Below are 60948 nucleotides of genomic sequence, written 5' to 3' on the forward strand. Positions count from 1 at the left end.
CCTGGCTTGGGACTGAGAAAGTGGGCCTGAGGACTAGCTTTCCATGAATAACTGGTGATGGCATAGGCTAGTGTATGGCAAGAAACTGGAGTCCTCAATCCAAGCAGTCTTGGCTGCAGGGTCTGGCATAGTCTCCTCCAGGGAACACCTGAGAACAAACAGGCATCCAGGAGGAAATTTTGGGAAGACCCTAGAGCCTTCCTGAAAGTAGACCATCCACTGTTGGGGTGAGAGAAAACTGAGATGTAGGGGTACCACAGCCCTAGGAACCCCTCACCCAACCTGGAATGTTGTACAGATGATGCCAAGCCTGGTTTGCTGTATGGGTCCCGGTTGACTTAATTTCTGTGAAGTTCTGATTCTATGTGGCTGAGGTGATGGGTTCTTTTTTTTTTTTTTTAAGGTGATGGGTTCTTATAGTTGGGCCAACCCTAAGTCCTACCAAGCCTGCCCCAGCCATAAGGATCTATCCAGAAGCAACTTAGGGACACAGAACTGCCCTGGAGTCCAGTTAGTTGCCTGGAACAGATTCTTCTCCCACTGGCTCTACCCTGGAGCATGCCATAGGCCCCAGGTCCTGCCTCCCCCATCAGTCATTCACCTTCTCCCATAGCCTGGTCCCTTCAGGAGTCCCCCATTTTCCTTCCAGAAACACCTCCAAGAGGTACCCAAGAACAACACACTCTGAGATGATAGTATTCTAGGGTCATCATTTCTTCAATGACCTTCAATTTCCAGAGCCAGAGTAGAAACCAGGTACGTCACTGCCCCCGAAGCTCTAGGGGACCAGCAAGCCACCCTACGAGAGCCCATTATTAGAGAGAGTCATGAGTCCTGCCCGCATAGCCCAGTTGGCTAGTGTCTCTCTCTAGAGTTGAATTAGACCATACTTGTATTGCTACTCCTGGCTACGTGGGAAGGCTTTCAAGAGGAGACCATCAAGGTGCTGTTTCTGCCCCCTGATCTTTAATTCTGAGATGCCAAACAGATGCCAAAACAAGGGGTGGTGGTCAGGGCAACTAGGAAGCCCTGGAAAGCGCCCTGACTCCAGGAGCCTGGGCACTGCCTACCTTTCCCACCTTGCCCTGCTCTGCTTGGCCAGGCAGCTGGGATGGAGCTGCAAGCTGTCAGAAGGTGCTAATTGTTGTTTAGCTCTGAGCCAGCTCCTTGCTCTGGTCTTTTTTTCCACCCTCTCTCACTTTTTTATTTGAGCGTCTAGAACTCCTGGTAAACAGTCATTTGGCTCTCAGAGCCCTGCAAATTGGTGTTTATGGTGTGAAGATGAGGAGGACCCAAGACTAGTCCACCCAAACACAGGCCAGTAAGGAGGGAGGAGAGAGTGAAGGAGGCATGGACCCAGCAGGGACTGGGCACCCTCTATGCCCTATCCAGGTCCAGCTCTGCTGGTTGATCCAGGAGAGCATCCAGGAAGAGGCTCCCTAATCCTCAGCAGTGGGGAGACTGGAAGTTGCAGGAACTGGGGCAGAACCTGAGGCTCTGAGTGTAGAGGGAGGGAGGGATGAAGAAAGAGAAAGAGGGAAGACAAGAGAAAGAGAAAGGGAGGGAGGGAGAGAGAGAGGAAGAATTCATGCGCATAGGCCTTTCTTACCCAGTGGCCTCACAGATTTGAGACAGGAATGTATGGCTTCTGTATGGTGCTTGTGGGGTGCAGGGTGTGGAAGGCAGGTGCCAGAGGAATTCCAAGCCTGAGCAGATGGCTGGGAGGGCTTCTTGGGAGAAGGGGACTTCCCCAGTTGTTGGCCTCTCACTGTGGAGAGCAGGCAGGCCTGTGCAGAACCCTCAGGCTCCTTGGCAATGGTGGTTCAACAGGCTCCCTTCACCCCAAGCTCCTCAGCTCCCTCTGCTGCAGGAAGTCCAAATGCTACTGCAGCTTTCTTCTGCCCCTTCTCCATGCCTGGCACAGACTTGAGACACTCTGCCACCCCACAGTGCCCGTCTTTCTAAAGCAAATTGACTCTTGACCAGCCCACCAGACACACTGCTCGGGAAGGGTGAGTCCTGAAACTCTAAGAAGACCATTTGACGTCTGTGGTTTGGAGCAGACCCTGGGGATTACACATGCTTCTCTCCCGACTGTTTTTATTGTCCAGGTCTGGGTTGGGGCAATAAAGTAAAGTGCCAGCTTGCACCTCGGGGACCAGGGACCAATCTTGTGGGTGTCATGACCCAGGCAACATTCCATATGCCATGGACCTGATCCCATGTGTCCTCGGCTCAAGGATATTTCATGGCTCCCTTGTGTCTACCAGATGAAATTAAACTCCTCAGCCTATGCACCTCACAGTCTGGTCCTTTAAATTTAGTCATTTCTCTATGGAGTGACCGGCTGTCCTACCCAGGAGCTGTGACATACACCCCGCTTCTGACTGTAGTTGACTCCCAGTGTATCCTTCAATCCCCCAGATGCTTCTTGACCCCTACACTGTTCTTCTCAACACTTCTAAAAGAAGTCTCAGGTCTCTGAGCCTTTTCTCTCCTGGATTCTAAACTTTCAATGATTCTTGCTGACTCTGGAACTGATTCCAACCCCTTTGACCTTCCCCTTCCCACATCCAGGAGCCCATCACTGTCCTTGGGGACATCCGAAGTACCAGCTTGACCTTAGGGTGCTATGTGGAAATAAAGAGGGTAGGTGGATTCTGATGTCACTGCAACCTTGCTCATTCCTAGGGGGCTTCAAAACATACACAGCTGAACTAAGGGTCACATTTCCAAGTGACCCAGCTGCCAGAGGAACCCACATCCCTGATGGTAGGAAGGGGCTGCCCCAAAACAAAGGCCCTGCCAGGTCCTTGCTGTCATATCATAGAAGGTTGCCTGACAGATATGACGGGTGCACAATGCATGTGGCAAGCACAGAAGGGAGGAGTGTGAAGGTGGAGAAGGTGCGGGAGAGGACCTTGCATGTGGGGTGAAGCAGGTGGAGAAGGTGAGGGAGAGGACCTTGCAGGTGGGGTGAAGCAGGTGGAGATGGTGTGGGGGAGGACCTTGCAGGTGTGGTGAAGCAGGTGGAGATGGTGTGGGGGAGGACCTTGCAGGTGAAGGTGCAAACGAGGAGATGTAAATCCTGAAGGTGCAGGAGAGGACGGTGTAGGAGCCAACACAAGTAAATGCTGAAAACCCCTCTCACAATAGAGATCACAGGTGTGGAGGCTCAGTTGAATATGAAGGTGGATGACCCTGTCTCGTGTCCCCAGAGCCTGATCTGTAAGCCACAGTGGGGGAAACTGAGGCAATTAGAACATCAGAGTATCTTAGGACAAGAATTTCCTCAAGACTCACAACATGTGAATATGATGTTGTCAAGGGTACTGGACAGCTCCAGGCTGGGGGACCACCTGAGGAGACATGGGAAGGCCAGCTCCTGGGCACAGTCCAGACTTCACCACAGACCCAGCCTGGGGCACAGGTGTTAGGGGTGGGGCTCACGTTGGCGGGAGTGCTGGGTGCAGATGCCTCAGCTGGGCTTTTTAATTAACCTCTGCTGGCTGCTCAGAAGGGCCCCAATTAAGTACAGAATGCAATGGCAGAGTGGGGTCAAAGAGAGGAGCTGGTTTTAATTAAAGTGCAGTGGCCTGGGCAGGAGCGCCCCCGCCTGACCGCCTCCTCAACAGGTCCTACCCAGCTCAAAGGCAGTCACGTGACGGGTAGATGACAGAACTCTGCAGTCTTGTCTGGCTGAGATCCCACTAGATAACAACAGAACCAAGAGCTGCCTTGTCTAGCCTGTGTGGCCACTGCCAGGCAGCCCCTCTCTGAGCCACCTTGTCCCCTCTGACCTCTTCTCATTCGTCACCTGACCTGAAATAACCATCTGCTACCCATTCAATAAGCAGGTCCCTGGTATAATAAGCATCTGTGGTATGCCTACTTCAGGAGCAGCAGAAAGAATAAAACAAATAATCACATCCAATGTGCATGGGCAGTGGAATTGAGCCAGACGGGGAGGTGTGGAGGACAGCCTTGTAAAGTAGCAGAAAGCAGCAGGAAGGAGAGAGAGCTCCCCTGGAGAGGGCAGAGCCTAATCAAATCCAAAGCAGTACCTGAGCAGGACTGAGTTGCTGGGGTATCAGCAAGGCCAAAGTCTACAAGCAAAAGTTAAAGGGAAAGCCAGACTTTTCTCCAAATGACCAGAAGCCAGCTGAGGCTCTCAACATAATCAGCTCCCCGGGAAATGTAAGGACAAACCATGAGAGAGTGTTGGTGAGATAGCTCAGCAAGTAAAAACGATGCTTTGCCATCAAGTCTGAAAACCTGGAACCCACACAGTGAGATGAGAGAGCTGACCTCCACCAGTTATCCTCTGATTTCTGCACACAAAATGCTTGCACATGCTTATACACACGTGCACACACGCACAAGCACACACACACATAATCAACCAATGTAATAAAAGTTAAAAATGAGGAGCTACCATCTCTTGCCTCCTAGGATGCCTGATACACCAGCAAAGCAACAGGGGATGGTTGCACACGCCTGTGAGCCCAGCACTTGGAAGTGAAGGCAGGAGCTTTAGAAGTTCAAAGACATCCTCAGCTACATATGGATTCGGGGCCTGCCTGAGCTACATGAGATCCTCTTTCAAAACAACAGCAGCAACAACAAAATTGGATGCTGAGGTGAAAGTAGAGTTCCAGCCTCCTCGCTTCTGCAAATTCCACGTAGTTGTTCCCTCACCTATTACAATGGCCCTAATTAAGATCTGTCTTAGCATTCTTTCTGTGAAAAAAAGCTGACATAAGAAAATGCTATGGGTGTTTTACTATACACACACACACACATACAGAGAAAGAGGGGGGAAGGGAGGGAGGGAGGGAGGGAAAGAGGGAGGGAGGAGAGAGAAACACAAGGGCTTTTGGATTTCGTGGGGTTTCTTGCAAGGAGAAACATTAGCTAGGCATCTGACCCTCTACAAATTTCACTGGCTAGGAAGACAGGAAGTCCTCTAGTACCCTGGCCCAAGCGCAGGTCCTGAGCATCAGTACATCCTGATGTAATTGACCCTAACCATGCCTCTGAGAGCACTCTCAGGCCAGGGGCTGCCACGCAGGTATGCATGTCCTGCTCCCACAGCCTCACTTTGAGTAACTGCAGCTATGGGCCAACATTCTCCACGCTTGGCTTCCTCCAGACATGGGACTTTGGGGAGTGATGAATGAGGGATGAGGAATGAGGGGGGGGCTTCTCCAGAGCCACTGTGAGCCCCTCTCACCTGCCTGAGAGACTCATGTTCCCCCAACTCAGCCTTGCCAAACCTGAGTGCCCAAGTACCAGTCACCAAAAAGCCTTGTGCCAGGTGATGCTCTTTTGGTTCAGCTGAGGTTCCAGGTAGGAGTTTCTCAGAAGAAACCGGCTTTGGCCCCCTGCACTAGTCCCTGAAAACAATTCACATTCAGAATGGAGCTCCCAGCTGCCCAGTTAATGGGTAATGCCCAGATGAGCAGATGGCTGTAAGTAGTCTGTTATTCTGTGGCTACTGTGGGTAGGGGATACAGAGAGAAGCAAGAAGCATGCTCCCGGGACACCACAAGGCCTTGCCTCCAAAGACAGGATATTGGTGATCAAGCACGATGGTCATTTTAAGCCCTGAGGTTTGCAGGTACCTGTGAGTAAGCAGTGGGAATCAGACAGGGCAGATGTGGTTTGGAAGTGTGCTGGAATCCTGCCCCTTGAATCATATACTGATCGTGTCTGAGGGCAGTGCACTGAGAAGGTAATTTGGGTCAGGAGAGGTAGTGAGGATGGGGACTCATGGCAGTGTGAGCTGCTTTATCAGGAGAGGAGGAGAGAGGTCTGAGTTTACTTGGTCTGTGTCCCTTGGGTCCCCTGCAGGTGGCTAAGAATGTCAGGCCCTGTATCAAGTTGGTGTCTTCATGGAATGTGTGGGAGTGTTCTTCTGACTTCTGAAGGTCCTGGCTAATAGACATCTGCTCTAGAAAAAGACAATGGGTCCTTTCTCACCCTAGGCTCCTGAAATCCCAGAAGTCTAGGCTGGCTAGCCCTGGTCCACCCAGAAGAAAAATCAGAAATACAGAGATGGAGGTGGTGGCGTGTGCCTGTAAGCCCCACACTTAGGAGGAAGAGACAGGAGGACCAGGAGTAGTATGTTCTGGGCTAGCCTGAGTTACATAAGACCATCTTAAATAAATTGGATTACTGCAGGTAAAAGGATAGTTGGGGATCATGGTAAAGAACCAGAATCAGCTGCCCCTGTCAAATAATTCAGGGACACAGGAAAGATACCCTTGTGGACAACAAATCCAGATTGAGGCTTGGAGGACAGGGTCCTGAGGTTCAGGGTAAAATTTAAGAGATGTTTTAAATATTTCTTGGGTCCAGTGGGTTACATCAATATACACCCACATATATATGTACATATATGTGTGTGTGTATGTGTGTGTACACATATTCTAATTCTCTTTTAGGGGATAGTTGGCCCTAGGACTCTAGGAAGATTGACTGTCCCCAGTGGACAGGAATTAGGAAACTGTTAGCATAGAATTTCCCAGGGGCTGCACCCCTAGAGGCCTGGGCTAAGGACAGTGGCTGAGCTACAGGTGAAAGCTACTCTCTATTAACAGAGCTGGCTATCCCAAGTGAAGCCCATGCTGCCTCCTGTGGAGGCAGATCTGAGCTGGGTACCAGTGAGCTCAGGCTCAGATGTTTATGGGCACGTCATGGTGTCTACCCTGCTCCCAGAGTGTATACTGTAGGAGTACAGTGTAGCCTGTGTATACACTCCCCAGGTCCACAGTTTCACTTCCCTTGGGTCCTCTCTGGCCAGACACTGGGGTTCTGGAATGCTAGGTTATAGATCTGAAAGATAGGTTGTCCACCAAGAATGTTCCCTGGAGTGAGCAACATCCTGATTACCCCAGAATAGACAGAAACGCGGGTTCCTAGATCTGATGAACAGGAAGCTTCAGGTTTGAGGCTCAGAGTGTCTGTAGCCTGGATATCTGGGTGCAGAGCAGCTCCAGACCGAAGCTGGAACACACACCACTCACCACCTGAAGAGCAGAATCGCATTCCTGGCAGGTAGCCCACTGCTGACCACTGTCTATATTCACAGCAGGATTGAAGTTTGTCTGCAGACAGCAGGAACCTCTCCAGCCAGCTGAGGTCTGGTAAGGACCTAAGGCACAAATGCATCATGACAAAAGAAAACAGAGGCCTTTAATCCAGCACTCAGGGGGGTAGGGGGCAGAGGCAGGTGCATCTCTGTGAGGTCGAGGCCAGCCTGGTCTGCAGAACGAGTTCCAGGATAGCTAGGGCTGTTGCAAGAGAAACTGTGTCTGGAAAAACCAAACCAAACCAAACTGAAGCCATTACCAAACACTTACATGCATGTTACACATTGTTTGTGGGGTGATAGATATTTTATTATCCCAATGGAACCAACGAAGCTGGAATCTCCAGCTTCATTTCTCATTTTTGGTTTTTCGAGACAGGATTTTTCTGTGTAGGCCTGCCTGGCTTAGAACTCGCTCTGTAGAGCAGGCTGACCTCTAACACAGCGATCCACCTGCCTCTGCCTCCCAAGGGCTGGGATTAAAGGCATTCACGGGGAGTGACAGGCAGTAGGAGGCTCTGAAGAAGGGTCTTAAACAGAAAAGACAGAGGCAGTTTCTCTTATAGTCTCACGTCACAGTCAGCACAGGAGACTTCTGGGATCTGGAAAAGTGTGAAGACTGTTGCTCTCCAGAAAGCAGTTTGTTCTCAGTAGTGGACCCCAGCAGGAATCTTCTGATTTAGTTCAGCCCTGGGGCTCTCTGCCTGGAGCATCAGATCCCAAGCTTGGGGGATTAGTCTCTGAGATATCCCCACTTCAGTGCTGAAGTAGGACTAGGGTGCATCTCCTTTTCTTCTAATAACCAGTAGTTATAAACCGGGCTCCCTCTACCCTTCCTTGGGTTGCACTGATCAAGCAGCTCAAAGAACTTGTGTTAACTGGTTTACCATGATAATAATTACCAAGGATACAAATGAAGATATGTAAAAGGTCAGGTATATGGAAGGGTGGGACTTCCATGTCCTCCCTCGGCACTCCCCTCTCCCGGGAACCTCTGCACGTTCAGCTCCTAGGAAGCTCTGAGAGTCTCTAGGGGGTTTATCGACACTTCATTACATGGGGTGATTGGTTAAACCACTGGCCGTCAGTGATCCCCTCAACATTCAGCCCTTTTTCCTTCTCTGGGGGCTGAGATGAGGCTGAAGGTCACCACCCTCTGATGCAGCCCTGGTCTCTCAATGACCAGCCCCATCTGGAAGCTGTCCAGGGGTTGCTGGCCAGCAGATGGCTCTTCAACACATAGACTATACTTCCCTTCCAGATTCCTGGGATTTTAGGAGCTGTAGTCTAGAAAATAGAAGTTTTCTTTCTTTTTCCCCCCCCCTCTCAATTTCTAAAGCCTGGAGAAAGAAGTGTGATAAAAATTAGAAAAAAAAAGCTGGGCATGAGGAGCTGGAGAGATGGCTCAGTGGTTAAGAGCATTGCCTGCTCTACCAAAGGTCCCGAGTTCAATTCCCAGCAACCACATGGTGGCTCACAACCATCTGTAATGAGGTCTGGTGCCCTCTTCTGGCCTGCAAGCATACACACAGACAGAATATTGTATACACAATAAATAAATATTAAAAAAAAAAAAGTTGGGTACGATAGCCCATGCCTTTAATCCCAGCACTTGGGAGCCAGAGGAGGCTGGACCTCTGTGAATTCAAGGCCAACCAGGTCTAAATCTCAAATTTCAGGACGGCCAGGGCTAAGCAAAGAAACCCTGACTCACAAAAATAAACAAACAAAGGATTTGGGAAGGAAGGGCTTTCCCTGCATCCCTACCTCTGGGGAAGTCATTAAGGATGTAAAGTTTCTCTTGCAACCAGGTACTAGATCCAGGGTTTTGATTGTATGAGGATGCTGAACATAAGACAGAATACCAAGACTCAGTGCTGTACAGAATTTCCTTAAGAAGTTACCTTTTCAGCCAGTTAGCCTGTTCAGAGACCCATGCTGAAAAGGGCTTTTGAGAGCTTGAGGGAAGGCAGAGTAGATCAGGAAGTACTGTAGTCTGTAAAATAACCAAAGGACCTGAGGGCTGGAAACAGTCAAATGTGGAGGTTAAACTCCTTATCACTGGGCTCAAACTCATAGTGTGTGTGTGTGTGTGTGTGTGTGTGTGTGTGTGTGTGTGTGTAAGACTTCTACATCTCTAGGCATCAGTAGCCTGACATGAATGCCACCCATCTTCCATATAGAGGCTGCAGCTGTCTGGGGGACAGGATGGGGTCTTCAAGAACCAGAGTTTCTTTCACCTCCTGGGGGTATTCCTGTCTCTGGTCCTTACTCTAGGTAAGGTTGTCTTTCTAGCAACCTGGAGAAGCCAGGCCACTTGGCATCCATGCCCCTGACTAGGTCCTCAGGAGTAGGTAGGTCTAAAGGGAAGGGCCTGGACTTTGCCCTGGTGTACCATCAGCTGAAAGGGAGGCGAGTCGCCATAGACAATCCTAGCTTCCCAGTACAGGTAGCTGAGGATCCTGGACCTCTGAACGAACTCCTTTCAGTCAGCTCACTTCGCCCCCTCCTGGCCAGAGATGGCCCATGCAGGGACCTCAGAGAGGAAATGCACTCCTGGTCTCAAGGCAATCTTGTTAGCCTCAGTTTACCCAAGCATTCCCTGGTAGGGTCTGTCCTCAGACATGTCCACTCAGGGATCCCACAGATATGTATGCCCGTTCTGCTCCCCCAGCCACCCACCGGGACAGGGCCCAAAACAGAAGCACAAAGAAGAATGTTTCTTAACTTGGGAGTGGGCATACAGCAATCTGTTTTATCATTTTCAAAACTTCATCTTACATAAACCCCAACTTGTCTCTCCATTTTTTTTTCATTTTGCTAAACTCTTCCTCCAAAATAAAGTTTCTTCGGTTCTCTATTTCTTTTAAAAATTTTGGAGATTTTTTTTAAAAAGTAAAGATTTTATTTAAAATTTCTTCTTTGTTGTTGTTGGTTTTTGTTTTGCAAGATAGAATGTCTCTGTGAAACAGTCCTGGCTGTACTGGAACTCACTCTGTCGACCAGGCTGACTTAAAATTCAGAGATTCGTCTGCCTCTGCCTCCCAAGTGCTAGGATTAAAGGTGTGCGCCACCACCACTCGGCTTTTTTTTTGTTTGTTTTATTTTATGAGCATTGGTGTTTTGCTTGTATGTATGTCTGTGTGAGAGCGTCAGATCTTAGAGTTACAGACAGTATAAACTGCGATGTGGGTTGAGTGCTGGGAATTGAACCTGGGGCCTCTAGAAGAGCAATCAGTGCTCTTAACCACTGAGCCATCTCTCCAGCCCCTTAATTTTTTTAAATACCTTTAAAACTTGATTTTATTGAGTTATACATTTTTCTCTGCTCCCCTCCATGTCTCTTCCCTCCCCTCCCCTTCAACTCTCTCCCATGGTCCCCATGCTTCCAATCAGGAGATCTTGTCTTTTTCTACTTCCCATGTAGATTAGATCCATGTATGTCTTAGGGTCCTCACTGTTGGCTAGGTTCTCTGGGATTGTGATTGGTTGGTATTCTTTGCTTTATGTTTAAAAACCACTTATGAGTGAGTACATATGATATTTGTCTTTTTGGGTCTGGGTTACCTCACTCAATATGATGTTTTCTAGATCCATTCATTTACCTGAAAATTTCAAGATGTCATTATTTTTTCTGCTGTGTAATACTCCATTGTGTAAATGTATCATATTTTCCTTATTCATTCTTCGGTCAAGGGGCATCTTGGTTGTTTTCAGGTTCTGGCTATGACAAACAATGCTACTATGAACACATGTTCATAGTACATGTCCTTGTGGTACAATTGAGCATCCTTTGGGTATATACCCAAAAGTGGTATTACTGGGTCTTGAAGAAGGTTGTTTCCTAATTTTCTGAGAAATCACCGTACTGATATCCAAAGGGACTGTACCAGCTTGCACTCCCACCAGCAATGGAGGAGTGTTCCCTTTACCCTGCATCCTCTCCAGCATAAGTTGTCATCAGTGTTTTTGATCTTGGCCATTCTGACTAGTGTAAGACGGAATCTCAGTTGTTTTGATTTGCATTTATCTGATGGCTAAGGATATTGAGCATTTCGTTAAGTGTCTTTCAGCCATTTTGGATTCTTCTGTTGAGAGTTCTCTGTTTAGGTCTGTACTCCATTTTTTAAAAGATACCTTTTAATTGTATGTATGTATGTGTGTGTGTAAGTACAGGCGCTTGTGGAAGCCAGAGGCATCAGAGCCCCCAGAACTGGAGTTATAGGCAGCTGGGAGCTGGAAACATACTCTGTGAGAGCAGTATGTACTCTTAAGGGGTGAGTCATCTCCTCAGCTGTTGTTCAGTTTCCTCTTTAATATACACTTGGGGCTGAGGAGATGGTTCTGTGCATCAGACTTCTTGATGCTCTCGTAGAAGCCTTGAGTTTGGTTCTCAGCACCTGCATGGCAGATCATAAACACCAATAACCCCAGTTCCAATGGATCTGACCCCTCTTCTGGTATCCCTGGGCACCAGGCACCCACATGGTATACATACATATTTGCAGGCATTCACATACAAAAGTAAAATAAATAAATCTTGAAAATATATATATTATACATACACTTAGTGAATATACAATTCAACAAAATTTATGTGCAATATGAAAGTTTCACTGGAGGGTTAACCTGACCTGGTGAGGTAAGGAAAGCCTATCTAGGTTTTAGTAGTAGGGTCCACTTCAAATTTATCTACAATGGCATAAATAATTAATTATGGGGTACATGGTAAATTTTTGGGCATGACTAGAATGTACGGTGGTCAGGTCAGGATAAATGGAAGGACTAGCACTCCATCTCTATTTTGCCACTATTTTGTCTCTTTAGGAACAGAAAGAGAATTTGGTTTCTGACTGGTAATTATTGTGTGATGTTTTACTCTTTTGACTTTTTGAGGGACCCACCACCCAGCTCCCAAGTAAATCACACACAGAGGCTTTTAGTTATGAATGTCTGGTTTTAATTTGACTTGCTTCTTGCCAGCTTTTCTTATCTTATGTTAACCTGTTTACTTTTTTCCTCTGGGCTTTTATCTTTTTTTTACTTCTGTATACCTTTCTTTACTTCGTTCTCTGTGGCTTGCTGTGTAGCTGGGTGGCTGGTCTCTGATGTCCTCCTCTTCTTGTTTCTTTTCTTTCTTCTCTCCTCCCAGATTTTGCTTTCTATTTTTTAAAAATATTTATTTATTTATTATGTATACAATATTCTGTCTGCATGTCTGCAGGCCAGAAGAGGGCACCAGACCTCTTTACAGATGGTTGTGAGCCACCATGTGGTTGCCGGGAATTGAACTCAAGACCTTTGAAAGAGCAGGCAATGCTCTTAACCACTGAGCCATTTCTATTTACAATCGTTTTCTATTTATAATCTCTGCCTGCTAGCCCCACCTACCCTTGCTCCTGCCTCGCTATTGGTTTTTCGTTCCCCCACCCCCAGAGAAGGCTTCTCTGTGTCACAGCCCTAACTGTCCTAGAACTAGTTCTTGTAGACCAGGCTGGCCTTGAACTCACAGAAATCCGCCTGCCTCTGCCACCGAATTGTCGGATTAAAGACATGTGCCACCAGGGTGACAGGCTTATATGGCTGGGATCACAGGTTTCTGGGATATCCTGCAATTTCTCCAGGACGTGAAGAGCCAGCATCGCCCAAGGCTTTACATGAATACTTGTGTGTTGAGGGTGAGAAGGAACAGGCAGCTACCCCCTAGAAATTTACAGACGTGGCACTTAAAAGGGTAGCCCAAAACAGCGAGGATGCCCTGCACCTTGTGCTTGGACACAGGAGTGACTGATCTAGGCCCAGGTAACAGAACTGCCTCCTGCCAACTCAACAGATTCAAAAATAAATAATAATAATGATAATTTAAAAAAAAGCTCTAGGTCCTTCAACATCTCTTGCCTGCGGGATTCTTCACAACACATGGGGTGGAAGAACTGGACAGGGTGGACACAGCCTGGGTCTGAGTCCTGCAGAGATGGGGAGGGGACGCAGAATGCTGCTGCTTCTGATCAGGCAGGGAAGGCTTCCCAGGGCGATGGAACAGGCTCTTCCTCACCTGCACCCTCCAGGAGTCCCCTCCCCCCATCAGGAGCAACCTAGAGTACCCTCTCAGGCAGGGCTAACCCCACGCAAGTCTCTGGTTCTCTGGGTCAGCTTTGAGAGCGCACAAAGGTCCAAAGCCAGTGGAGGGACATGGCGAATATCTGACACTTGGCCTGTGCCTCTTTCCGCTTTAGCACCAGTCAGTCACATCATTATCTTCAGAGCCCAGGGCCAGCAGAAACATCAGACTCTGGAGACCTCTGAGAGGGACATCACACCCCCTCAGTGCTGACACGACCTTCCCACTCTGACCTTGGCGCTCCCCAACAGAAAGCTTACTGTCCTCAACCCCGCATCCGCGGAATGGGCTGGAATTGCGCAGGAAGACGCGCGTGCGCACGCGTCGCTGGACACGGAAATCCACACACCACACCCTTGCGCGTTCTAGTCCGGAGAGCCGGTGTGCTAGTCCCGGCGGCGATCCGGAAGCAAAGCGACTTTGGCTCCGCCCCGTGAAGGCTACCCGGTGCGGACGCGCAAGCGCCATTTACCTAGGGGCGGGGCTTCAGGAGCGCCCGTCCTCTTCCCCCGGCGTGCCCCGCGGCAGGCGCTGACGTGGCTGCCGTCAGCGCCGCCATCTTGTGGGAGCGAAACCAACGCCTGGCTGGGAGCAGCCGCCGCGGAGGTGAGGCGCGGGGAGCGCTGGGGCCGAGGCTGGGGAGGCCACGGGCTGACCACTGTGGGCGTCGAGGGGCGCTCAGTGCAGGCTGCTAAGGGCCGGGTCTGGTCAGGCGGGCCGGGATCTGTGTCCAGTGGACCTGGCGACAGGCCGGGCAGAGGATCGGAGCTCCCCCGGTCCCGCGTCGCCCACGGCCGCTCAGCCCTCCCCCACTCCGCGGCCCATACGCCTGGCCGCCCGCCGCGGGCCGCAGCCCGGAAGTCCGGCCTGGACGCCGGCTCCTCTCCAGGAAGCCAGGTTTCCTGCTGTTCCTCTCTGCGCCTCTCCTAGGTTCCGCGGCCCGGGAGCCCGACAACGGGTGCAGGCCTCGGGGGCTACGGGGGTCTTGCTGCAAGAAGGGCTGGTCGGCGGCGTCAGAGACGGCACGGGTCTTGGGGCAGGGGAAACTGAGGCTTGGGTGGCCCTGAGACGGCGTCAAGGTCACTCAGGTACCGAGGTCTTCCTCCTCTGTTTCTCGAGCCCGGTTCCCGTTGGCCCGGAGGATCGGAGCTTTAGGAGGGGGCGGGATGGGGCAGGTGGATAGGGGCGCGGGACTGCTGAACCCGGTGCTGGGATCTAGCAAGCGCATATGTGGATCTCAAGGGATCCCGGGGTGCCCACTCTGCCCCCCGGTGAGTCGTGATTTGGGCCTCACACTTCACCGGTCAGATCTTCATTGAGGTTTGCACTCGGGGCTTGGTGGCCTCTGGAGGAATTGAGCCTCGTTTCGCCTCTTGACGGACCCCCTTGCTGCTCTTCTGGGTGGGTTAGAAAGGCCGTTCTGAGTTGGGGAATCTTTAGCCTGGCCATGGGACAGTCTGCTTCAAGTCCCTGAGCAATCTGCAGCTAACAGAGGCCAGATCCAGTACCCCGGTCTGACTGTCCAGTCAGGGTGGTCATGCCATGCCGGACTGAATGGAGCTGAACCGTTGTATGGTACCTACGTGCCAGGGAATCAGCTCTCATCAAGGAGGAATTCTCCATCCGACAAGTGGCTGTTTTGCGAGGCAAGGAAGGGGCAGCTGCTCTTGGTCCCAGAAGTCACCGGAGAGCCCAGTATTTGCTGCCACAGCCAATGTTGGAGTAGTCCGTTGCTGTTCTTGTTTCACAACTAGTGGTCAGCAGTTTTCCCTGCAGGCTGAGTCTGGTGTTAACTGCAGTGTGGGTCAGAAAGAAGACTGCTGGGGTGCCGGGGTGCTTTGGTGCTGGCTCCATGGCCTTCCTCTGTAATCATTGTCGACAGCGTCTACCATGGGTGACTGGCTGTAATGTCCTCACTTTTGAGCTTTTAGCAGCAGTGTCACGAATAGCCAAGACCCAGATTTGATGAACAGTGTTACTACCTGGTTTCGCTGTTTCTCCAGAGTTGAGTGTGGGAAGGGCCGGTCACAGATGTGTGAGCTACATTGTTGGAACTGTATTGTCTCCTTGTCATAAAGGTTTCTCTTAATGGAGTGTCTATCACTTATCCTTAGGTATCTGTTGAAAATGAGTTACTAGATCACCACACTGTTCTCTTGCTTGTGAGGCAAATGTGCAGAATTGCTACTTCAAAAAGGTTTAAGAGCTAGGGGTAGAATGCTTTTCTTGGCCTGCATGAAGCCTTTGGTATGGATCTCCAGCACAGCACACACACAACGTTTAACTGTGAATAACAGCTGACTCATACTCGGTCTACTCATCCTGGAAGGAAAGGAGCAGTAACTAGTTCTGTGCCCCTCACACACAGTTCTGATTGTAAATCATGTAGCTGTGATGCCCACTATACCTCTTGCACAATAGTCCCTTGTAGAGAGTGTTTAAAATCTTTTCTCTACTGGGTTGCTACCTCTGCCCAGGATCAGGCAGGCTTCAAACTACAACTTTTTTAAGGTAAAGGTAAATTAGGCCTGCAGCAACTGTGGCGACCCAGTGTCAGGCAGCCTAACCAAGAGAAAAAACTTGTTGTGCAGGTTCATGCAATAGCTTGTTAACAATGGTTTGAGAGTGTTGGGTCAATGTTTTTTCAGATTCTTTGAATTAAATGTTACCTTGATGTGCAGGGTTGTTTTTGAGATAAGGTTTCTCTCTGTAGCCCTGGCTCTCCTGGAACTCTGTGTAGACCAGGCTGGTCTCAAACTCAGAGATCTGTCTGCCTCTGTCACCCGAATGCTGGGATTAAAGGTGTGTGCCACCACTGCCCAGCTTGATGTGCAGGTTTAAATCTACTCCTAATCACAGGGCCTTTGTATGTCATTTGCATTGAGGAGCCCATCAGACCTCAGCCTGCTCTAGGTTGCTGTGCATTCATGGTCTGTCCCTGTTGCCTCTTATGAATTTCTTTGACTTTTGATCTTCATGAAATTGTCAGAGATGGTGAGGAGAGAGTAGGAAAATTCGTTTGTATTGAGATCTGACACTAAGAGCATCTTTGTGTGTGCTGTATCTACTATTGAAAAGAGTTGACACTGCCTGCATAGTACAGGATAGCTGGTGTGTGTGTGTGTGTGCACATTAGTGTTGTCACTACACACTGAGATTTGTGTCCAATATTGATTATGATACAGACTACAGGTAATAATAGCTTGTGGTGTTGTTTGTCAATGTCCTGAAAGGTAACTCAGCCTTCCCAGGTGGGTCAAGTGGCCTGGCTGGAAAACTTGTTATTGGGGGTACATCCAAGCTCTTTATTTCCAGGAGAACCTTTTAGGTGTTCACCACCCTGTCCTGCTTCAGATATAAAGAAATGGTGAGACTGTTTAGGGCCCAGCTTCCACTACATTCTTATTTGATTCTGTTTTCTGATTTTTTTTTTTTTTTTTATTCAACATTGGTAACTAGGAAGAGCATCACTCCCTACAGGCCCTGATAATAGGGAAAGTTTTAGGTGATAAGGGGAATTGACAGAAAATAGGATGCTAGGCCTATATTTTATTGGTACTGTTCATGGGGAAAAGTTTAACGGTGTAGTAGGATTTTGCTCTAAACTGATGCTTCTGCCTCAGCCCCTGGAGATAAAAGCCTGCTGGGATTACAGGTGTGTGCCCCATGTTAGGCAGAATATTTTTACAGACAACAGATGGGGTGATTAAGTTTATATGGCAAACAGCTCTCATATTTCTGAGAATCTGGGAATTACTGCTGTATAGAATGAGTAAGGTGGGACTTGGTTATTATCACTGCACATTTCAGGAAGTGGGAAGTGTGTGATAGAAAACCTTCTTGATATCTATCTATAAAGGTAAGTATACCTGTTAAAGGGATGCTAACAAGCTAGACCTTTTGTTTCCAAAAGGTTCTTTGTGCTTGATGACTGTGTGTTAAACAATAACTTTTTGTCAGTATCAGTTGTCAAAATATTTTTGTCCCGCCGGGCAGTGGTGGCACACACCTTTATAATATCAGCACTTGGGAGGCAGAGGCAGGCAGATCTCTGAGTTTGAGGCCAGCCTGGTCTACATAGTTATTTCTAGGGCAGCTAGGGCTGTTATACAGAGAAACCGTGTCTTGAACTCCCCCATACTTTTTCCTTCTTCTTCTTTTTTTTTTTTTTTTTTTTTTTTTTTTTTGCAATGTCATATACTGAAACAGGGAAGTTGGTGGCCCAGATCTGTAGGTGTCCTCTGACAAGTTTTTCTTTCTTTCTCTCCCCTCCTTTTAAGTTCTGTTGGTATGATTTAGGTGCTTGTGGCCAAGAAAAGGGTTTCTAGATTTTGGTGAGACTCATTGCTGAAGAAGGAGAGTGAAGAGGGCTAGATGGCCTGAAGTGTGTTTTCCTCTGAAGCCTCCTGTTCTGTAGATAAGAATGCACTTTTTCCTTGTTTGAACCCCACAGCTTGTATTTAAAATACTTCATCTTCTAATGACTTTGGTGGTGAAATTTTGCTTGGCATTATTTTCAGCTTTTAACAGTTGTCTTCTGTTAAGGTCATAACAGACTTTGGACAGACTGAGGTGATCAGCTGAAATGTGTGCTTAGAGCTAGCAGTTCTTAGGGTAGGTTTATACATACCTTGCTTCCTCTATAGTTTTGCCTTCAGTTCCCAGGTCTCTGCACATTTGAGTCTCTACATGTTACTGGTGTAGGGATTTTCACACAGATGCACAATTGAGCATAGTTTAAAATAGTGTAGCATTGCTTGTTGACTGTGTAGTTTCCCTGACAGTCATTAGGATTATTCTCTCTGCTAGTGTGTGATCTTTATTTCAATTCCAGAGCCTTGATAAACCTTTTTTTTTTTTTTAAGGAAAAAACAACAACATTGCTTTCTCTCTAATAAGGAATCACCTTCACCTGTGGGGGGCCTAGTGGAGGAGGTGACCGTAGCATTGGACACAAACAATGCTCTTGTGTTCGTCCTGACCCTCCTAGAGTGACATGGCAGGCCCCTGGGGCCTATCCAAGGAGGCAGAAATGTCATCTCATAGGTGACATGCAGAGATGTGATAGAAAAAGTTTGACAAGTTTGAGGCAGGAACTAGAGGCCTCTTAGTAGCCCAGGACAACTGACACAAGGGCTCTGAGCTGGGTAAATGTACTCTGAGTTTGGAAACCAGTGGGAGCAGTGTGGGAGGGTAGGACTAGAGAGAGAGTGGTGTTGGTCTCTGGAGCAGCTTTGCAGTCCTCAGAAAGGATATTTTCAAATCTGTAGGAACCCTTTGGTTCTCTCAGGAGGAAGGCAACACTATCTGGCACTTAGCCACTTGTGTGGTTTTCGTGTAGGTGGAAAATCCCTCTGTGATAGCCTAAGCTTGATCACAGAAAGATAAAGCAGTTCTTTGGCATAATTTTAACAGATGTTCCAAGTCTTCCAGGAACCCCAGCTTTAACCACCTTGTAAGTCAAGGGCAGTGAATTTTTTCTTCAGCGCCTCACAAAAAGTTGTTCTCTGTTTAGGGAAAAAAGTTAAGTCTTTGAGGTGGTATGCCCTTGAGATTACTGTGCTTGGCATTTAGTGCCTCAGCAACTAGCCACTTCCCTTTGTCCTGTGTATAAGAATGGCTGGGCCTAGCATTAAAGCTGAGTTTCACTAGATATTAACTTCCCTTTGTGTCCCTGTGATGTCATTGTTAGGGCAGACTTATGGGGATCTTCAGTCTTATGCAGATATCAAGTTGTCTATTGGCTACTTTTCCAGATGACTAAGGGATTAAAGGGTGTGGTGGGAGCCAGGCAGTGGTGGCACACACCTTTAATCCCAGCACTTGGGAGGCAGAGGCAGGTGAATCCCTGTTATTTCAAGGCCAGCCTGGTTTACAAGAGCTAGTTCCAGGACAGGCTCCAAAGCTACAGAGAAACCCTGTCTTGAAAAACTCAAAAAAAAAAAAAAAAAAAAGCGGGGATATACCCCTCAAACAGTCCCATGGCTACTGAATGTGAGGGATGAGGGTCCTAACATCACTGGTGTCACTTAGCACCTGATTAATTCAGTTGTTGAGTTAGTTCGGGGTAGTAGCAGGTCTCCATGGTTTGAGTCTGAAGAACTGGGTGGAAATTTGGGGAGGAGGGAGATTTTGGTGGAAAAGCTGGATATGACAACATGGAGAATCCTTATCCAGAGAATGGGGCCAGTTGTTAGAGAATGCGCTAGGTGCTGGTCACATGAGGGGAGGACTGAAAACTAAGGCAAGGGCATCAACAGGATAGTGGAGAAATAGAAGTTGAGTAGTGTGTGGTCAGCAGTGCCTGGCTAAGTGAGAAAAGTGGACCTGGGGGATGTGGTCTTTGTCCTGTGTGTGCGTAACTCCAGCTGGGTGGGGCAAGACTGCAGCCAAGCTGAGGGAGCCTAGTGACAGCTCAGCCTTCCTGTACACTTCATTCTTTTGTTTCCTCCTGAAGAACAAGTGTTCAGAAGAAGGGCAGGGCGCTCCCTACCCTCTGAATTAAAGTTCCCTGAAGGTAGAAATAAAGGTTTTTGTTTTAATAAAAAAAAACATTTTATTAATGTTTTTAATTTGTTTTTGTAATTTTGTTTTTCGAGACAGGGTTTCTCTGCAGCTTTTTTAGAGCCTGTCCTGGAACTAGCTCTTGTAGACCAGGCTGGCCTCGAACTCAGAGATCCGCCTGCCTCTGCCTCCCGAGTGCTGGGATTAAAGGCATGCGCCACCACCGCCCGGCTGTTTTTAATTTTTAAATTGTGTGTATGTGTGTGAGAGTGGAATGTTGAAGCAGGAGGAGGTTTATCAGAAGCTTCTGGAGTTGTATTACAGTTAGTTGTAAGCGGCCTGACATAAGTGCTGGGAATTGAGCTCTGGCTCTCTACAAGAGTAATATTTGACAGCTGAGCTATCTCTAGCCCCTCATTTTTGTTGTCATGAGACTTATCTCAAGCTATAGCCCAGACTGCCCCTGAAACTCAGCACAGTCTTACCTCAGTTTCCTGAGTGCTAGGGTTACAGATTTGAGCCATCATGGCACCAAAAGTCAAGTTTTGAAGATTGACTTAATACATTCCCCAGTAGCAATCAGCCTCTTTGTCTGAAGTAGGGCTAGACAGCATTAAAGTTGAGTTTTAGTAGAAGAGTACCCTGCCCGCTGTAGCTGGTTTGAGGAAGAGCTTGTTTTAAGAAAGCACCATAAACTAGCTTTTGGTTGTTCCAGTTCCCTTTTTCTTCGGTATGAAAAGAGCCTGGGAGGGTGGGGTGGAGAATGTGTGTTCATTCACTTGTTCCTTAGTATTTCATAAAGAAAGAGGTAAGCTGGTAAGGCTGTTGCATTATTTTGATTTGCCTTGCAGCAGAAATTGGAGTCCTGGTTACCAGCTCTTCCGGGTCCTTCTGCTCCTCCTGAGCACAGGAGTGGTGATATTTAATTTGGGTGTGATATTTGTCTTGGCTTTGTGCCTATTATGCCCTCTATGAGGAACCATGGAGAGCCACAGCCACCCTGAGACTCAGGCTCATTGCTTCAGTAGGAGCCCTCGGTGGTTTGAGAAAGTGCATGTTAGCAAATAAGTCCTCTGTGGATCTCAAGGTAGGAGATCAGGGTATGATCTTGGGTCATTTCCCCTCAGTTCTAGTCTACAGGTACTGTCTCCTGTAAACAAGTGCATGCTCCATCCATGTGCTCAAGAAGGATGAGGCGTAAAGGGCTAGGGTCTGGACCTTACTAGGAGTCAGGGTGGGGTCTTCCCTGGAAACTGATCCCAGGCTGGTAGTCTTGTGGCCATGTCGAGTAGGCTAAGGTATGAAGACTGCTAGTCAGAACAGTGGCTGCAGGGTCACTAGGGAGGGCTGTACCAAACCTTGTCTCCTGTACTTCAGTCGTGGTTTTTCACTTGCATCTTGTGTTGTCCTATTACTGTACTTTCTACCATTTTAGATGTGTTTCTGGGATGATGCTTGTTTCTGTTTCTTGCTTTGTTTTGTCTAGAGTTTGGAGAGCAAACCTAATGCTCTGCTGCTGAACTGTTTCCAAGTCCAGATCTGTGGTTTTGGAGTTTTTCCAATAAATACCCTTGCCAAAGTAGAAATATGGTAGCAGTATATGTTAGGCAGTGGTTCTCAACCTTCCTAATGCTGGACCCTTTAATACTGTTCCTCATGTTGTGGTGGTCCCCCAACCATAAAATTATTTTGTTGCTACTTCATAACTGTAATTTTGCTACTGTTTTGAATTATAAATATCTGATAAGCAAGATAACTGGTATAAGACCCTTAAAGGGGTCTTGACCCACAGGTTGAACTCCTGTGTTAGGGTGTGGGTTCTGTTACTCCTGGGTAGGTGCTTTGAACATACAGTGCTGCAGGAAAGTCCAGAAAATGTGGATTTTATTCTGGAAGCCCTGACTCCCAGTTACAAGTCAGTATTAGTTGCTAAGAGGAAGACAAGACACAAAGAACAACAATCTGCTATAAGAACATGTGCACAGATACATGGCAAGATGTTTCCCCATTGGAGTCTTTACAAGTTCCAAAAATTGTATTTCATGAATTCCTTATTGTAGCTCTAGATACAGGCCATGTAGTAGCCCAGTTGTTAGTTTTTGCTTAGAGCTGCTAATATATAGAGTTAATGTGGCTGTGAATGTTTGATATATTTTGAGGGTAGTTATGTTAAATGGTAATGCTTAAAAGTAAAGGGAGAAGCGACATAAAGACAAGGTTTAGTGTCCTCGTTACTGTAGTTCAAAAACTCAGCTCAGAGAGATTTGCATGAATGTGGGTTTAACTTCATTTTCACTCATCACCCCAACCATCCACATCAGAACAGGTGGGTTTCCTCTTCCCTTAACTCAGAAGACAAGAAGCTTCAGGGAGGCAGTGTACAGAACAGGCATGTGTTCCAGCTCCTGTCCTGGTGCATGCTATTGAGTCACAGTTTTGCCTTTACAGGAGTGCCTGCCTGTCCTAGTATCAGCACATTCAATTCTCCTCTTAAGCAAACTTTATGAAATAATGACAAAATGTAGAACAGTATTGGATTGTATGAACATACTAGACCTACATACAAGCCTATCTGAAATGTTTTGCTGAGGGGAACGGGAAGACCTGAGGCTTTAGGAACAGAAATACTCAATTCCCGTTGATGTGCAGAAAGCATTATATGCAGAGGTTAACATGTGGCCGTATTGTATATGACACTAAGAAAGCCTCCTTTTTGTTACAGGCATCCAGTTTTGGAGATGGTTCAGGTTTTCATGTATCTAATTTTGTCATTGTTGGAACACTGATATTCATTACTTAAAAAACTTAGCTAAAAAGTGTTCTATAGTGTGTTCAGATTCTTTCAAAAAAGTTTCAGATTTAGTAATTTTCCTCAAATATGACAGCTGACGGTATACAATATTGATCTGTGTGGTTGAACATATGTAATTAATTAATTTTGAGACAGAATCTCACTGTGTAGCATTGACTGCCCTGGAGCTCACTAAGTAAACCAGCCTAGCTAGCCTTGAGCTTACAGAGATCCTCCTGCCTCTGATTCCCAAGTGCTGAGATGAAAGATGTATGCCACCATGCCTGGCTAAATATATGTAATTTATTCTGCAGTGAATTTGTCTTAAAGCAAAAGGGAGAAACTAAGGAATTGACTGAGTAAGGAAATTCTTATTACCCAAGAACTTTGTGACTAAGCCATTCCAGCTGAATTAGTGTGCTCCAGGGTCAGTGAGAGATCTTGTCCTTTTTTTTAAAAAAAAAAGTGTATGTGTGTTTTGCCTACATGTATCTCGCAGTGCCTGCAGAAGCCAGAAGAGGGTTCCACATCTGGAATTAGAGTTAAGGACAGTTGTAATATGTCATGTGGGTGCTGGGAATGGAATTGGTGTCCTGCAACAGTGGTAAATGCTCTTCCCACTGAGCTGTCTCTCTAGCTCCCTAAAAGGAACTGACTTTTAAAATGTCACCAACTTTTCATTCAGGTAGTAAGTATGAGTCCTTTTCAGGAAAGAACATTGTGCAGCCCAGAGCAGGAAACCTCTTTCTACTGGGATTCTTTCAAAATAGTGTCAACAGTTGGAGAGAAATGGCAAAGCCTACACAGTCTGATTTAGAGAAGGTTATCTGACTTGTGTTTGGGCGTCCCTAAGTCTGGTGAGAATGGTGGACCCTCCTGGCTGCCAAACCAGTCAGGTTGCATTCATTCATCGTTGTGGAGTAGGTGTGGACTCGAGTTTTCTCACCTGCATTCAAGAGGCCAGGAAGGCCCTGCTACTGATAGAGAAGTGTGGGGAGTGTGGTTGCCACTGTCCTCTCCTCCCTAAAGAATGAACTTTCTTGACCCCATTCCAATTTGATGATTGTGGGTCTGCCTTCCTATGCCAGTGACTTGGGGGGCAGAATAATCCAGCAAGAGCTCTCTGGGAAGTCTGTTTTCACTGCCTGCTAATGGAGTAATGCAGAGGAACTTGAAAAGCAGGTTTGGCTTCTACGTGGGATTGTAGAGGGAAGGTGACAGGATCTTGCCTGAGCACACGCAGTGAGGGCCTGTGCCCAGAGCCCCTTGTGGTGATTGGCCCATGTAGCCACTGTGCTTTTCTCTCTGTGGGGGCTTTCTTGGTTTTGGGTTTGTTCTAAAAGCCATAGATGTGGCGTCACGAGGACACTAAGAATGCTGATGCATGCATAAGTGCTGATAAGGCTGCGGGGATGGGGGTGGGTCTACATGCTTGTTTGTTGAGTGTCTTAAATCAGGAGCTCATCTCATTGAATTGTATGACTGCTTTTCCCTTTGGTGATTCTTGTTAGAAAGAAAAAAGGAAAATGTTTGCTGTGGTTTCCATAGCTCGTCTGTAGAAAAGGCAGGTTAGGCACAGCACACTCAGTCACCTGTGGACCATGCCAGATCACGTGTAAGAAAGCAGCACTGGATTGCCAGTAGTCATGGACAATGAGGCAGTCATGCATCTGTGCAATCAAACTTGGCTGAGATCCCTACCACTGGAATCAGTTATTCAGGGTGTCTGCCTGCTACTGTAGGGACTTATTAGAGTACAGATACCCCTCTGTGTTCTTGTGGGTTTTGTTATTGTTTGGGGGAGGTGCTTCTTTTTGAGACAAGGTCTCATATAGGTCAGCTTAGCCTTGACTAGCCAGCCCACTATTTGTTACCAAAGATTGATTATTCTTGAACTCTACCTCAGCCTTACATGTGCTGGGATCATAGGTGAGCACTATCATATATAGCAGATACTGCTGGTTTCTACATAGCACCTGAACATAAAAAATTGTCTTAAATACTCCCTCTGCCTCACCAGCCTCCCATGCATACCCTGGGCACCACTGTTTCTCCATTGATAACCACTTGTGATTTGGAAGGAAGGTGGAATTTTTTTGTGATTGTTGTTTGAGATGGGGTTTCTCTTTGTAACAGCCTTGGTTGTCCTGGAACTCACTTTGTAGACCAGACTGGCCTCGAACTTACAGGGCTCTGCCTATCTCAGCTGGAATTAGAGGCATGCACCACCACCATCTGGCTAGAAGGTGGAATTTTTTGCATGGACAAATAGCCATCTGCTTCTGTTGGCTTTTTTGCTTAAAGTAAATTGTGTGTTGCTTCCTTAGATTTTTGCCTGTACTTGTTCACTCTCCCAATTCCCCAATATCACCAGACCTCCTGATAGAAACAGCTAAGTGATGTGCTCCCTGCTCTATGGCAACTAGTGACTCTTATTTCATCTTGGGCTCATTTCCTTCTGCCTGGTTTGAATTCTCAGGGGATGCTTTGCCATGTTGAAATTAGTTATTCTTCCCTATCTGTAATTGATAGCAGTTAAAGGTCAAGAGCCATAATCTCAGAATTTTTAAAGAGTATTGCCTGAGAGTTGTCCTCCCACAATACTGCATTGCCAGAGTGTTTTGGCAGCAGGCCTCAGCTCTTAGGGCATGTGCTCCTCCTGCCTAGCAAAGAATCTCCTCTCTAGTCAGTCTGTCCTGTCCATCTGTCTTTTCTTCTCTTCCATCCACTCTGCTCTCCCATCTTGTCTTCCTGTCCCCCCAACCCCTCTCTTCTTGGCCATCGGTTTCATTTTTTTTTAGTTTTTGTAAAGCAAGGTCTCACACTAGTTCAGGCGGGCATCAAACTTGAAATCTGCTAGCTTTTCAGCCTAGTGCTGGGATTACAGGCGTGACTCAACATGCCCAGATTTTCTTTTCTTTTTTGACACTCTCACTAGATGTTCTAGCCTCGTACTTTCTGTCCTCTTGCCTCTGCCTCCCAAATATTTGAATTACAGCCATCTTCCTGTGTCTTTTTTTTTTTTTTAAATTCTTCTTTCTGGAAGCCGCCTTTTTTTTTTCTTTTTTTTTTTTTTTTTCTTCTTCTTTTTCAAGACAGGGTTTCTCTGTAGCTTTGGAGCCTGTCCTGGAACTAGCTCTTGTAGACCAGGCTGGCCTCGAATTTACAGTGATCCACCTGCTTCTGCTTCCCAAGTGCTGGGATTAAAGGCGTGCACCATTACCACCCGGCAGAAGCCTTCATTTTTAATATACCCTGAAGTTCGTATATAGGAAATTGAACCTCAGTGCAATAATGTTGGGCAGGTGTTTGGTTCTTAAAGTTCCACCCCCAAGAATGGATAAGAACTGTAATGAAATGGGCTTTGAAAATAGGTTCACACTCACTTTACCATATAAGACCACGGCATTCCTCTCTGGAGTATACAGCTGAAGGCTATATCTTAGAGCCAAACATTTAACTTGCCAAGCCATGATTTAAGATGTCTGGCTCTACGTTGTTACTAAGTTACCCAGCTTGTGGTGTTCTGTTATAGTAGCACAGAGGGACAATATATAGAGAAGTGTTGTCATCCTGTCTTACACCATGCTTGTTCATTTTCTTGTGTGGTTAGCAGCCTTGGATAGTCCACAGACATCTCTTTCTGAGAGCTCCATGGCCTTCTATTTGCTTTCACTGTTTATTAGGAGCTAACAATCAGCGTTTAAGAAAGCAGTAAAATACATTTGAATGAAAAACAAGTGAAGAATAAAAGTGGCCACCAGATGATGAGACCAGAGCCCTAGAAACCTTACTATCCTTTGCAAAAGCCCTTAACATCCAATAGGCTCTGGTAATTTGGTGCCAGCTTACTTGATTGGCACCTAGTGTTTCTTTTCTGCCAGTGGGCCCTACTGAATGTGTACATGCCCTTGCAGCAATAAAATAAAAAAAATAGGAGATTCCTTTTGTATAGGTCTTCAAAGGAATGTTTTGCTATCATCATACTGTTTCAGTCTCTACCTTCTTGGGCTGCTTGAGATGGGATAGAACATTGTCTTAACAACTGTCTCCCATGACCTGGATGACACCACACATAGTCTTTTTGGGCTTGTCCTTCTGTCACCAAGGGGTGATGAAATATACAGCCTGTAGTATTGAGCCTAGAGTGTGACCAGCTCTCTAGTAATTTGTAGTACTTTTGACACTTTGACGTAAGATAGAGATGTAAGGTGCTTCTTTCCGATCTTGTAAAGAACTTTTAGGCTGAAGGAGGCCTCATGTGTTGTCTCTCAAAGCACTCTTTTTGGAGAGCAAGCATGCCAGCTCCCAAGTGTGAGTGTGCACAGCTCTCGTTAGATGTTCTGATAGGTGAACAGACTTGGGAAGCAAGGGGGTTGTGCCTTCCTAGGCTAGTATGTGGCCTTTAGATACCTAGGACATCTATCTGGTGGACAAGGTTCTTTTTCTGCCACCTGGGATTGAATTGTCTCCCCTCCCCCATGAGATTTCTCAGGAGGGATGATGGGAGAAGGTGTGGGGTGGGGGACTCCTGGGTAGGTTTTTCTCTGACCTACCACAGGGCCTAAACTGGCAGCACATAACAGGACTGGAACAACTTGCTTCCTCAGGTCTCTGGCCAGTATTGCTTCCACCTGTCCACAAGCATGGGGAATATCTTTGCAAACCTCTTCAAGGGCCTTTTTGGCAAAAAAGAAATGCGCATTCTCATGGTGGGCCTGGATGCTGCAGGGAAGACAACAATTCTATACAAACTGAAGCTGGGTGAAATTGTGACCACCATTCCCACCATTGGTGAGAATTTGGGCCAGGACCCGGGTGGGGGTTGGGTTTGGGGTTCTGGAATACAGAGGGCACTCAGCTATAACCTTGCCCTCAGGTTTCAACGTGGAGACAGTTGAGTACAAGAATATCAGCTTCACTGTGTGGGATGTGGGTGGCCAGGACAAGATCCGGCCACTGTGGCGCCACTACTTCCAGAACACCCAAGGTGAGGGGCCAATTCTTTTCCTGGATTCCTCTTGTTTGCCTCAAAGGGATGCACTTGTTCACTGAGTCTCATGGCCTTGCCAGTTTCAGGGCATAGTGCCACACTAAGTATCATGGCCAGTGGGAAGACTGGATCTAGAGCCTGTGGGTGGATCAGGTGAGGGGGTGTTTGGTATGTGCAGTAATGTAGCTGTGTTGCAGGCTTGATCTTCGTAGTGGACAGCAATGACAGAGAGCGTGTGAATGAGGCCCGTGAAGAGCTCATGAGGATGCTAGCTGAAGATGAGCTCCGGGATGCCGTTCTCTTGGTGTTTGCCAATAAGCAGGTAGGCACCAGCAGGTTCCTTCCCTGATGGAGAGCCTGTGTCAGGGAAGAGAGAGGGTGGGTGAGAGGCTGCCCTGGGTGACTGGCTGCTGTGAGTCCCTGCCACTAATTCCTCCTTTCCCTCAGGACCTTCCCAATGCCATGAATGCGGCCGAAATCACAGACAAGCTGGGTCTGCACTCTCTACGCCACAGGAACTGGTACATTCAGGCCACCTGTGCCACCAGCGGGGACGGGCTCTATGAAGGACTAGACTGGCTGTCCAATCAGCTCCGGAACCAGAAGTGAACCAGACCCCTTCCTCCCCCTCACTTCCTCTTCTCCGCCCTCCGCTTTCCTCTCATGTGGCAAACGTGCGACTCTGTGGTCCTGAGTGCCAGAAGCTGTCTCCATGGGTTGGTCACAGTGTGCATCGCACCGTGCTGTACATGTGCAGACGCAGCCTGCAGCCAGGTTTTTATTTAATGTAAATAGTTTCTGTTTCCACTGAGGCAGTTTCTGGTACTCCTATGCAATATTACTTAGCTTTTTTATTGTAAAAAGAGAATCAACTCACTGTCAGTACTGAGAAGGGATTTGGGTGTAGGGGCACCTGGCCTCCGGGAGCCATTGGGCTGTAGACTGGTGTCAGTATCCATTTGGTGGTTGGTTTTTACCCAAACTCAGTGCATTTTTTAAAATAGTTAAAAAAAAAATACAGGACAAGAACACTTGAACACACAGAACGGAGACTATGCCTAGTGTAGGTTTTGCAGTAATGGCCTGAATGCTAGTCCATTGGATCACCTGTTCCCCCGTGGGAACAGGAGAGAAGGTGGACAAACCACCATCCGCTGCATGGTCACAGTAGAGCCCCCGTGACTCGCCTGTCTTTGGGTCACCTGCATTCCATAGCATTGTGCTTGTACTTGTGCTCACATGGTCACCTAGGGGTGGGCTGGGAGCCATTGTGGGGTGCAGGGCCTGGCTTGTATTTGGTGTGCGGCCGGGCCAGGTGGCAGTCTACATACCCAGCTTACTCTTGGGCCCACTTGGACGCGCTGGCAGGAGGCCTGGGTCTCACCAGCAGGAGCGCGTGCAAGCTGGGAGGGTCGGTCCATTCCAGACCCACATCCTGGAGCACCCCCATCTCCATGTGTGAAGTAGCTTTCTCCCTCAGCCTGCAAGGGTCCGATTTGCCATCGAAAGACGACCTCTACTTTTTTCTTTTGTATTTTGATAAACACTGAAGAAGCTGGAGCTGTTAAATTTATCTTGGGGAAATCTCAGAACTGGTTTATTTGGTGTCGTGGAACCTCTTACTGCTTTCAATACACAATTAGTAATCAACTGTTTTGTATACTTGTTTTCAGTTTTCATTTCGACAAGCACTGTAATTATAGCTATTAGAATAAAGTCTCTTAACTATTTGATGGGCTTGTGTGTCAGTATCACCACTGCCAGGCTGTCTCCTAAGAGAGCCCTTTTAATGTGAGAGAAATCAGGTACTCTCTGAGTCATGGTAGAAGTCAGTGAGACCTGGGTGTCTTGGCTCCCCTCGTCTCAGGGTCACTACCAGCCTCCGTGTTTTGTGACAACTGAGGTGTGCCTCCTGTTGTTCCTTTAGTAGGCTGCCAGTCTTGGTGTGGTACATATCTCTGGATGGGTGTGGCTACTAGGAGATCCAAAGTCTACCATCATGAATGGGCCCTCTGCCTAAGTGGACAGACCTTCACCCCCTTTGAGTGGTGTTTTAGATAACTAATCTTCACTCGTGCTTAGGTGGCCACCTGCAGGACACAGGTCAACATACAAGCCACAGCTTGAGTCTCAGAACACTTTGAGGTCTGCCCAACAGTACACACACCCAGTATATATAGCTTTACACTCAGAAGAGAACAACTTGCTATATAGATTCAGCCCGATTTCTATTGTCTGCCCATGTATTCACAAAGGATCTAAAATTGCTGTTATTTGTCTGCTGAACACTATCTCTGCCTAGGTAGGAACCAGACTGTGTTGGGGGAGTTCCTGCAGAAATAAACTCTCAGACAAGATTTACATATTTCAGATGAAGGTACTGGAGACGAAAGGCAGATTAAAGCTAGGTGCTGACACTCTGGAATCAAACCTGCTGCAGAAATCTGCAGGAACTGTCCCAGCAAGATTGCACCTCTTGGACAGACAGCAGATGCATTCATATCCACAAGTTTGTTCTTCCAACTTCCTGGCCATTTGTATGGTCTTAAGGCAGCCTCAAACAGGATTCTGGTTCCTAGACCCAGTGTACTCAGGCATACTGGATGGATACCCCATGTTGGGGCCACAGGTTACCAGCCTAACCTGCCTGCCCTCAGTGAGATGATACACTCTACTTTTAAAATACATTTACTTATGTACAAAGTGGGTTGATACAAAAAGTAGAAGTAACCAGATGTACACACAGACACACCCCTAAACCTCAAGAGCCTGGACTGTGGCAGCAGAGACAGGAGTCTGACCTTAGTCTCCTGGGCACTTATATCTTCCTTGGCATGGGGGCAAGCAAGAGCCTACCCTCAGAATCACTAGGCTCTGGAGTGGTTGCCACAAGCTGCCTCCAAATGGCAAGATAGATCCCAAAGTCCAGCAAGCTTGGCTCAGAATCCAACCAGGGAGTAGCTACCTGCCTTATCCCAGATAGGGATGTGACCTGGTTAGTTTGGACAAGTAGGAAGGGGGCTGGTAGCCGCTTGGCATCCAACAACTACTCTTTATAGACCCCACAGAACTTGGTGATGGGCAGGGTCCCAGCTCAGGGCAACCAGGACTCTGGTGGCCTTTGGTCTAGCCAATTCTCAGTCATCAGAGCCTCTGTCTTGTCGTCTGCGAGATGGGCTCCTTCCACTGTCCTGGCTATGTCCCCGCTTCCTCTTAGAGCAGGGGGAGAAGTCAGAATCATGTCTCTGGTGTCTGGGCCTAGGAAGACAAGGACAACCAGACACTTGAAGCGTCTCTCACTCTGCCAAGGATCCCAACAGGCCTGGCCAGCCCTCCCCACTTCCTTAGTGCCCCCCCAAATAGAGTTGGGCCTAGCCTACCAAGCAGGAGAGGGAGATGATGGGCAGCTGTCAGTCTCCTTTTTGTGTTCTTTGTCTTTCTTCTTCTTGTGTTTCTTGTGTTTCTTCTTCTTTTTCTTCTTTTCTTTCTTGCTTTTCTTATGGCTCTCTGTACTGTAAGAAAGAACATAAAGGGTCTAAGTGTGAAGAACTGGAGTATACCAGCTGAAAGCAGCTGAAAACTGAGGGCAAGGCAAGGATAGGATAGCGCAGGGTCTGTACCATAGCACTGTACACTGATAATGTCTACCTGCTGTGAGTTTGTATTAGTAAGTGAGCCTAATATTAGGCTCCTCATCCAATCCACAAACCTAAGCTTCCCTTTGGAATGTTGCCAACCTGGGTGCCCTCCCCCCTTTGGGGAGAGCCAGCTTCTCATTATAATGCCTTGTCTGATCTAGAACTCTCTATTTTACGTACGTACAAAGTTGAGATGACACAAAAGTAGAAGTAACCAGACAGACACACACAGCTAAATCCCAAGGCCTGGAAGCCAGCTGGTGGGAAGTCTTAGAGGTCAGCCTGCCTCTGTCCACCAAGTGCTAGGATTAAAGAAAAGTACCACCGCTCCTAGCATCACACTTTAACTGCTCTACCTTCCATCAAACTGGCCAGCATCAGAGCCCTGTCTGAGTGGCACCTGCCTGTTGGGTCACCAATGGCAGCTACTGAAACTCCATCCCACTTTCAGTTTCCTGGGCATCTGAATGGACAGGCATATCCAGCCTGGAGGTGGAGGCCCAACAATTTCAGTAAAGCCAAAAGAACTAAGGCTGTGCTTGGCTCCTTCAAAAAAAGACCAGCGCTTAGCCTCCCAGTACAACACCTATGGGTCTGGACATCATTCTCTTCTGTGAGTACACTCTTTCTGAAGTGTCCCCATACCCACGCTTGGCACAGCTCAAATAGGATGCCAGCAAAAAACTCATCAGTGTATAACACAGGTAGAACAGGCACTCAGACTCAACTTACTCCAGTTCAGCCTTGTCCTCAGCACGAGGCTTCTTCCTGGCAGCAGATGGGGCGGTGCTTGGGCCTTCGCTGTCCACGCGGTGGTGCTATATGAGAAGCGCAGCTGTGGGAGGGACACCCAGCACCCAGGGAGTCCCACCCAACACCTCCCCAGATACCCCCAAGCTCAGGATCCTGAGCATTGGGATTTACAGGGTTTACCGTGAACACTGACAGCCCGAGCTTGGCAGCCTCTTTGTCTTCCCGGGAGAGTGCCACACGGCCTGCGGAGCCACTGCAGAAGACAGAGCAGTGAGGACAGTTCTGGACCACCGCCCAGTCTTGCCCCCCATTTTCCCCAACCCGCCGCACCTGGCGCTGCCCAGACCCAGCAGCCGGTCCACGCCCTTCTCTTCAGGGTCACCTCCTTCCCGTTTGCAGATCTCCACGAAGTCCTGAGGAAACGGGGCGGGGGGGGGGAGTTCTAGGTCGGTACAGATAAGAGCCCCGCCCGCCCTGAGGACCTCGAACCCGCAGCCCAGACTCACCTCCTTGCTCAGGCCGGTGGGCTGTTTCCTCACGTTCTTGTAACCGCTGCGAGGGTCGAAGGTGCACGTCAAGGGGCATGCGCCCCTGTGGCCTTCCGCCCCTGCCCTGCCCACATCTAGCCCCGCCCCGGGGCCACCCAGATCCCTCCCCGGAGCTCGCAGTCGCCCCGCAGCCCAGGCACTCACAGTGCGGCTAGCAGCGCCTCGCGCTCTGCCTCACGCACAGCCGCCAGCTCTTCCTCACGGCTCGGGCCGGCACACGGCGCGCGGTCCTTCGCGTACCAGGTGAGGTCGCGGCCCTTCTGCCAGCGGCCCACTGGCGCCATCAGCGAGTTGCCTAGGTAGTTCTCCCTCTGCTTGTCGGTCTTCACATCTTCCCAGTTGAACTGGTCCTGCCCGCCACGCACGCCGCCGCGACTGGAGCCGAACATGGCGTCGGAGCCGATGCACAAGCTCCAGTACCCGCAGCCCCGAGCTGCAGGACTCCCGCACCCCTCGGCCCCCGGATGCCCGCCGTGACGTCACGCGCGCGCCTGCGCCTCTCACTAAGTGTCCACGCGCCTGCGCACTGCCTGATTCGGGCTGCCTCAGAGGTCCATCTTCCCACCCGGTGTTAAGTCAGTACTTCACCCTTTGGCGCATCCTTTATCCCCATTACGGCGTGCTGCTGCGCACTAGCTTCTCGAAAAAAGGGCTGCTGTGCGACCTCACATGTCGATCTTCGGCGAATTGGAATGTCAACAAACCTTGGTGACACCAGGAGGGGCCGGGGACGGGCGCCGCGGGTCTTGTGCTTGGCGCCTTTCCTCCTTCTGGAGAGCCAGGAGTACTAACCCTAAAGGACTGGGGTCCCAGGTAAAATGAAAGTGGCAAGTAAAATAGTGGCAAAACTCCCGGGAACACTGAGGGACGGCTAAAGTCGCCAAAGAAACACAGATCAACTCCTCTGTGGCACGAAAGAGTTAAAGGCCATAAAGTCCAAGCAGTCAGCCCTAAACCAGAGCAACCTGTGTTCTCTGCAGGTGAGACTTTACTGAGACATACGAAGAACAGAGCTAATTGTATGTTTTGATGGAGCATGACCAAGACAAGTCAAGAGTAACTAAAGTTTGTTGAAGATAGATTTAGCTGTCATTTGACCCTAAATCATTAGTTGAAACTGGCAGACAATGAAGGATCAAGTCGATGTCTGAACTAAAGCTTAAATGATGAATTATTCTGTATTATAGTGTCAGCCCTAACTGCCCGTAAATAGACTGTGTGGCAAACTACATACACCCTTACAAGTTGGTCTCGAAATCAAAGATCCACCTGCCTCTGTCTCCCTGGTGCTGGTATTAAAGGCATGCGCCACCATCACCCAGCTCCCATTATCATGTTTAAATCTTCCACTAGGCTTGTTCTTGAAGGATAGGCCATTGAGGTAACGAGATGGAGCCTCACAGATTAGTGCTCATATGAAGGGAGCCCTGGAGAACTCTCTTGCCTTCTGTCACTTGAGTATAAAATGAGATGTTGGCTGTCGAGAACCCAGAACAGATCATTTGTCTGAACTAAATAGTGCTGGCATATGGATGACTTAAGGGTGGTGAGATTCTTCTGTTTGTGTTGGGGTTTCAATTAAGGTTAAGTGAGGATACAATGAATTTGACATGAAGATGGAAACAGCTCATGTTGATATTTCTCAAAAAGGGAATTTGGTGGGGCTGGAGAGATGGCTCAGAGGTTAAGAGCACAGACTGCTCTTACAGAGGATCCAGGTTCAATTCCCAGCACCCACATGGCAGCTCACACCTGTCTGCAACTCCAGTTCCAGGGGCTCTGACACTTCATACCAATACAAACAAAACAAATTTAAAAAATATTTTTTTTTAAAAAAAAGGGGGGAATTTGGAATGTCAAATGTAGGAAGGAACACAGAAATGCCTGGGACTTTCCTCAGCTTCTACCGAATAAGGTAAATGATGTTCCTATACCTCAGATACTCTTCTGAAGACAATCATTGTTGTGATTTTGATAGCCTTGAACATGCTGGCCTGTGAAGCAGGCTCCTCTAAGCTGCAAATCTGTAACTCTTGTTATCAAAGGAAAAAAGCAAGCCTTGTCATGCAGCTTGCACACAAGCAAGCTTGCCTTATACCCCTGGTTTCCAGTTCTTATATTAATCAGGAGAGGCAACTTGGCTAATGTCTTCCAGTTTGTTTTTGAGATAGGGTTTAACTGTGTACCCCTGCTGGTCTCACAGAGATCCACCTGCCTCTGCCTCCCAAGTGCTGGGATTAAAGGTGTGGCCACCACACCTCACCCTAGTATTTCTTTAGGTATCTATCTAGAGAGCAGTTGGATCACTCCCTTGTGAGAACTCCTTTGTCACCGCTTTTGGGGAAACTTCACATATTCTACAAGACAACACATGTATAAAATCTGCAGCTGGTGAGATGGCTCGGAGGGTATGGGACAAGCCTGGTGAAGCAAGTTTGATCCCCAGGACCCACATGATGGAGAGAACCAACTTTCACAATTTGTCCTCATACCATAGAGTGTATCCCACCCTGTTAAATGAAAGTACCCCGTCTGAGCTAGGCGTGGTGGCAAGAGTGTAATCCCAGTTCCCTAGAAGGCTAAAGCAGGAAGTCTGGAAGTTCAAGGACTGCCTAAACTTACAAAGAGATCTGAAAGCTAGACTGGGCAATTTAGCAAGGCCCTGCCTCAACATAACCTGGCACTCTCTGGCATCCCAGAGAGACCTGGACAACCCCACTTTTGCTCGTGTCTTTATTCTGTTTTTTTTTTTTTTTTTTTTTTGGTTTTTCGAGACAGGGTTTCTCTGCAGCTTTTAGAGCCTGTCCTGGAACTAGCTCTTGTAGACCAGGCTGGTCTCGAACTCACAGATCCGCCTGCCTCTGCCTCCCGAGTGCTGGGATTAAAGGCATGCGCCACCACCGCCCGGCTCGTGTCTTTATTCTGAATACATGCTGAGTACCTGCAAACAGCTTGTGAAGCAACTAGCACAAGCCCCGAGTTCATGCCCTGGCTTTGGAGGACACAATTAGAACAAGATCACACAAGGACTGGATGGATGGCATGGATGGACCCGAGGGGAGCTGCACAATAAGGGAGCAGCAGACAGTCATGTGGACCACAGTGAAAGAAGAGCAAACCAGTCATCTCCCAGAGAAGCTCCTCAGAAAGCAAGATAGCAGTTTCTGAGGCCCTCACCGCTGCCCAAGTATGCTAAGGACATAGAAGGCTGAACTGCACTGTCTGAGCACAGAATGCATACTAGGTGAAGCTAAGAGGAGCATGGCTATGGGGCAGGGAGGATGTGGAACAAGTGTCCAGACCAATTCCAAGCCTGTGCAGCCTTGAGTAGCCACCTCTTCCTGTGAGAACCAGAATCTGAAGCAACTGACTGAAACAGCCATGAAAGGCTGGATGATCGCAGGCCTGCTTTTGAAGTTAGGTACTATGTGCACTCTTGCATCTGGAGGCAGCCAATGGAATTTTACATCAACATCAAGATGTACAAAGGTTCAGGCAGCTGTTTATAGGCTTTGATTTGTGTGGCCAGTTATTCTGCAAACTAGGGGTTCAAGAAACAGCCTGGCCAGTGGTGGTGGCACACTTCTTTAATCCAGGAGGCAGAGGCAGATGGATCTCTGAGTGTGAGGCCAGCCTGGTCTACAGAGGAAGTTCCAGGACAGCCAGAGATACGCAGAGAAAGTCTGCCTCAGAAACAAAGACACACAGCTTGGCCACATTCCTGGGTACCCAAGAGCAGGGAAGTGTTTCTCCCTGAGACGCTTTTTAGGGAAGAACCTATAAAGGTTGGGGCTGAGGACGACCACTGTAGACTATATGTGATCTAGGAGTTAAACTTGGAGGTTCCTAGGGGTAGGCAGGTAGAGCTGCTAGCGGCTGGGTGCTTCCTGTCCACTGCCCATATACTTCACAACTAACCTTTTCGCAGTGTTTAAAACCCAGAGGTTTGAAGCTGAGTGTGATGGCAAATACCTTTAATCCCAGTACTCAGGAGGCAGCATCGGGCCTGGTCTACATAAGAGTTATAGACCAATCAGGGTGAAACTTTGTCTTAAAAAAAAAAACCCAGAAAAACAAACAAAAAATCCACAGGTCTGACCAAAATGGATCCTAAACCCACTAATCTGTTCTAACTCCAGGGCCTTTCAATCTGGCTTTGAGCTGACACGTGCTTTCCCGAAATGATGAACTTCAGGGCGGGAATTACACATGGAAGACAGTGACAGATGGCTATAGTTTCAAGAAGGTATGATTTACAGACAGATGCCTCCCATCCTTACAAAATGTCCTGTGTGACATTTTGTCACATGTGATGGCCTGACATAGTTACTTCTTGGTCTTGGTCCAAAACCGTTTGTATCGTTCAGTGTCAAAACTGTCAATCATCTCTGGCTCTTCTTCCTTCTTCTGCAGGAGCTGAGCCTCACGTTTTCGGAACCGGGCCCGGCGCTCTTCTGGAGATAGGGCATCCAGGTCTAGGGGCATCTGCATGGGGAGAAGTAAAGGCATGTACTCGCCATTGGGGAGAGTCAGGAAAGTGACCAGGAAGACACCTGGACCTAATCTTTTAGACGGCTGTGCCTTCTATCCTGTGCTGGCCTACTAATTGGTTAGTCAAATCTGTAACTCCTGTTTGGAAGGGAAATGTTTTTCTACTCCTTTCCTAGATTTAGTGTATGTTTGTTTAAGACAGAGTTTTAATTTGTACAAAAAAAAGCTTGGACTCACAGCAATCATCCTCAGCCTTCAGAGTGCTGCAATTACAGCTTTGTGCCACCATGCCTGGTTTTATGTGGTCCTGGAACTAAAAGCTTTATGCCTCTTAGGCAAGCACTCTACCAACTAGACTACACTCCAGCCCACATTTGGTGGTTTTTGTTGTTTGGCTTTTGTTTGTTTGTTTTTTAGATTTATTTGTTATTTACACAGCGTTCTGCCTGCATGCCAGAAAAGGGCACCAGATTTCATTATAGATGGTTGTGAGCCACCACGTGGTTGCTGGGAATTGAACTCAGGACCTCTGGAGGAGCAGCCCGTGCGTGCTCTTAACCTGAGCCATCTTCTCCAGCCCTGTTGTTTGTTAAGCCTGGCGTGGTGACACAGGCCTATAATCTCAGCACTTAAAGAGGCAGGAAGATTGGAGGTCAAGGTCAGCCTCAGTATGTAAGGTCAAAGCCAACCTGGTTTTCATAAGACCCTGTACAAATAAAACAAGAACAAAACCCAAACAAGAAATGACTCATTTGTTTGTTGTAATTTTGATGATTGGAGTTTTTGGTGTAAATTCCTCCAACAACCTGTTCCCCTCCTCCTCCACTTTAGCTACATATGCAACCCCAATCCCAAGTTCGGGCACTGAGCCCCAACACAATGGCTCAGCAAACACCTACTGAAGGACGCTTACCGCTAGCATGCGCCGTGGCTCCCGGTATCGGATATGGATGGTGGAACCGTCCTGCTTGACCAGCAGCACAGGGTAGAGGCGAGCATAGGCCTGTCGGCGCAGCCGAGTAAGTGAGGCCCTGCTGCTGTCAGCTCTCCACGAGGAGGTGTGCAGGTGGCAGGGTGCAGGAGTTGCTGCCGTCATGGCACAGTGCCTCAGCAGGCTACAGACAGACATGCAAACTTTGGTTGATGGGTGGTGCTGAGCCAGATGGCACTGAGTACCCAGCCAGCCAGCCACTGTCAGGGAGGGTATGACAGAGACCCTCCCAGCAATCAGACACGAGCAGGGATTGATGATTCACATTTAGAGGGACCTCTGCTGAGCTATTAGCATCGTCGAAGCTGTCTACAGTGGGTGGCTCAGGGCACAAGCCTCCTAGCACTGAGGATAGGGGTAACAGCCCCTTCCTGGGGAGAGGACAGGGATGTACCTGAGGGGACTGGAATTCCATGCTTTCCCAAGCAGGCTGCCCAAAGGCATTGTTTTCCCTTGGAGCTGTGGTGGCACGAGGAAACAGTCACTGGCCCAGATGTAGGATCTGTTAGGTAAGGAAAAAATAAACCTGATCTTTCCACTTGATTATTGTTCTAAAATCCTTGACTGGAGCTAAGTCAGAGCCAGGTGCACCTCTAGCAGCAAATCTACTTGTGGCTCCACCTTCATTGGTTCCGGGAGTTCTCTACAGATACACTGACACACTGTCAGCTCTTTGCTGTACAATGGCACAGTATTTGCATATGACCTGTCACTGGTTCCCTTGTGCCTTAAATCACTTAGAATACCTAAAAGAATACAAAGCCAGATGTGGACTACATGCCTGCATTTCCAACACTCTGGAGGCAGAGGCAGGAGGATCGGGAGTTCAAGATTATCCTGTTACACAGGGAGTTAAAGGTCAGACTGTGTTAAGACTGTCTCAAAAAACTGAAGCAAGCAACCTGAGTATACACAATCCATATAACTCTTATTAAATGATTTTGTTTACAGGAAAACGCTATGTTCAATGTAGACTCAATTAAAACAGTTATCTTCAGTCCGTGGTTTGAATTCTCCGTGAATGGTCAGGCGTGAGAGCGCGGTCTCACTTGCCAGTCTACCCTACTAGCTCCCCGGCCTCAGATTAGAACAGCTTGTGGAGGCTTTTCATAAAAGCTGCTACCAGCGTCTTATCCTCCAAAGACGAAGTCCGTTTCAGCAGGACCAATGCCCACCCATTTCTGAAGGTTTTGGAGTCAGAGCCTCACCCTGTGCGGTGTGTGTGTGTGGTGCTTGGTTCTTTCTTATTAACATCGTTTTAGTTTTCTTAACAATACGGTTATGACAGGACGCTTATCAGACTATTATCAAGTCTGATTACAGACAGGAAAAGAAGCTCGGGCTACTTTCTCCAATGCCACAAACTCCCAGAGTAGTCTAAGCAGGCGGGAAGTCGAGTGTCCCACACTCAGCAAGATTAAACCAGTGAGAGAGTGCACAGAGTAGGTTCCCAGTGCCTCGGAAGAAGCGACCCAGCTGGTCAATGTCCCAAGTCCGGGACCTCCTGCTCTCCAGCCACGACGACAAGGCTCGGGATCATCTGTGGAGAAGCCCCTTTCTATTCGCCCCACACGACCGTGTATGTCCCCCTCCCTTTCACTCGTCAGTGATGGGACCGGTTACTGCCGGCGCCCAAGAGACTCCAACCTGCGGCCGCCACCTTAGCGTCGGAGGGACCTCGTAGACCCGCCCTGCAGAACTTTACTCAGAAGATGGGAAACCATGCGGTGTCTCTGTAGACGATGATCGACCCTTGTCTGTGACCCAGCTCTCCTGCAGGCGCTGCGGCGCGCAGCGATGATGTCACGTAGCGCGGGTCTGACGTCTTCCGTTAGGGGCAAAGTAAGACCAGGTGGGCGTGGTTGAGACTGACTGAAGCCTGGTTAGTTGTCCTGGTACGCCTACATTGCTACGGGTGGCAAAGCCGGTGTAGGCATGGCTGGCGCATTGCACTGGGCGGAAGGCGGTCGGGACTCTGGGACTTTCTGGGGTGCAGGCTGCATGGCGCAGTGCGTGGATGGAAGCAGGACAGCATTGCTGCTGTGCGTCCTTGACATCTAAGTTTTCTCGCCTTTTTTTTTTTTTTTTTTTTTTTTTTTTTTTTTCCAGGTTTGCTCCGGATCCGATGGTCGCTCATAGACCCCTTTCTCTCAGCAAGTATATGGCTTGTCTGGGGGCGCGTGGTGGACCCATGTCTGGAAGACGAACATTCAAGCGCCATGTCGGGATGGCCAAATAGCCAACGTGAAGGAAGATCATTAGAGAACAATCCGTTCTCCAGAGCCAAACTACACGACTTTCAAGTATCGGACTGGTATTTCCTGAGTAACTCCACACTAAGGGGTCCTGCAGCTCTCCATCCTCTTGAACTTGTGGCAGCAGTTATTGCGAGCCCTGGAGGTGTGCTGCTCTTAGGCTGCAGGACTCTCCATAGTTTCTGGGGAGCACTGCAGAAGGTTGTCTATTTTACTCCCTATGCTGCCTTTAGAGGCTTTTGCCACATTGGGCCCCTGGTGACAGTGTCCTAGAATTTTTTCCTTTCTTGTTTCTTCCTGAGTTCCTTGTCTTTTATCATCCCTCTTTAGGTTGCACTGGTCAGTTAATTTCCCTGTCTCCTCCTGGGGCTGTCCTGCCTATAGGCAGAGGTCTGCCAAAGGACACAAAATGAGAAGTCGTGTTTTGTTTTGGTTTTGCAGCCTGGCTGCCAGCCTCAGAGCTAATCGCACACGCTGGCCTACAAGTGTCGTTATCAGGCTGTAGGAAACACGGGCCACAGAACTGCCCTCACTGTCTATCCATGCAACTGTAAACTGGTGCCCATAGGATCCCCAACAGGAAGCTCCAGCAGCCTTACTAAGGGCCAGGTGAGCCCTGTCAGTGGCCTGGGAGCCACATAGGCATTGTCTGAGGAAAGGGCTGTTAGGCTTTCCTGCTTCTCTAGCCAGCTGTCCCCAATAGCCCTCTTGTTCTGTAGTCATGCCGTCAGAACAGCTGGCAAGGACTCCTCTGGGTGCTGCTGAAACTGTCTAAATTTATAGACCAGTGAGTGTACTAAGTGTTGGATAACCTCTTTTCCATTTTTTTTTTTTTTTTTTTTTTTTTTTTTTTTTTTTTTTTGGTTTTTCGAGACAGGGTTTCTCTGTGGCTTTGGAGCCTGTCCTGGAACTAGCTCTGTAGACCAGGCTGGTCTCGAACTCACAGAGATCCGCCTGCCTCTGCCTCCCGAGTGCTGGGATTAAAGGCATGTGCCACCATCGCCCGGCCCTGGATAACCTTTTTGTACACGGTGTGAAGTTGTGCCTTTGTTCTTCCTCTCTTGCCTAAGAAACCTTCTGATTGGTTAATAAAGAACCGACCCCCCCAATAGCTTGGCAGGAGAGAACAGGCAAGACTTCCAGGGAGAGAGGAACTTCTAGAAAGAATCTGAGGTATGGAAGATTCACCAGCCAGACTTGGAGGAAGTTATTTATGCAGGATTGAGGAAAGGTAACTGAAGAACCAAAATTCCTCCATTTTGTCCTCTGCCTCCATCTTGTGTCTTGTGTAAGCTATTTTCCATGAAACATTCCAGTTCTCAGAAATGGCTAGGGGCAAAAGTAACAAGGTAGCCACCTGGAAAGTACAGATAACCATAGAATGTCCCCACCCAAAGGTCAGCCGATAAAAAAAAAACTTGACAAGCAACGGGGGAGGGGGAGGCTTGAAAATAAAAATTTGTGAAAAGTCCCTAGGCACGAGCCAATCAGGATTCAACCCATCACCCCAAACCCTGCTAATGTAACTTTCCTGGCTTTTGCCTTTAAATGATGCTCTCTGGAAGGGTGGGACACCACCTCCCGTTGCTGCGCTGATGAGGTCCAGGCCGGCCTGCAATTACAATAATAAACCTTGCTTCTGCATTTCAGCGAGTCGGTCTCTGTGGTGGTCTTTTGGGGTCCCCGTGGACTGGGCACAATACTCATCATTGTACCTTGCCAAAATAAATGTTAAAATAAATTATTTCACCAGGCAACAATGGTGCAGAAGCAGGCAGATCTCTGAGTTCAAGGCCAGCCTGGTCCACAGAGTGAGTTCCAGAACAACCAGAGAGATACTCTGTCTCAACAAAACAAATAAATAAAAATTTATGAAATTGGATGCCAAAGATCTCAGATGGAAGATGCTGAAGTTGTTATGTGTTCTTAATTCAAGCAGAGATAACAGAAAAATAAGATGGGGTGGTAGTACACACCTTTAATTCAGTGCTGGGAGACAGAGGCAGGCTGACCTTTGGGCATTCAAGACCAGTGAGCTCAAAGCCAACCAAGGGGCTACAATAGTGAGACCCTAACTCAAAAACAAACTTAAAGAATTGTTATAAATGGGTAGCACATCTGAATTGAACATCAATTCCCTCACAAAGAGCTGTTTTGGAGAGCTTTGAGTAAGAAGGTGATCTAAACCGGACGTTGGTGGCCCATGCCTTTAACCCAGCACTCGGGAGGCAGAAGCAGGTGGATCTTCGTGAGTTAAAGGCCATCGTGGTATAGCAAGTGAGTTCCAGGACCAGTTTCAAAGCTACAGGTCCCCGTCGTCCCCCCCCCGACACTCCCCCCGCAACCTTGTACAGACAAAAAAGAAAGTGATGTAGAGGGACAATTGTTACACTGTGTCTGTTGTGCCAAACAAGGAAGGGGAGAGAAATCAACTATGGGCTCCTGAAACAGCAAAGTCTTTAATAAATTGCCACATAAGCAAGGTCTCTGATCAGTCGTGGCTGGGGAACAAGGACTCCAGAGCTTGCTTTGTCCTGACAGCCCCAAGCAGGGAAGAAGCAGGGTTGATAAGCACAAAAATCACAAACACCTGTGCCACGTTAACAATTTTCACCAATCTGGAATTAAAGATTAGAGGCTTTCCCCGTGTGTCCCATCATTGTCAAGGGACATGGAATGTAAGCTTTGTTTTGTGTTGTTAGGAATCATTTGTTTGTGTTGTTAGGAATAGCCATAATGTTTTTAGAGAACTAAAGATGTATGATGGACTATTTCTATTGTTTAAGGAGGAATTGGCCTTGGGAACTTGGACTTTGCTTCAACCTGCAGGTAAAATGGAAGCTGAAGTCAAAATGACAGTATTTAGGACAAGGTGCGCTTGCCTGTCCCCAGCACAGCGAAGGAACTGCAAATGAAATCCTTAAATAAAATGAACTGATTTTACAATCAATATCTTTGCCTAATTTTACCTTTTGTTTTGTTTTGTTTGTGTTTTTGGAGACAGGGTTTCTCTGTGTAGTCCTGGCTATCCTGGAACTCACTCTGTAGACCAGACTGGCTTTGAACTCACAAAGATTCTCCTGTCTCTGTCTCCCAAATGCTGCCTCCCACTGCCTGGTCCTAATTTTTACTCTAAATTTAAAAACAAAACAAAACAAAACAAAAAACTTTACCCAGAGGAAAGGAAGGGAGGGGAAGGAAATATTCTCTAGGAAGGTGGAATGGTTCTGCTCTTGTCCCACCACCGTAAAGCTGCATTGAGGTGGTACTCTGTGCCTTCTAGAAGGCTGAATGGCTTGGTTGTTTTTAATTGATTTCTCCTAGATTGAAAGACAAGGATTTTTAAATTATTTTTTATTTTTTTAATCTTCATTTATTTATTTATTTGGTTTTTCGAGACAAGGTTTCTCTGTAGCTTTGGAGTCTGTCCTGGAGCTAGCTCTTGTAGACCAGGCTGGCCTCGAACTCACAGAGATCCGCCTGCCTCTGCCTCCTGGGTGCTGGGATTAAAGGCGTGCGCCACCACTGCCTGACGACAAGAGGAATTCTAAAGGATAGTATTTGGAAAGATAGGGAAAATTCTCAGTCTGAGCAAGGAAAGAACCGAGATAAGCAAGGGTAAAGGCAGCGTCAGGATAATGGAGACCAAGGTTCAGGAGCTGCCCCCAAGCTGCCTTGTCTCAAGCAGCACGACTCTTCTTCCTACCAGGTCCTAGGTCCCACAGACACTCAGGACAAAAGGTTACCTGTGGTGCCTATTCTGACCTCATGGTGTCTCAGCATCACAAGTACCTGTGACAGAATTCCCAGTGCTGTCACCCTGGCTCCTGCCTGCTCTTCTCACCCCGTCCTCTCCAGCCCAGGGGCTCGCTTCTCTGTCCTATAAAAACCTCCCATTTTGGTCACAGTTTTTCTTGGTCTTCTGCTCTTGGCTTCTGGTCCTCTCTGTTGCTTTCTCCGCTCTTTCCCTCCTAACACCCCACCACCACCCTTCTCATGGCCTGGTTCAGTCTGCTGATCGTGTTGAGTCTACTTCTTTCTCTCTCTGCTCTGGAATCTTCCAGATGCCTCTAGCTGTACTCTCCCTCATATCTATAATAAAACCCTTTTCTTAAACTATACAGTCATGTCATTTTTATTCACTGGGAAACTGAAATTTACACCTTGTCCGCCCTAGAAATCCCTTCTAAACTGTGATAAATTGTCCTGAGTTTCCGTTTGAGGCCATTTTTTTTGTCTTTGCGCCTGTTTGTACTAGCCTTCACCTTTTATTAATAAAAATAAGAATGTCAGTAGGGCCGGGCGGTGGTGGCGCACGCCTTTAATCCCAGCACTCGGGAGGCAGAGGCAGGCGGATCTCTGTGAGTTCGAGACCAGCCTGGTCTACAAGAGCTAGTTCCAGGACAGGCTCCAAAGCTACAGAGAAACCCTGTCTCGAAAAACCAAAAAAAAAAAAAAAGAATGTCAGTAGGATACACTGATTTCCCAGGCACCACATGATGGTTCTCCTAAGACTCCTCAGTATTTCTAGTAACACATCTTTCCAACTTTTAAATTCTTCTTAAAATTAAGTATGTATATGAGTGTTTTGTCTGCATGTGAGTCTGTGCACCATGGGTGTGCCTGGTGCCCTTGGATGTCCTGGTACTGGGGTAATACATGGTTCTAAGACACTGTATGGGTGCTAGGAATTGAACCTGGGTCTTCGGCCAGACAGTGCTCTTAACTACTAAGTCATTTTTCCAGGTCCCACCCCTTCCTTTTAGTTCTTTAATTGGCAGAGAAAATTAACCTGTTCCTGAACTCCTAGATGGTCCCTAGAGTAGGGCCACAGCTAGGATGCCAGAAAAGTAGAGCCAACATCAGCATGTGCGATGCCAGCCATGGCCCCACATGGACTGCAACCAGTCACACTGTGTGCGAAGGGGAGCCTAGGGCCACCCCCACCCTGGTGAACACGTGAAGCCACACCCAGAGGATTTAGCAGTTGCCCTGATGCTCCTCAGGCTGTCCTTAGGACAAAGCATTCTTCCTGCTGGTGTGGGAGTGTGACTTGTGCCTGCCTCACCATCATAAGGAGGGGGTATGTAGCTTGTTTACTGGAGCCTTTAGCCTAGGGGGAGAATTTGGACTTGGACTTTTGAACAATGTCTTGCTTAGGGTTAGTATTACTATGATGAAACACCATAACCAAAGCCAAGATGGGTTGGAAAGGGTTTATTTGGCCTACACTTCGACATTGTAGTCCATCATTGAAGGGACCAAGACAGGAACTCAAAACAGGGCCAGAACCTGGAGGCGGGAGCTAAGGCAGAGATGGGGGTGGGGGAGTGGGAGGACTGAAGGGGTAGTGCTGCCTACTGACTTGTTCCTTAAGGCTTGCTAATTCTGCTTTCTAATAGAACCCAGAACCACCAACCCAGGGATGGCTCCATTCCTCCCCCATCAATCACTAATTAAGAAAATACCCCATGAGCTTGCCTACAGCCTGATCTTACGGAGGCGTTCCCTTAACTCCTTCCTCCAGCCTGTATCAAGCTGACACCGAAACCAGCCAGCACAGCAACCCTCATTGGAACTCAGCACTGGTTAAAAACACAAGAAGCCAGTTTTCACACTGGAGGACCTAAACAGAGTCCCTATCCTGGAACATCTTGTGACTTGGAGTTCCTGTTCTAGAACTTATATCAACCTCTCAAGCACAAAGAACCTTGTGTGTCCCTTGTGGAAATGGGGCATGGTGGCAGGATGCTGTCTTTACAAGTGTGCCCTTCTGAATACTAATTTTGCTTGGGTGAAGGGCCCTGCCTCAGTTGTTTTACCCACCAACAGGGGCCTTGGTTGCATGAGCATTCACTTGGAACTGGTAGCCCATTGTGGTGATGACCTTGTCTAGTATCCCTCGCCTTTCTGTAGGCTACTCATTTGGAAACAGATATTCACCTTCTCCCTCCCTCCCTAATCCCCCTCTAAGTGTGTGAGTGGGTCCTCATACACCCACATCTATGTTTATGTAAATGCAGATTAGTATCAATTGTGTCTCCTCCGTCAACCTCCTTTACTCGTCCTTTGAGACAGAGTCACTGGACCTGACTTCAGGTCTTCTATGGTACCTCAAGGCCATAAATATGCCCAGGTCCTAATAAAGGTGTTCAGGTTTTGTCCAGAGTGTGGAAGAGAAGTGACCCAGGCCCAAGCCACATTCATTCAATCCTCACATAAACTCCACATTCTGACTTCCTCTCTCATGACACTATTCCTGTTGCTTGCTTGTGGTCTCTCTGGAAGCAAACAAACATTCCAGTGAGCTCCAGTAGGCTGGCTCGACCTGGGGCCGGTTTTGAAATTGCAGTTGACCAGTAAGGAAGCTCAGGTACGAGTATGGGGATAGGTTATGGCTACTGTGGGCAAGGGGTTCAAGTTAGAGGCAAAATACAGCTACAAAGAGGTGATCTGTTCATTGCCAATGTGGAAAGACACCAGTCCATGAAAAGAAGTGTTTGGGTTTTTTTTTTTTTTTTTTTGGGTTTTTTTTTTTTTTTTTTTTTTTTTTGGTTTTTCGAGACAGAGTTTCTCTGCAGCTTTAGAGCCTGTCCTGGAGCTAGCTCTTGTAGACAGGCTGGTCTCGAACTCACAGAGATCCGCCTGCCTCTGCTTCCCTGAGTGCTGGGATTAAAGGCGTGCGCCACCACCGCCCGGCAGGTTTTAGTTTTTAAATTACATTGTATTTATTTTTTTCTCTGTGTGTGTCTGTGCAGGGTGCCCATGTACCACGATGTACACGTGGCTATCGGAGGCTAGTCTGCAGGATGAGCTCTCTCCTTCCATCGCATGGGTTTCTGGGAGCAAAAGCAGGTAGTCAAGCCTTGCAGCAGGCACCTATATCCCTTTGAGAAATGTCCATGGCTCCTCAATTTTTATTTATTTATTTTAGTTTTTGCTGTGGTTTTTTTTTTCTTTTTTCAGACAAGGTCTCTCTATGTAGCCTTGGCTATTCTGGAACTTGCTACATAGACAAAGCTAGATTGAAACTCACTATATAGCCTAGGCTGGCCTTGCCTTTCTGACAATATTCCTGCCTCAGATTCCTGAGTGCTGGGATTATAGGTGTGAGCCACCAAGTCTTGTTACTTCTTGACTGGTTCTTTTGAAAAGCAGGCTGTGGCAGGGGCTGTGATGGGTGAAGTTCAGCACAAAGAAAACAGTGAAGAGCAAAGGACTTCCCCTCCCCCTCCCCCCCCCCCCCCCCCCGCTTTCTCCTTTTCTGGTTTAAAATTGTGAGTTTTTTTTTTTTTTGTCTTGCTGGGTGGTGGCGGTGCACACCTTTAATCCCAACACTTGGGAGGCAGAGGCACGGAGATCTCTGTGAGTTCGAGGCCAGCCTGGTCTACAGAGTGAGTTCTAGGACTGGTTTTATAGCTACTGGGAAACCCTATCAAAAAAAAAAAAAAAAAAAAAAAAAACCAAATTGTCTTATAGGGGCTGGAGAGATGGCTCAGAGGTTAAGAGCATTGGCGAGCCGGGCGGTGGTGGCACACGCCTTTAATCCCAGCACTCGGGAGGCAGAGGCAGGCGGATCTCTGTGAGTTCGAGACCAGCCTGGTCTACAAGAGCTAGTTCCAGGACAGGCTCTAAAGCTGCAGAGAAACCCTGTCTCGAAAAAACCAAAAAAAAAAAAAAAAAGAGCACTGGCGGCTCTTCCAGAGGTTCTGAGTTCAATTCCCACTAACAAGGTGGCTCACAACATCTATAATGGGATTGTAGAACTTTAAGACAATTCTGAAGCCATTTCTGACAACTCTCAGTACTTCCCCTCCTTCCCTGGGAACCAAGGACATAACAGCTATGCATGCACATATTGAGAGGTTGGGAATTTTCCATCTCCCTGAATAGGGGCAAGATAATCCTTAGGTGTTGACTCAGTTACTGTTGTTTTGACTTAGTCCCTGAGAAGGGGCAAAGTGACCCACAGAAGTTTCCCTTTACCTCATCTGATCTGGCAACCACTCTCCAGCCAATTATTGGTAATAGCCTTTTTGAATAAGCCAATCATAATAGTTAAAGAACAACCCCCAGACACCCCTTCCTTCTATGGTTTGTCCCTTTAAAAATAGCCTGTACCAGACATTCAGGGTCTTCTAGCCTCCAGACTGCTGGAAGACCCTGTCATGACAGAATCAATAAAATCCTCATGCTTTTACATCAGCTGTGATATTGAGAGATGGTCTCTTGGGGCGACTCCTCCTCCTCGGTGATTGGATGTTAGGGTCCAACAGGATCTGGTTCCCTCTTCTCATGTGCAGGCATACACACAGGCAGAACACTGTATACATAATAAATAAAATAATCTTTTTTAAAAAAATGGCCTTATATGCTGGACTTGGTGGTTCACCCCTATAATCCCAGAGGCAGAGACAGGCAGATCTCTGTGAGTTCAAGGTCAGCTTGGTCTACAGAGTAAGACCTTGTCACAAAAATAGATAAGTAAATAGAAAGATAAATAAATAACCCTATCCTTTTTCCCTTCCACTCTCCAGCCTGTAACATATTTAAGACGTATCCAAATTCTTTTTTTTTGTCATTGTATTTAAAGCAATTTTTGGTTCCCAAATTGAGACAGCAGACAGAAGCTCAGATGGTGGAAATGAGTCTCAGGATTTAGTGATAGGTTCAGTGGAAGACACAGCTAAGTTCCCAGAGCCTCATAAACTCAAGGTCAACCTGCCAGCAGGTGTGTGGTGCCCTCGCCACCTGCCACCCCCCAGACTCAACTATAATCAAGCATTCCTTGGTGTTCCAGCTCCCAAATAATGACACTGAGACTTCTTATTAATTACAAAAGTTTTGGCCTTAGCTTTGGCTTGTTCCCAAGTAACTCCTGAAACTTAAATTAACCTGTTTATATTAATCTACATTTTGCCACATGGCTTGTTACTGTTGTGCCCAGTCTGTGGGGACTCCAAAAGACCACCACAGAGACCAACTCACTGAAATGCAGAAGCAAGGTTTATTATTGTAATTGCAGGCCAGCCTGGACCTCATCAGCGCAGCAACGGGAGGTGGTGTCCCACCCTTCTAGAGAGCATCATTTAAAGGCAAAAGCCAGGAAAGTTACATTAGCAGGGTTTGGGGTGATGGGTTGAATCCTGATTGGCTCGTGCCTAGGGACTTTTCACAAATTTTTATTTTCAAGCCTCCCCCCACCTTGCTTGTCAAGTTTTCTTATTGGCTGACCTTTGGGTGGGGACATTCTGTAGTTATCTGTACTTTCCAGTACCCTGATACTTTTGCCCCTAGCCATTTCTGAGAACTGGAATGTTTTATGGAAAATAGCTTACACAAGACGTTAGGCAGAGATGGAGGACAAAAGATAGGAACTTTGGTTCTTCAGTGAGTACTTTTGTTGTTGTTGTTGTTTTTTTTTTTTTTTTTTTTTTTTGAGACAGGGTTTCTCTGTGTAGCTTTGGAGCCTGTCTTGGAACTCGCTCAGTAGACCAAGCTAGACTCGAACTCAGAGATCCTCCTTCATCTCTCGCTTGAGTGTTGGGATTAAAGATGTGAGCCATCACTGCTCAGCTGGTGCACACCTTTTAAATTAATTAATTAGGTTCTTTCAAGACAAGGTTTGCCCTGGTTGTTCTGGAACTCACTTTGTAGACCAGGCCGGCCTTGAACTTGCCTCTTGCCTCTGTCTGGAGTGCTGGAATTAAAGGCATTTATTTATTTATTTATTTATTTATTCATTCGTTCATTTATTTATTTATTATCTTTTTGGTTTTTCGACACGGGTTTCCCCTGTAGCTTTGGAGCCTGTCCCCCGGAACTAGTTCTTGTAGACCAGGCTGGGCTTGAACTCACAGAGATTCACTTGCCTCTGCCTTCCGGTGCTGCGATTAAATGTGTGCACCGCCACCACCCAGCGAAAGCAAGTTTTCTAATCCTACCATTTGGTATGGTAGAGGCAGGTGGCTCTCTGGGAGCCTGTCAGGACTACATAGCCTACATGTGTATGTGCATGAGCCTGAGTGAGTGCAGGTGCCTGAGGAAGCCAGGTGAGACCATACATCATTTGAGTCTGAGAACTGAACCGAACCTGGTTCTTAAAGGGTAGTCGGATAATGCGAAGGCGTGACTCAACGGACTCGATGCTGATTTCATTTTTTTTTTTTAATTTTATGTGCATTGGTGCTTTGCCTGCATGTTTGTCTATGTAACTCCTAAGACCGGAGTTACTGACAGTTGTCACCCGCCATGTGAGAACTGGGAATTGAACCCAGGCCCTCTCTGGAAGAGCTGTCAATGCTTTTAAACGCTGAGTCATCTCTCCCGGCCACGTGATTTTTAAAGTGCTCCTCTTCGGGTCTTCTCTGTGGGCAGGCGGGGGTCTGAATCTAGAAAAAAAAAAAAGCGAACATGGAATAAAACCAAGCCTGAAGACCCAAAGACTAAGGGTGAAATGGGCGTGGTCTTAGGGGAGTACCACGCAATACGCCTGCGCAGCAATGCGGCGCTCCCCCTCCTGCTGGACCGGGCAGACCGACGCGCTGCTGTGACGTAGCCCCGAGGCCGTGACCAGGACAGGTGATTCGGAGTGGGCGGGGCGGAGGGGGTGACGTAATGTCGGCGGGCGGTGGTGGGAGGGGGCCGCATTGGCAATTTTGCGCACTCCGTGTGCGCAGCCGTGCCGCGCTCCGGTACGCCCTCGTGGGCCGGCGCGCCGCTGTGACGTAGTCCTGCGGGCGGTCCCTGATGCTGCGGCGCCCGCTGGTCGGGCTGGCAGTGGCCGCCCTGGCTCGCGTCCCTGCGGACGGTGAGTGCGCTTTGCTGCTGACGACTGACTGCCCCAGGAGCGGGACTTGCGGCCGCGTGCGTCCTTTGCGCGCTGCCTCCAATGACCCCTGTTCTTGTGAGGATGCCTGGTGAACGTGTTTTCCGGGTCCTCAGAACGACAGGGACAGGCATGCGGAGTCGCAGCCACCCGCAAGCCCGCGCAGCCTGAGCCTAGTTGGCGCTCTTCCTCGGCGCCCTACCCACTCGGCATCCTGGACAGGCTCAAGCACCTGGCTTTCCCCCTTCGCCATTGCCGGACTTCGGTGTCTGCAGGTGGTGCAGGCCCCGCTGACGCCTGGGTGTGGGTGTTGGGATTCGGCCTGTCCCAGGTTGAGAGGTTTCTGGTGCCGCCTTTGGACTTAATATTCCCAGGCATCTTTTTATCCAACGTGGGAGTGGGCGGGGAAGCGGTGAGTGAGAAGGTTCCTTTAGGTGGTGGCTGGAGGAGGAGCAGGTGACATTAGCTAACTGAAGAGATTGGGAGAAAGCGAATAAATGGCTGGTCAGCCTTGAATAGGGTCCAAGGAGAGGAAGATTTGTTTCTGTGGGTACTCCTCCAGTTTACCTTTTGGGGATCATAGGTTAGTTGTGAGAGCTACCACTAGGCGGTTTCCATTTGGCACTAAGGAGCAAAATACCTTGCTACTTTAGCCTCTCTACCCACGTTACCCCTGCCTTCACATATTAGGTTTTTATGTTGCCGTAGATGCTAAATCAGCCATTGCTGCTGTTTGCCTGGCCTTCCTAGGTTCAGCGCTGGATCTCTTGTCTAGGAGGGGCTAGGTGGGGAGACTAGTAATTTTCTGGAGTAGTAAATTTGAGGCAGTATACGTCTGTCCAGCCACACTTAAACTTTCTTTTTGTCTTGACACATACAAAATATCCAGGAAACATGTTGAGGTAATTTGAAGGAAGAGGCAGAAGGAGGTGTGGGAGGAGACAGCCCAGGCAACAAAAGAGAGGTAAAATGAGGGTGAGCCCTTGGTAGGCAGCTGTAGGAGGCAGGCTGCTTGCAGCATACCTGGTCTTCCTTGCTCCACCCTGTCCCCATTCTCACTGATTCTGAATGTGGTGGTCCTTGGTTTCCACCGGCCTTGCCTGCAGTAGACCTCAGTCTCTCCTGCCCTATCTCCCATCCTCCCTGACTCTGCTTGTACTGGTCCCCAGTCTCCTCTGCCCTGCCCTACCCATCCCTTGCCTGCATATATTGGGCCTTAGTGCCCTTTGCCATACCTGCCCCCCATTCTCCCTGGTCCTGCTGGGTGGGCCTCATCTACCCCTCAGTCTTGCCTGACCCTGTTTTCTTACTTTCCCTTCTACACAAGTGAGCAGTTGACAAGCTCTGCAACATCCTGGGTCTTTCCATTGTGCTCTCCTTGGGTTCTGAACCCTTTTTTTCTTTCATGTTCGTTTTGCCTCATGATTATGGCATCCAGGACCCCATTCGAGATTCAGCCTGTTCTTTTTTGTCCTTGATGGGAAGAGTCACAAACAGAGATGGGTAGCACCAGGAAGGTCCAGCAGCCTGTCCGTGGTTGGCTGCTACTCCACCCTTCCTTCCGTGGGAGGCTGTGGTACGTCCGTCTGGCTCAGGTAGAGGAATGAGCATGAAAATGCTTTGGCTGCTCTTGGTGCTGCCGTTGGAAGAGGCTCCTCAATTCTGGGGGCTTCAGGGCTGGAATGTGTCACTCATATCTGCCTAGTGCTGCTTGTAGCTTCAGTGGACAGGAGGGATGTGGTTGTGACAGATTTCTAGTCCTAGGGGCCCTAAGGTAAAGACAGGAAGAGGCTGTGTAGGAAGTTGTGTCTAGGGAGTGTTCCAGGAGAGCATGTTCCCTCCCAATGCTCCTGTGGAAATCACTTGTATCTTAGCTCGTCTTAGAGTTAAGGGCTTGGGGCTCTTTGTCAGGCAATTGAAGTCTGGGGCTAGAAGAGCTAAAGAGATTGGGGTCCAAAGTTTCTCCAGTGGTCTCCCCAAAGGAAGTTGCCTTTGAGTAGCACACACGTCTGTAAATGCTAGAGCAGAGACTAGATCTGTAGTTTCTGCCGTTAGCTGTGGCCCTGTGGAGATGTAGTGAACGCCTGGTCACCTGGCTGCTGACTAGAGTCCCTCCGTACTCCCCTTGCCAGGCCCCAGTGCTGCTGTACCACACAGCTAGCTAGCCAGGGTCATCTGGTAGGGTCTGTGTAGATCCAAGCAAGTGTAGTGTCATCGAGAGTCACCAAGAACTGTCAAAGGTCCATGGGCTGCACGTGCCCGTGCCGGGTGACACCTATTGGCACTTTTCAGAGCCAAGGTGCCAACAGGTGGAGCTGGTGCCCTGTGACTCCTGAAAGGCTAAGCGGCTCAGCAGGGGTGCCTTAGGGGGTGAAGAGCTGGGTTGGATTCAGCTGTCGCATATGTCCACATGTGCACGCCAGTGTCCTTCCTCCCCGTCTGGTCATGGCCTGCAAGGTACAGGGTTAGGGTCAAGAGAGGGCTCCCACAGTGCCAGAAATGAGGATTTGAGACTGGAATCTGGTGCTACCAGTTCATCATTACTTAGAGTTGGAAGCAGGGAATAGAGTGGGGGATGGGTATAGGCTGCTCCATTGTGTGATGAGATTACAAATCATGTGTTTCTCCCATGCTTGTCCCTCATGCATGTCCTCTTGACTGTCCAACCTGGGATCTTTTTCTCAGAAGCTTTCTTACCTCATGCACTTTGGAGCATCTCTCTTAGCTGTGGTTCTCCTCTGTTGTTGTACTCGTTCTTCTTTGAGTGTCGGATCCTGTGTTCTCAGTCTCTGGAATACAGCTGTGCAGTGAGTTACTCAGCCCCGTGGTGAGCTCTGCCTTAAGCTCCTTTTAAGCTCACAGGAACCAAGAGCTCCAGAAATGGGTCATTTGGAATGTGCAGGTGTAGAACCCATATTGGCAGCTGTAGATCACAGCCTGTGGCCATCAAGGGAATTTGGAGCCAGTGCAGCACCTTGAGGAACTCTCATCTGGAGTGCCTGATACAGCAGGCAGAAGGAAGGCAGCTTTGTAGGAGCTGGATTGGGTGGTTTGTAGCGTACGCTCTTAGGGCCAGGCCATAGTGGAAGCAGCAGGGCTCAATAGCTAGGGAAGAGGATACCTGTGAAAAGGTGGTGATGAGTGGGTCAGGGGAAGCCTGGAGCCCAGACAGGAAATTAGCATACAGTGGCCAGTGTGATTGGGGAGAGCCAGAAGGGAGCAGTGTCATTGAGAGGCACCACTGGTGACACTGAGTGAGTTTCTCTAGGACCCCTTAACTGTGTCTTTTTGATAGCTGGTCCTATGTGCTTCTCAGGGACATGTGCATGTGTGTGTTTTCAGTATGCATGTGTGATGTGCATGTGCATGCACATGTACTATACACATAGTGCTTGTACTCCTGTGGGTGATAGAATACCAGCACCAGTGCTTTTGTAAGATTACCTCATGGCCTACATCAGGGATTAAGAACACAAGACTTCCCTAAGCTGATGCCCTACCTTCAGCCTATGCCTTTTGGACCAAAAGCTGCGTGGGCCTCACCCTTAAAGGCCAAAGGTGCTTGGGTTGGCAGACAGCCCCTCCAGCTCCCAAATACCCTCCCTGGATCTCCCTTTTCCTCAGCCTCAGTAGAGAGCAGCAGCTCATGTCTCTCAGCCCCTGTGGTGGCTCTTCCTCATCTGTCAGTGTGTCAGATGCAGCCCTGGTTATTTGGACAGGTGTAGTCTCAGGAGCAGGACAAGTAACTTCCTTTTCCTTCTTGCACAGTGGAAGAACGGGGCTGATCTCTTTGCAGCCAGTGCAGGCAGGGCTGGGTGCCCCAGGGATTTATTGAAGGGCGGGGTATGGGCTTGGCAGAGATTAGTCCCCTGTCCCTCGGTGTAGAGCAGACATTGACTCTTCCCAGGTTAATCACGGAGGCTGCAGCACATCAAGTAGGTGGTTTCCATCCTGGGGAGGCAGGAGGGCCTTCATAGACAGGGTCCTGGTTGTATAAATGAGGACCTGCTCAGAGGCCAGGCTGGAGGGAGGATTAGGGCTGAGGGTGAGGTGGGGCTGGGTGCTTAGGCATGAGCTTGGGAACCGGTGAGATAAGATGGTTCTAGGGTAAGAGAAGGAGGCTCAGGTCCTAGATCAGACTGTGAGGGAGGAGGCTTCTGCTGTGCTTTCATGCCAACCACATCAGTTGCTCCTCCGTTGGCAGCCCCTACCTGCGGCAGATCTGGATCCTAAGCTGCATTTACTTTCCCCTTGGGAGGCTGGGGGTCCTATTCCAACTCTCGGCTGCTGGCTGCAGCTTGTATTTCCCAGAGAAGTTAGAGATGGTTGCATGTCTAGTGGGAAGTTTCCCAAACAGGTTTGAACTGAATAGACTTGAGGATGCCATGTTTGTAGTGACAGGGAATTTCTGTTTTCAAACTTGGACCTCCCAGTGGGCAGTGCCATTTATGGGCACTGCAGTGTGAGGTCAGGTTTTGGAGGGCAGCCTATATGGGGTGGGACCAATGAGTGCTGCATTGTCTGTTTCTGGGTCACATGCCTGTGGACATCCTGTTGGGTGTGTGTGAGACTGGATGTTGGAATCCTGTTGGCCTTCCTGCCTGTGTTTACCATCTTACCAGTTGACTACTGTTGAAAGGAGGGTTCACATTATAGGGGGTGCTGCCCTTGGGAGTCACTCATGCCACTGCCTCTTAGAATAATGCCAGGTTACCAGCAAGGGCAAAACCTCTCATGTCTGTGATGCCCCTCCTCTCCTCTCACAGGCATGGCAGGACCTAGGCCAGTGGTGCTGAGTGGGCCGTCAGGAGCAGGGAAGAGCACCCTGCTCAAGAAGTTGTTCCAGGAACATGACAGCATCTTTGGCTTCAGTGTGTCCCGTGAGTGCCCCAGGACCCTGAAGGGCAAGGAGCTCAGAGGCTATCCCAGAACTGGACCACTAGAGTTCCAAATATACACCCCCAGCCTAGGAGATGCTCTCCTTACCTCCTCAGTCCCATTACCCAATCCCTTCCCATGGCCTTCATCTAGAGTAAGCATCTTGGCCCCAGTGACCTCTTGATCTGATCTGGGCTTTCCACTGGCTGTGAGCACCACCTGCTGCTATACAGCCAGAGAACTGAGCAGGCCTGCAAGGGAAGACCCTGGGTAGGGTGGAAGAGTTGTACACCCATTTCTTCAGTGTGTGATAGGTCTTTTTTCTAGATACTACAAGGAACCCACGACCTGGTGAGGAAAATGGCAAAGGTGAGCTGACCTGCTAATCTAAGGGTCTCCGGCATGACTTACTGTGGGGGGAAGGAGGCAGTGGGAGGGCATGAGGGTTTGCTCTGTCCCTTGGCTATAACAGAACTCAGTCCCCAGCAGGAGAGTATCTCTTGCCTTTGGGTTAGTAGCTTGATTAGAGTCTGTGCATCATCAGAGTGAGGGCTGGACCTTCTGCCTACCTGATACATGGCAGGGGTATTCCCCTTTTCTGTGGAACTTGACTATTTCTAGTCCCCCAGCAAGGACAGTGAGGACAGTGTTGTCTGTTCCAGTCTGGATCTAGCTGTAACAGTCATGTGTAGGATGGAGAGGGGCCAGGCCAGGCAGGTCTGGGTTTTGGGTATCCTCTGAAAAGCCCTCTTCCTCTCCAGATTACTACTTTGTGTCCAGGGAGATGATGCAGCGTGATATTGCAGCAGGGGACTTCATTGAACATGCTGAGTTCTCCGGGAACCTGTATGGGACAAGGTGGGCTGAGTTTGGTGTGGATCAAGGTGACCCCAGAATTGGCAGAAGGAAGCTCTCCCACCTCTCTCCTCTGTCATATGATGTCCTTGCAGTCTCCCGCCTAGGCTGGGATGGCTTAGCTGATTGACTCCAGGGAGCAGGCGGGCCGAGTCATGCCCCAGGCTCGTCTGTCTCAAGCCATCCTGTGTGGCAGGAGCCACATGAGTACCTCACAAAGGAAGAGCTAGGCAGTGACAGGCAGCTCAGGCCTAACCAAATGGCTTTTGGCTGCAGGACAGGTACAAAGGACTGTGCTTTCAGAGGACTTGACAAGGCCGAGGGTATGCTTGGATGTTCTGGGAAGTACAGACGGTGCTGGGTTCAATGAGCCTCTGCTCTTTCCATGCTAGGCCTAGGATGGGCCTTGGGGAGGAAGGGGCTGAGTTTCTCTGAAGCTCTTGGAAGCTTTAAGAGACTACCAAGGGTGAAGTTTAGCAGCTAATGCGTGTATTCCTGAGAGGATGGCCAGCAGGCAAACACTCATGTGGGCTTAAGGGCTAGGGTCTTGCCTTGGGTCACATTGAAGGTCTGCTCACTGCCCTTCCCTGCTCCCAGCAAGGCGGCTGTTCGGGCTGTGCAGGCCATGAACCGCATCTGCGTGCTAGACATTGACCTACAGGGTGTGCGCAACATCAAGAAGACTGATCTACATCCCATCTACATCTCTGTGCAGCCCCCCTCACTGGCTGTGCTGGTAGGTACCTGGTGTGGGAGACCCGCAGGGCAGGCCCCGAGACTTGGAGAGTACTGACTCAACAAAGGCCTGCATTTCAGGAGCAGCGACTGAGGCTGCGCAACACTGAGACTGAGGAGAGCTTGGCAAAGCGGCTGGCAGCTGCACAGGCTGACATGGAGAGCAGTGAGTGTGGTCAGGTCATTTATACCTTATGAGCATGTGGCCAGCCCATTCACCAGGAGACAGGGAGGACCAAGGGCAAAGATGGAGGAGTTCGAGACTTCTTTGTCTGCAGAGACTTTGAGGGGCCACACTTCTCTTACTGACTTGAGTGTGTCATAGACATCTTCTTGCAAGCTGTGTTCTTGTTTCTGGGTCTGAGTTTGGCCCACATTCAGACACTGTCACTGAGACCTTTTTTTTTTCTTTTCTTTTCTTTTTTTTTTTTTTTTCTTTTTTTGGTTTTTCGAGACAGGGTTTCTCTGCAGCTTTTTTAGAGCCTGCCCTGGAACTAGCTCTTGTAGACCAGGCTGGCCTCGAACTCACAGAGATCCACCTGCCTCTGCCTCCCGAGTGCTGGGATTAAAGGCGTGTGCCACCACCGCCCGGCTTTCACTGAGACCTTTTGCTGTTTCTCTGTGTGCATATGGGAGCCCGTCACAGGTAGTGCCAGTTCTAAATAGAGGCCTGGGGAGGGGCCAGTGGTCCATACTCTAGTACTCAGAACTTGAGCAAGCCCCAGCTGAGGTTCTCTAGAGGGGAAGGCAGAGTTCCATCTAGTCCTGGCTGTCCTACTACAGAGACAGGCAAGAGTAGCCGTAGAGGTTGTTGCAGTGGGGAGAGGCCAGATTCTCTGTGTTCCTGACTCTTGTCTCATTCCCAGGCAAGGAGCCTGGCTTGTTTGACCTGGTGATCATCAATGACAACTTGGATAAAGCCTATGCAACACTGAAGCAGGCACTGTCTGAGGTGGGCCCCTCCCCACCTACCCTGTCCTGGCACAGTCCCCTGCTCAAGCCACCCTGTGAGTCCAGCAAGCCCTGCTGAGGCCAGGGCTCACACCCTTGCTGCACCAGCTGAGGCTCTGCCAATTGCCAGCTGATCAAGTACAAGTGCAAAGTCCAAGAGTCCTTGGGGGGCCAGGGGAGGATCTGAGACCCAGCCCTCCCTGGTTCCCTGCCTCTCCTAACTTTTTGTTTTCCTTTTTCCTTGGCAGGAAATCAAGAAAGCTCAGGGAACTGGCCATGCCTGAGGGTCTGCTTCATTCCACAGAGTGATGCCTGTGTCCCAAATATATCTGGGTCATGAGGTGGGGTGATCTTTGCCAGGGCACCAAGGACTTGTGTAGACTTCTACTGTGGAGTAGGAGGAGCTGCCCCTTTTCTGGCCACATGGTGGCTCTTCACCCTGTGCTGTCTTGCTGAGGCTGAAGGACTCGGAAATGTACCCACTTCTATTCTCTCTGGGCTGTCCCTGTCCCTCCTGCTGGAGCAGGACTGACATCCTAATAAAGTAACTATTGGGTTAGAGTGTCACAGCTGTCCACACTGGGCCTATGACCCCTGGTTGCCTACCTCTACCTGGTCAACCCGTATGAAAGCTGCCAAGGGGGTTCCAGGGTCCACCAGTCATCAGAATGCTAGCTGGGTTGATTGTGATCACTTCTTCCCCTCGGAACCAGTCAACTGGGACAGCCAGCATGGGTTGGAATGGGGCTCAGTACTGGAGAACCTGGTACTGCTGCCTCTTTGAGCTGTTTCTGAGCCATTTAGGGATACAGAGTGACAAGAATCACTGGCCAGGAAGGAAAGTGCCCAGCCACCAGGGAAGAGCGTGAAAATGAGGACATTAGTGCTGGCCCTGGGACCTGTGGGTACTATGTTCTCTTGCCCTTATGTAGAGCCTTCCAAGCCCCAAGGCAGGGCAGTGAACCTTTCTGGGCTAGAAGAGGGGCAGAGCCTTGGGCCTTTGTAGAGATTCCAGATTCTGAGCCCTAGAGCTTGTAGAGGGTGCAGCATTCCTGAGAGAGATGTCTGTAAGTTGAGGGAGGCTGTCCCTCCCCTTCTGCCCAAGATGAGACATTTTGAGTGTCTGGGTCCTGCTGTCCTCCCCTCTTCCTCTGGGCTCTCAGCCCAGGCTGCCTGACTCCGCCCAGGAGAGCAGTCCCTGCAGTGAGGGCAGTGGCTGTTGCCAGCTACCCCCACCCGGTGGTCAGCTACAGCTCTCCCTTGTGCATCTCCAGGTGAGGCTGCTCCTGGGACAGGACTTGGGCAGATTTGATGGATGTGGGTGTGAAGAGGGCAGGCAGGTACCCAGGCAGAAGGAGCCAGAGAGACCGGGGAGCCCTGGGATGCCTCCAAAAGTACAGATGTTCCTCAAGAACGGTGAGCCAGAATTTCCTGGACCTCAAGTGGAGGCTGGGGAAGAGAGGGCCAGGACCTGCCTGGGCCCCCAGCAGGCCTGTCTAGCTCCTCGCTGCTCCACCCCCAGGGACAATCATGGATTCAGACCCTGGGGGGAACAATGGAGCCCTTGAGGGCCCCTCCTCCACCCCCCATTGTGCTTGGTGGCGAGAGGTGGCCCTAGCCCTAGCCGGCAGTATGCCCTTCGAGAGGACCAGCATCCCTCCGGCAGGTGGAAGGGCTCAGCCAGAGGCTTGCATTCCCAGCTTGGAGAAGGTAGGGAGGGCACCGATGGGGCTGCAGACAGGCAGAGTCTTGGCTGGTCTGTACTCTCATGGCTAATGTGGAGTTTCCCAGGCTCCTGTATCCTCACTGGCCTGTCAGGCTCTGTGGGGGGATGTCACAGGCAGTTCCAGTCTGGGAGACTCACTGGAGCTCTGGCCAGACCTTGTCTTGTTGCATTAAGGGACCCTCGGGGTGTCCATCAGCTTGGGTCCAGCTGACTTCTCGGCTCTTCTGGGGTAACTAGACCAACGGTGGGGGAGATGGGAACTAACTGGTGAGCTCAGGGTGTACTCAGTACCTCCCCCAGCAGCTGAGGCCCTTCAGGCTGTTCTAAGATGGGCCGGTCCACCCCAGCTAGTTGCAATGTGTCCAGGGGATCAGTATGGGCACCAGGCCCAGTGTACTCAAACTAAACAAACTTTCTTTATCCACTTGCCTTCTGCCAAGCAGAACCTCTCAGCAGCTGGACCTACACAACTGCTGATGGTTTAGTGTGGCCCTGTAATTGGCACAGAAGTTCCTTCTCTAAGTGTTTTCCTACCTGCCTGATATGTCCAGGGACTGCAGAGGGAGATGTGAGGGTGGTAACCAAGTCCAAGGATGGAGGGGAGCTCTTGCCCAGGAAGGCCTGCTGCCTGCTGGCTGGAGTTGCTGTTGTATGGGGAAGCCTCAATAGACCCTTCTGGGGAATAAATTCTAGAGGTGGGCAGGGGAACCTGGCCCAGCTGTGGGAGGGACTGGTGGGTGAGGCAGGAGGACTGAAGGACAAGGATCAGGGTGAGTGTGGACTTCCTACAAGTAGTT

At 48.8% G+C, this 60948-nt stretch overlaps 4 protein-coding genes across 7 annotated transcripts; 2 read left to right on the forward strand and 2 right to left on the reverse strand.

Annotated features, from left to right (window-relative positions):
• The first annotated feature begins 13723 nt into the window (after positions 1–13723).
• Arf1 (ADP ribosylation factor 1) lies at positions 13724–29232 on the forward strand. 2 transcript variants are annotated; one of them, XM_038324911.2, is made up of 5 exons: positions 13724–13820; positions 27120–27303; positions 27389–27499; positions 27700–27824; positions 27950–29232. In XM_038324911.2, the coding sequence occupies exons 2-5, from the start codon at positions 27156–27158 to the stop codon at positions 28109–28111; spliced, it is 546 nt and encodes a 181-aa protein (XP_038180839.1). In that variant the 5' UTR covers positions 13724–13820; positions 27120–27155; the 3' UTR covers positions 28112–29232. The 2 variants fall into 2 exon arrangements, with proteins under 2 accessions (XP_038180839.1, XP_038180840.1); XM_038324912.2 differs by lacking the exon at positions 13724–13820 and adding an exon at positions 14134–14302.
• Positions 29233–30174: 942 nt separating this feature from the next.
• On the reverse strand, positions 30175–32934 carry C4H1orf35 (chromosome 4 C1orf35 homolog). Its single transcript, XM_038324909.1, has 7 exons — positions 32586–32934; positions 32400–32445; positions 32224–32306; positions 32074–32146; positions 31873–31958; positions 30883–31014; positions 30175–30760 (listed from the first exon to the last, which is right to left on the reverse strand). Exons 1-7 carry the CDS (start codon positions 32828–32830, stop codon positions 30640–30642), a joined length of 786 nt encoding a protein of 261 aa, XP_038180837.1. The 5' UTR covers positions 32831–32934; the 3' UTR covers positions 30175–30639.
• A 3738-nt stretch (positions 32935–36672) lies between these two features.
• Positions 36673–39724, reverse strand: Mrpl55 (mitochondrial ribosomal protein L55). Its single transcript, XM_038324913.2, has 4 exons — positions 39571–39724; positions 38318–38425; positions 37846–38047; positions 36673–36926 (listed from the first exon to the last, which is right to left on the reverse strand). The coding sequence occupies exons 2-4, from the start codon at positions 38365–38367 to the stop codon at positions 36768–36770; spliced, it is 411 nt and encodes a 136-aa protein (XP_038180841.1). The 5' UTR covers positions 38368–38425; positions 39571–39724; the 3' UTR covers positions 36673–36767.
• Positions 39725–50852: 11128 nt separating this feature from the next.
• On the forward strand, positions 50853–58992 carry Guk1 (guanylate kinase 1). Of its 3 annotated transcripts, none has more exons than XM_038326415.1 (8): positions 50853–50988; positions 55773–55886; positions 56212–56253; positions 56646–56742; positions 57337–57475; positions 57556–57640; positions 58341–58426; positions 58674–58992. In XM_038326415.1, exons 1-8 carry the CDS (start codon positions 50928–50930, stop codon positions 58707–58709), a joined length of 660 nt encoding a protein of 219 aa, XP_038182343.1. In that variant the 5' UTR covers positions 50853–50927; the 3' UTR covers positions 58710–58992. The 3 variants fall into 3 exon arrangements, with proteins under 3 accessions (XP_038182343.1, XP_038182345.1, XP_038182344.1); XM_038326417.1 differs by having other exon boundaries at positions 50939–51044; XM_038326416.1 differs by lacking the exon at positions 50853–50988 and adding an exon at positions 51098–51281.
• The last annotated feature ends 1956 nt before the right edge of the window (positions 58993–60948 follow it).

Source organism: Arvicola amphibius, chromosome 4 (assembly GCF_903992535.2).
Source record: "Arvicola amphibius chromosome 4, mArvAmp1.2, whole genome shotgun sequence".
In the NCBI taxonomy this organism is placed as follows: Eukaryota; Metazoa; Chordata; class Mammalia; order Rodentia; family Cricetidae; genus Arvicola; species Arvicola amphibius.

Excerpts from the sequence above, each read along its gene's own strand:
- Arf1 (XM_038324911.2), top strand. The coding sequence starts at position 27,156 with ATGGGGAATATCTTTGCAAACCTCTTCAAGGGCCTTTTTGGCAAAAAA. Across the intron at positions 27,304-27,388 it reads GACCACCATTCCCACCATTG|GTTTCAACGTGGAGACAGTT; the intron begins GTGAGAATTTGG and ends CCTTGCCCTCAG. Across the intron at positions 27,500-27,699 it reads CTACTTCCAGAACACCCAAG|GCTTGATCTTCGTAGTGGAC; the intron begins GTGAGGGGCCAA and ends GCTGTGTTGCAG.
- C4H1orf35 (XM_038324909.1), bottom strand. The coding sequence starts at position 32,830 with ATGTTCGGCTCCAGTCGCGGCGGCGTGCGTGGCGGGCAGGACCAGTTC. Across the intron at positions 32,307-32,399 it reads CCACCGGCCTGAGCAAGGAG|GACTTCGTGGAGATCTGCAA; the intron begins GTGAGTCTGGGC and ends CCGTTTCCTCAG. Across the intron at positions 30,761-30,882 it reads TCATCTCCCTCTCCTGCTTG|GCCCAGACACCAGAGACATG; the intron begins GTAGGCTAGGCC and ends TTGTCTTCCTAG.
- Mrpl55 (XM_038324913.2), bottom strand. The coding sequence starts at position 38,367 with ATGCCTTTGGGCAGCCTGCTTGGGAAAGCATGGAATTCCAGTCCCCTC. Across the intron at positions 38,048-38,317 it reads TGGAATTCCAGTCCCCTCAG|CCTGCTGAGGCACTGTGCCA; the intron begins GTACATCCCTGT and ends GTCTGTCTGTAG. Across the intron at positions 36,927-37,845 it reads AGCCACGGCGCATGCTAGCG|ATGCCCCTAGACCTGGATGC; the intron begins GTAAGCGTCCTT and ends CTCCCCATGCAG.
- Guk1 (XM_038326415.1), top strand. The coding sequence starts at position 50,928 with ATGCTGCGGCGCCCGCTGGTCGGGCTGGCAGTGGCCGCCCTGGCTCGC. Across the intron at positions 55,887-56,211 it reads CTTTGGCTTCAGTGTGTCCC|ATACTACAAGGAACCCACGA; the intron begins GTGAGTGCCCCA and ends TCTTTTTTCTAG. Across the intron at positions 57,476-57,555 it reads CCCCCTCACTGGCTGTGCTG|GAGCAGCGACTGAGGCTGCG; the intron begins GTAGGTACCTGG and ends CCTGCATTTCAG.